This window comes from Hakea prostrata, chromosome 11, assembly GCF_041222555.1.
Source record: "Hakea prostrata isolate BN-2017 chromosome 11, UWA_Hpros_2, whole genome shotgun sequence".
Classification (NCBI taxonomy): Eukaryota; Viridiplantae; Streptophyta; class Magnoliopsida; order Proteales; family Proteaceae; genus Hakea; species Hakea prostrata.
This window is the reverse complement of record NC_142610.1, coordinates 19,816,298-19,873,530: the sequence shown is the minus strand read 5'-3', so window position 1 is coordinate 19,873,530 and position 57,233 is coordinate 19,816,298. Positions and strand designations below refer to the sequence as shown.

General features: G+C 36.1%; 5 protein-coding genes and 1 non-coding gene across 6 annotated transcripts in view; 3 read left to right on the top strand and 3 right to left on the bottom strand.

The window, feature by feature from the left end:
- LOC149000695 (potassium channel SKOR-like) overlaps nucleotides 1–11,334 on the bottom strand; it is a 13,972-nt gene extending 2,638 nt beyond the window's left edge. The window contains exons 1-12 of the mRNA XM_089139598.1: nucleotides 11,026–11,334; nucleotides 10,690–10,937; nucleotides 8,130–8,354; nucleotides 7,928–7,991; nucleotides 6,911–7,250; nucleotides 5,934–6,229; nucleotides 3,857–3,937; nucleotides 2,757–2,855; nucleotides 1,875–2,096; nucleotides 1,235–1,423; nucleotides 932–1,007; nucleotides 537–831 (exon numbers count right to left, since the gene is read on the bottom strand). Coding sequence (XP_088995724.1) covers nucleotides 537–831; nucleotides 932–1,007; nucleotides 1,235–1,423; nucleotides 1,875–2,096; nucleotides 2,757–2,855; nucleotides 3,857–3,937; nucleotides 5,934–6,229; nucleotides 6,911–7,250; nucleotides 7,928–7,991; nucleotides 8,130–8,354; nucleotides 10,690–10,892 — 2,090 coding nt within the window. The 5' untranslated portion in view covers nucleotides 10,893–10,937; nucleotides 11,026–11,334. The remainder of the gene's footprint in view (nucleotides 1–536; nucleotides 832–931; nucleotides 1,008–1,234; nucleotides 1,424–1,874; nucleotides 2,097–2,756; nucleotides 2,856–3,856; nucleotides 3,938–5,933; nucleotides 6,230–6,910; nucleotides 7,251–7,927; nucleotides 7,992–8,129; nucleotides 8,355–10,689; nucleotides 10,938–11,025) is intronic.
- A 7,024-nt stretch (nucleotides 11,335–18,358) lies between these two features.
- On the top strand, nucleotides 18,359–22,783 carry LOC149000694 (uncharacterized). Its single transcript, XM_089139205.1, has 5 exons — nucleotides 18,359–18,924; nucleotides 20,087–20,102; nucleotides 20,303–20,465; nucleotides 20,598–20,673; nucleotides 22,021–22,783. The coding sequence occupies exons 1-5, from the start codon at nucleotides 18,359–18,361 to the stop codon at nucleotides 22,781–22,783; spliced, it is 1,584 nt and encodes a 527-aa protein (XP_088995331.1).
- A 3,265-nt stretch (nucleotides 22,784–26,048) lies between these two features.
- On the top strand, nucleotides 26,049–27,280 carry LOC149000693 (mitogen-activated protein kinase kinase 9-like). The gene has a single exon (XM_089140043.1). It carries the CDS (start codon nucleotides 26,120–26,122, stop codon nucleotides 27,095–27,097), a length of 978 nt encoding a protein of 325 aa, XP_088996169.1. The 5' UTR covers nucleotides 26,049–26,119; the 3' UTR covers nucleotides 27,098–27,280.
- Nucleotides 27,281–32,563: 5,283 nt separating this feature from the next.
- TRNAG-CCC (transfer RNA glycine (anticodon CCC)) lies at nucleotides 32,564–32,634 on the bottom strand. The gene has a single exon. It is a non-coding gene; the product is annotated as a tRNA-Gly (tRNA).
- Nucleotides 32,635–33,426: 792 nt separating this feature from the next.
- LOC149000691 (Zn-dependent exopeptidases superfamily protein) lies at nucleotides 33,427–50,447 on the top strand. The gene is made up of 16 exons (XM_089139410.1): nucleotides 33,427–33,681; nucleotides 37,180–37,293; nucleotides 37,436–37,550; nucleotides 37,732–37,802; nucleotides 37,916–37,992; nucleotides 38,426–38,503; nucleotides 39,092–39,163; nucleotides 39,258–39,331; nucleotides 41,041–41,173; nucleotides 41,257–41,328; nucleotides 44,457–44,576; nucleotides 45,045–45,116; nucleotides 45,626–45,766; nucleotides 47,770–47,854; nucleotides 48,192–48,633; nucleotides 49,576–50,447. Exons 1-16 carry the CDS (start codon nucleotides 33,618–33,620, stop codon nucleotides 49,838–49,840), a joined length of 1,995 nt encoding a protein of 664 aa, XP_088995536.1. The 5' UTR covers nucleotides 33,427–33,617; the 3' UTR covers nucleotides 49,841–50,447.
- A 1,311-nt stretch (nucleotides 50,448–51,758) lies between these two features.
- LOC149000690 (heat stress transcription factor A-1-like) lies at nucleotides 51,759–55,803 on the bottom strand. The gene is made up of 2 exons (XM_089140884.1): nucleotides 55,333–55,803; nucleotides 51,759–53,131 (listed from the first exon to the last, which is right to left on the bottom strand). The coding sequence occupies exons 1-2, from the start codon at nucleotides 55,549–55,551 to the stop codon at nucleotides 52,007–52,009; spliced, it is 1,344 nt and encodes a 447-aa protein (XP_088997010.1). The 5' UTR covers nucleotides 55,552–55,803; the 3' UTR covers nucleotides 51,759–52,006.
- Nucleotides 55,804–57,233: the final 1,430 nt, after the last annotated feature.

Here is a 57,233-nt window from a genome sequence, read left to right as displayed (position 1 = left end):
AGCATAGTAAGCAAACTCAATTTGAAGTCAAGATTTGACCATTTGGCTGGATCTCCTGGTTCCCAGGAAAGGTGAATAACAAATTCGTTTGGATTTTGTTTTTGACAGCTATGAGAACCTACAACAAGTGGATTTATAAGAGCTTTTGGCCTAAGAATTTCTTGATTGGAGCAGCAGCTGGGCAAATTCCAATAGATGGGTTGTTATGGTTGTACTGTAGTCGAAGGGATCTGAAAGTCATACGCCCACTGTTCCATTCTCTTGCCTACCATTTGATCAGATTCAAGGCAAATAGCATCTCTAGCTTGGACCAATCTCTTTGGTTTGATATATCTGTGAGACTGGAATTTTTTGGTGCACTATCTGCACCCGGACGACTACTATAACAACAACAGAAAAACTCAGCCTTTTCCCAACTGCGACAACAGGAGAGTGGGTGTAGTGGGAAGCCAAAATATAAAATCAGGAAAGAAAAAATAACATGTAATACCACTTATATGAGTATATGACAACCAAGATGAACGTGAAAGTCATACCTGTCCTTCAAGAAAACACTTGCACCAGCTTCTATCAGTACTTTTGCCATCAAATATAACCCCTCTGCTGCAGCTACATGAAGTGGTGTTCGGTGATCATAATCTTTGGAGTTCGGATCAATGCCGTTGGACAATAATCTTTTTAGGAAATCTGCATCCCCTCTTACAACAGCCTTGCAGAGACAGGTACCAGCATCATCAATATCCAAAGATGCCCCTTCTTTAACAAGCAAAGCTGCCACTCGATCATGCCCATTCTTGAGAGCTTCAAATAGGGGACTGTTTCCAAAGTTGTCTAATGGATATCAATATATTAGAATACATTACAATGAACATCTAATTGAAAGATTTTGGAAAAATTGAGGGCAAACAACATGGAAAACTTAAAGACTTACCGGAAATATTTATATTCACACCTTTCTGAATGAGGAAAAATGTAATATCTTCATATCCTCTTGAAGCTGCAAGATGCTTAAGAAACCAAAAGCTACTTGATTAGGCACTTGAAGATTTCTTACACCAATTACAGAAAGTAATTCGATGAGTTTTCTAGTAAAATTCTCCTCATCCCACCCTTAAATGGCTTTAACATAGCATTTGAAAACATTTAAAAGATATGAGTTAGATTCAATAACACGAGCAGCTAAAATAGGTTTTTAAAAAAATGTAACAAGAATGTTGGCTAGTAAATAACATACCAGAGGTGATCTTCCATCATAATCTTTCTTATTTGGATCTGCTCCAGCTTGTATTAATCCCTTTAGCTGATACAAGTCCCCATGATAAGCTGCATTATTTACCCTCAAAGCAAGTTCAGCTTCTTGCTTTCCAATATAAAATGAGATGTCAGATTCCAGTTGCTTGATTCGAAGATTGGATTCTTTTCCCTGTTAATAAGAACATCAGAAAATTTCTGCACCCCTATAGCCTAACCTATTCTGAAGTAAAAATTGTCATGAAAAACGTAACTATAAAATGCTTTAAATTCAGAGGGGAAAAATATAGAAGTCCTTTGGAAAGCATACTAAGCATGGGGAATTTTTCTCCATCCAGAAGTGCAGCATAGAAAAGTGCTTCCACATATCTATCTCTCTCCTCAAGATACGGCAGCAGCATTTCTTTTCACTTGGGAGGAGAGAGATAAGATGCATGGAGTACCGCCATAGGCCATGAGTGTGGACAGAGTTTTTTTTTCCATTAAACATTATCTCAGATATGCTATTAATTGCTACGATTGAGTAGGAGGAGGAATAAAGAAGTATTAGGAAGGAGCCATAGATCAAGAATGTTTATGACAACAGAAATGGGATTTAACATAATTTGTCACTGCTAAACTACCTCTAGAAGGTTGCTCAAGATTGTCCTTCCATCAAAAAAATATATCTGTAAGATATTTGTGAAAGATTGTTTATCAATCCGCAAAAGCCTACATAGTTCACAGACTTGAACAGAGCAAGGCTGAGGAATGTTGCAGATAACGGAAATTTGCCCAAAAGAGCTGTAACGTTCCAGGAGTGAAACAGTCTCTTCGGATCCATCTTCCCCTATGCCTACCTCCTCCTGTGCATGAAATTTTGTTCGATCAGTATAAACTGTAAAAAAATTGCAATAAACCAGATTCACTTTCAACACAAATGGATACTACAAATTTTAATAGAATGTACATAACTTTAAATATTGATGCAATGACCAAAATTCTGAACAGAGCGTCTAGCAGACAATAATAAAACTAAATGTTCAAATCATGAGAAACATTTCCCTTAGACATCAAGATAGGGGTTCAACTCATGGTTGGTTGAGAAAAACAAATGCTTCAACTAAACAGACGCTAATAAAACTAAATGTTCAAATCATGAGAAACATTTCCCTTAGACATCAAGATAGGGATTCAACTCATGGTTGGTCGAGAAAAACAAATGCTTCAACTAAACAGACGCTAATAAAACTAAATGTTCAAATCATGAGAAACATTTCCCTTAGACATCAAGATATGGATTCAACTCATGGTTGGTCGAGAAAAACAAATGCTTCAACCAAACAACATGAATCAGTACAATCTAAAGTGAATCATACAGTTTATATTTCTATATTCAAGTTGGGTCTTCAGACAGAGTAATATCAGTCAACACAATAAAGAAATGCATGTTCTCTTCATTTTGGATGAAAAAACTCTCACATAAGTCGCAAAATCACATGATTTTTAAGAAGGAATGATCGTACCAGGACACCATGACAAACAAAATAAATTTGATCCACCACGTTTCCTTGTTCCATAATTACTTCTCCAGGAAGAAAAAACTCTTCATGAAGCCTAATTACCTGCAAAAAAGGAATGTGTATGATAACTTCCTGTATCCAAATTTCATGATTAAAAGGCAAAGCCTTGATATTAGGAGAAGCAAAAGGGAGCTATAGATAAACATTCAAGCAGCAACTGCCCTTGTTACCAAACATAAATGATTACTAACTGTTTCTATATGCTAGGTTTCACTACCAGAGATGCTTTACAGATAAAACCCCAGAGCTGTTGTCTCTTGGGCTTTAGAAACACCCTTCATGCACATAGGGCGCACACAGTTTGAATAAACACTTCAAAAGTGGATTTTTATTCTCTAGTCTCTACAACCATGATATTATTCAACATTCCCTAATAACACCTCTACCATTAGTTAGTGCCACACTTTGACCACAGATGCTTAAGAAAAGGTTCGACATCCTCAGTCAGCACTTCCCCCAGCATGCATTCCCTATATGGGATCAATCTTCAGTGACCATGCCATATGCAAACACAACTGAAATTATATCAGAATTAACTAAGAATTTGGATCTTCCCAATATCTATGTTAGAAGTTCAACAAACAATAGAAAGATATTTAAAACTTACAGAGAGAAATCAGTAAACATCTCTTCAAAAATCTCCTGCAACACTTTATTTCAACTTCAATAAAAAAACTAAATAGAATAACTTAATTCCAAATTGAAAAACACCTCCCCAGCATGCATTCCACTACTTTGTTTTGTTTGTGTGAACAGACCTACTCCCATTATGTTGGGATTTGGCTGTCTTTGTTTGTTGTAAAATAGTCTAATTCCAATTCTATTTTAAAGAGTCAAGGGTTCACAAAGAAAATGGTGAAGAGTTGGGAACCTTCCAAGAACAAAAAGTTCTCTACCAGTGGAATTTAGCCTTAGCCTTAGCCTTCATAGAACAATATATAAAAATACAAAATTAAATTAAAAATAAAAATTCATGCTTTCACCTTTAAATGGAAAATACAGTTCACTTATTGGTCACTAAAGTTCATGGTCAAAAGGCTTACAATCTGATTAATGAATTCAGGTGAGCATCCTTGAAAAAGAGGGACCTTGTCAATGAATGGCTTATACATTTTCTGTGAGATCTGCCAAAAAAAAAAAAGAATATGCTTGTTATGGTATCAAGTAAATCATAAACAATATTAGAGAAGGAAACAATTGAATGATTATATCATTTGATACAGCAGCTTCCGAGTCACCTATTATCCTTGTGTAACTGGTGGAAAATGATATTACTATACAGGTTAAATACAGGTATCCTCAGAATAGGTAGATGCCGCATGATCTCAAGAATGAAATTCATTGTTAGAAGAAAAACAAACTACTATGAATTAGAAAATAAATTCAATATAAAGCATCAGTTCCTGATGAAGTTGTAGATTGATAGTAGCTCTGATAAAGGTTTAATTAGGAGAACAAGCTCAGGGGATTGGTATGGAGGAATCCACAATGACGGTGATGGTGTTGGCAATGGTGGTGGACGGTGATGGTGATGGTGATGGTGATGGTGGGGCCAACATGTATGCAACCCAAGGTGATGATGATGGTAACCAACGAAAAGGGTTATAGTCGAAAGGACAAGCATTCCATTCATCCACATGATATTGATGTGCTCATGAGAGGCCGGGAATCACCAAGCATGAGTTTGGATCATGTTGGTGCTCTGCTTTATCAGGCTATAGGCATTATGCTTCAATTGCTTCTTCAGGCTATGGACAGAGGACTTCTTTCAGGTATGAAAATTATAGTACGCTGAAACATAACCAGAATACAGTAGTACTGGCCAATCCAAAGCAGTAAACAACATTCTATTGTAAGTGGGGCACACATCTATTATGTCAGTATTGTCATATTGTTCTTATGTTCAGTCAGTACTACATCATCCTACACACTTCTGTTCTTGTAGACTCTTTCCAGATATGAGTTTCAACCATTTCAGTACTCTTCATGGCTATAGAGGGATACTTACCAGATACATGAAAGAAACCTGATACTTACCGGATACATGAAAGAAACCTCATCTTTTATAACACTTTAAATTTATCACACTTATCTGGTTGTAGTTATTCTCAATTTTTAGTGTTGATGAATGATAAAGTGACTCTATATTGCTTGTTTATATTGTTTTTTCTTTTTTGTTCCAACTGTGTATGTCAATGTGTATCTAGACAGTTCCGATGCATTTCTGCAAAGTATCTTCTATAAGATACAATTTGTACCTTAATATCACCATACCTAATACCTTAAATAGGATCACCATTCCTGTACCCCTTAGAAGGAGCTAGAAAGCATAAAGCGTTAATTTCTAGATGCTAACTTTTTTTTTTTTTTTGGATGAATAAATAATATATTACCTAAAGGAAGAGCAACAGTCTCTGATCCTCTGGATGCTAAGGCCACATTCTAATTTGGGCTTCCAGACGGATTTCTAGCTAGTAAGATGAAGGTTCTTTCCAGAGAAAGCAGCAAAAGAGAGATTTAATGGTGGAGACAATGATTTTTGGGAGAGAAAAGATGCCACACCAGTAGATGTAGGAAGACTGAAGTACCGACTTGATTAGGACCAAATGACCTGCATTAGGGAGTTAGTACCTCTATTTGCTATTCTTTTCAATTTTAATATGTTTATAATTTTTTAATCTGCCATTATCTGAATTATATAGGCTCTCTGCACGTGTAAATACATCTTATGCATTATATTTTGATTGTAATGCACAGATAAAGATATCAGTATGCAGCTAAGTACTTCATTCTTACATAAACTGATAAGAAATCCAGGAATGAGGGATCACATTTTTTTTGGGTACAAAGACGGGCTGAGGCCCAGACAAACAAGAAACTATAACAAAATAGCAACCAATCTCCCTCTTCTTCAGACCTTGAGGGATCACATAAATTTTTTTTTTTTTTTTAAATGTATACCAAGCTAATTTGCAGATAAACCAATTCCTATCATATGGTGGGATAATGACAAGAGAGGAAATAACATAAGTACCACTAAGAAATTTCAGTAGAATAAGGATTGAACTAATTAATATAACTCATTAAGAAAAGGCTTTTGTTTGACAGCATATTTCACACCTTGGCACGTATGGAGACTGGGATATCCTGAAGAACAGCACCCTCGGTGTAGTTTCTTTCATACTGTAATGACAGATGGCCTTTGATCTGATTACGAATATCTTTTCCAAGTTTGTTTCTGTTCATGTATTTGATTAGGTCTGTCATTTTATCTCTAAACCTTTCTGTGTTTGAACCTTTTACAATTAACGCTGTCATGTTACCAATGAGATAAGCACCAAGAATCATATCAAATGAGACAAAAAACATAGTGAATATCATTTCCCTGACATTGACTGGATGTATATCACCATATCCTGCAATCGAGAGAACAAAGATTATCATTTCCATTGTATAAAACACTAAATTATACATCTTCAAAGACCTTTTTTTTGCACCTGATTGACATCATATATATATATTTGCTCAAAAGAAAAGAATAATATGCATGATATTATTCTGAAAGAAACAAATCAATTTTTAAGCTTGAGTGTGGGATGGAGTAGGAGAATTGACTTACAATAAGAAGAAGAAAAAAAAGGTCATTCTGAACATGCTGAAGAGAACAAAGATTTCTAAGAAACTATAGACACGAAAGGATAACAAGTCATTAGACTGATTTTTCTTTGATATAGATTTTCTTTTCTTTCCTATATAGGACTCTGTTGTGAGAGAAAATCAAATAACTATACTTAAAGGTGGCACTTGCAGCAAGTATATATTATATAGCATTTTTCTGAGCTTTAAACTAGTTTTGCATATTAATCCATCTTATCACCACCTTTATAATCAATCAAGTCATATACCAACTATTTACAGCTGACCACATGAATAGGAATTTCAACAGTTTCACGCCATCAATTTTATATAAAAACCTTGTGCCTCTATACGAGATTAAAGTCACTTGAACATTATAATCCATTGAAAGATTGGAAGGGGAACCATGAACAAGTGCCTTCAGTTAGTTTTAGTATAATAAAAAGAGAGGAAGAAATTACCAACAGTTGCCATGGTCACAATGGCATAATATAATGATGTCCAGTACCGCTTCCACAGATCAATTTCTCTGAAGTTGGAATAACTATAATCTCCCAACTTTAAACTTCCTATCCATGTGTAACCTTCCTGGGCAGGAGGCAAGGTGGTAGCAAGGTAATAAAAGATGCAGGCAGCAGTATGGGTGCAGTAGAGTTCAACAACAAGAAGTTTCACAATTCGGGTAAAGAGGAAATTGATTCGGATGTCCTTCTCCAGCTTTTGAAAGAATTCTAGTACTCTGCTTGCCCGACTCAACCTAATCCACAGGAAGTACCTTACTTCTTCTTTTCTTGCAGAAACCTGATTAGAAAATAATATCTTAGAATGACAACATAAGAGCTATATTGCAAAGATAGCATAATTCTGGGGAAACTATAACTTCAAAAACTTGTGAAATATAGGGATAGATGAAATAAAAGTATAGAAGAAAATCCATTCACAAAGTAGACATATTAATACCCTGAAAACAAAATGAAAACATGTTATAGAAATATTGGATAAGGAATATATGTTCACGAGGAAGCAGAACATATTCCTCCACACAAAAACCCAGGGTGAAATCATTTTATTTTGTTTTCGTATCATTTGAATGCAACATTATCATCACCCACATGTACTTTATCACTGGATATTGTCCCATGTAACGATCCATATTTACACTCAGCTGTCTCCATATGAGTTGGACCATGTGAGGTAGAGGGTAATGGCCTCATTGTACAGCATCCGGATGAAGGAAAATTAGGGTTTGTTACAGTCTCAACATACTTTATCTTTTCTTCCCCCCCCCCCCCCACCCCCACCCCCCGGTTAAATGTAAAACGAAGTCATCCTCTATGTTCATCTCTACAGTAGAACCCATCAAGAACTAATATTATCCAAGAAAATCTATGATTTAGCATAAATTAATGAATAATATGGTTCAGATGATGAAAAGCATATCTAGAATAGCGAGTATACTTATGAAAAAAAGAGCATACATTGTAAATTGCATCCCAAGGTAGACAGCCAATAACATCTACCAAGAAACTCGATTTCAGGTACCTGTTGAAAAGCAGAAAGCCAGAAACATCAGTAATGCATGTAAGCATCAAATCCAGTATACTCTTACTAATTGTTCAATCAAAGGTCAAATGGAACAGGGGAAAGGAGGTGAATTAAGGAGATAAAAAAGTAACAGACCTGAGAGCAATACGATTACGCTTGTAGACCATTCGATAAGTCTGCTCATCTCTAAAAGCAACGAAGAAATGGACAATGATGTCCACAAGGAATGCTGCCTGTCCAGCGATGTCGAGTACGAATAAATTATGAGGCAAGCCTCTGAAGAATCCAAACTCGAAAGGGGTGAAGAAGGAAGAATAGATAGCCCATATCAATATGAAGTGCTTCCAAGCCTGATACCACCTGCATTTTCTTCTCGCCTCAGTTCCCAATACAAAGCCTTAAGTAGTTAAGTGTCATCATAAGTTACCAAACAACTTCTCAAAGCAAGAGAATGGGATTCGCATAAGCGAAAGCAAAATAAAAGAAAACGCTTTCGCTTGCTGATACTATGGAAAATGCCACTGGCTCGTTTCCTCCTTTCGCCTTTGGGAGCCTCTCACCAGGAATAATATTGGAAAACCGGGGAGGGGAAAGGTCCGGCAGGGACGGAGGTTAAAAGTATCAATTTTTAAGATTAATGCATTTACATCGGAGGCTGCGACCACTTGAGTCGGAATCAACACCTCGTGAAGGGAGTATACGTGGGCGTTGGAAATTTATCAAAAATGAACCATTAATTTTCTTTTCAACATCATATCAAATTCATTTATAAATCATATAAAATAGTTAACTTTTTTTTTTTGTAAATGAAAATATTGATTGATATGACGTATAGATAAATTTCTACCATTTGATACAATATTGAGACACACGTTACACATCTACAAAGAAATGGACATGATAATGGTCTTAGTCGTTCCTTCAATATTTTTCAATATTTTTTAACCGCAAAAATAATGTAATGATCTCTTACATTGCCAAAATATGTATAGTTTTTTTCTTTAAATAATCATGAACCGATTAGAATAAGCGAGGGCCCACTGGCCTAAGGGAGAGGGAAGAATGTGCGGTCGGTGTAAAGGCTTGAGCCTATAATTTTCTTGAACTTAAAATGTCCCTACATAAGAAGCTGTCACTACTATCCTAAGTAACACATCTACACCATAATATAAAAAAAATGATTTTATAACAAAAAAAATTAAAAATAAAAAAAATTGAAAAGTTTGTAAGAAACTTAGAGCTTTTAAATTTTAAAATCAAAAGTTTCTTTTTTATGTCAAAAAGATAAGAATGACCCAGACAGAGTTTCTCATTCATACATTTTTTATTTTGTGAAAAACATTAATTTAGTGTTATCAAATAGCCTTAAAATTAGTTAAAATATTATTTTATTTAAAAAATAAAAAATAAGAAAGAGACTAAATTGCAAACACACGATTTAGATTGTTTCTATTTAAAAAATTCAAACAAAAAATTAAAAATTAAAATACTACCATACAACTCCTTTACCTGCTTAGTTGCCTTACTTTCATTGAAGTGAATTACTAACAATTATCTATTATACCTTTTATATTTATATTATAAAAAAAGTTGATTCCCAGCTAGAAAATGTTATAAGAAAAATTAATAGGATTATATTAAAATCTTCATAACCCTATGGGATGTACTTTTCAAGAATAAAAATTCGTACGATTTCTAATTAAATTTTCACTAATTCTCAAAAAGTTTAGAATTTTACTAATATTTTCATTAAAATCATTGCTTATACACTGGCTCAAGAAGCCTTCATAACCACAAGTAATTCTCCTCCATTTCTTTCGAAAAAGCTTGTATCCTGCGTATTTTAATGAGTAGGATCATCAAGTCGAAATTTCGGCCAAAGGATCTGAAATTTCGACCGAATCCCACCGCCTAAAATGCATAGCTTGATGGACCAGGACCCAAGCAAGGTCCCATTTCTTAACTCGATAGTATTGTATGACATTGACAATATAGGTAATGGGCATACCGATTACCAAAAAAAATATATAGGTAATGTTTGTATTCTAGGTTTTTTTTCTTTATAAATAAATAAAAGGTCATCTTTTACTGAAAAACAAGTGTCATTTGGATCACAAGGGTCCCATGTGATACCAACGTACCAGTACAAGAAAGACACCGCAGTGGTGGATATGATTGCTTGTCTTATCATTTCGAGAAAAATATCAATTGTGTCAGATGAGGAAAACCTCACTTTTTATTTTTTTATAATCAACAAATAGATTTTTTGTCCACACGCAATTTAAATTTAATAGAGTAGAATCTTTATATTTTTCGAAGAGTACTGGCGTGACTCATAGACTATTAAGAATTTTCAATGAAGAGTCGTTATATTTCAGTTTCATTTAATTTCTACTTTTTAAATAAAGCACGAAAAACAATTTCAAACATAGAACAAGATTGCATGTGTTATTTGCAAATGGACTCAGAATATTGGAATCTGAAACTGGAAACTGGTTTTATGGACCAAAATAGAAAGCGCTAACAAATCAAAATCCTGTCGACGCAGCTCTAAATTCGTAGAACAAAAATACCAAAATTTTGCGGATATTATTGAAACTTGGATTAAAACCAGTGAAGCATTTCAAACTGAAATGGTAAAGTGAGAAAGAGGTGTGGTCTTACTGATCTACCGTTGCGTTGAAGATTTACTAACCTGTTATCGGGATGAATTGCGTAGCCTTTGATACCTTTAATCAAGTTTTCTCTACTGAGTTTCTTCACATTGAATCTATTCTCGAGCAGAGAAAATCGACTTCCTTGTGACGACTTGATTCGATCCTTCACTTCCTCCAGCTCAAATTCCTCACTTTCGTCCGATGAGTCCTCTTTCTCGATCTCATTATTTCTACTCGCCATCGTTCGTCACTCGGTGTCCGAAGAATGAAATCGGAAACTGAAAATCTGCAAAATCGAGGAAGAAATATTAAAATCAACAAAATCTACATTGGAAACCGTAAAACCAGATGAGCATAAACTAGAAATTGCGTACCAATCGGTGTTCGATCGAGTTCACAATCGATGTTCCAAGCGAACAAATAAGGTGAAGATAAGAGAGAGATTTAATGAACGAAGCAAGAGATTTGTATCAGAAAAAAGCCGGAGTCTTAAGGAAGATAATGACGGTAAGGATATTTGCATTAAATTTGGAGTAATGCTTTCGTTTCTCGAAGACTTTTGAGTTCTCAAGGACAAGCACACCAAGTGTTTATAGAAATGGCTAAACGAATCTACAGAGCAAAGGCAAGAGTAGATCCAAACCCAGAGAGAGAGAGAGAGAAAAAGGTATTGTGGCGGTCGCTGAGACGCTGACGCAAATGTAAATATGTAATCGCTTTTGATGATTTTATTTTGTTATATATTTTGCTTACGGCAGCGTATCGAAGCCAGGAACCTATGGCTTTGAGAACAGTGGAATGGGTAACTGGATCTTGGCTGGCGCATATTAGTAAAATATTCCGCACTCCTCGTGTTTTAAGGATTTATGTTAATCGTTTCATCTTTCTTTTTTAATTTAATGAAGCCGAGGTGTTCGGATCAGTTTAAGACACCTTGACTCATCCCGTGGGGAAACATAATTATATATTATATATATATATATATATATTTCATAAAAAACTTCAATTATATTAGATCTTTGCGAGAGTTGAATTCTTCTTTCTTTTTTTTCTTTTGGTACAAAGGAAGCCGGGGATGGGGATATTAATATGCCTCATTAAGATTAGAATCCATGACCTCTTCACTAAGAGGTATTGGTTTCAACCACTAGAACAGATATGCATTGGCTTATTTTCTTTTAAATTGGTATTTGATGTTACTTACCCATAATTATCTTATGATATAATTTGGTCCAGCCTCCAGTAAGGTTTAAAGTATTGGTATCGAGATCAGGTAATTTTAAGAGATGTATCGTCCTATATGAGTATTGTATCGTACTGACTGATGTATTTTTGTGCAATTCAATAGAGAAACATATTGAGTGTATTGTATCCGTTGTGTCCAATATGGATACGTATCCACTAGTATTGTGGGGTACCTTAAACCTTGTCTGCTGGCTCGAGTGTAAACGTGTTGAATGGAGATTGGATCTGGTTTTATGCAACATAGTTTTCAAGCTAGATACACTGAGGGCTCGTGGGCATCATCTTTGTGTGTCTGATGCTTCTATGCCACGTTGTTGCATTTCATTCTTCATACATTGCACCCTATCATATGTGGACAATTAGATGGGAACCTTCATTGCTAACTAGGACACATTCAACCTGCAAATCTAAGCAAGGGTACGCAATTTTAACTTTAACCATCAATTCATCTAAGTACCCGTTGGTTTCCCAAAACCCTAATTGATTGGTGTTGCGTATAATTTGACTCAAGCACCAAAGGTGGCTTGTCGAACAACACAGTCGGCCCATTCAATTCAGGCATCTAGCTAGTGTACTAACCAGCAACTAGTGACCAAACCAGTTGTTTGGATTTAGCAACAATAATAAGCTTCAAGAAAGTCAATTGAGTGGCACAGTCACTTCCAAAACAAGCCGATAAGTGCCATTGTACGGAATAACGATTTAATATAAATCGAAGGAATTAGAAGAACTACGGATAGACCCAAGATCAGGGGCGGACCTATGAAGGGGCCGGAGGGGGCCATGCCCCCCTTGAATTTTTAAAAATTTTATGCATATTCCCTTAATTCCTTTATTTTTTTCGGTTTTTTTTTTCTAACATGTGAAATGTCACTATTTGCCCCCCCCCCCAATATTGTGAACAATTTTTAAAGGTAAAATGATGGGTATAAATGTCATTCCTAATAAAAAAAAAAAAAGTAATTCATCAATCCCTATTTATTCTCCCTTGAATTACTCCCTATTTATTCTCCCCTCTCTTCTCTCTCATCTTTTCTTCCTATTTATTCTCTTCTCTATAAACGGGAATTAAAGGAATTTTTTTTAAAAAAATCTTATTAGGTATTAAAAAATCAAAATGTTACTTCTAATTAAAAACTAACTCTTCAATCCCTATTTATTCTCCTATCTCCCCTCTCCTCTATCCTCTTTTTTCCTATTTATTCTCTTCCCTTTCTATATAAGCGTGGCTTAAGAAAATTTGGAAAAAAAATCTACTCCACAATTAGGTCTCTTTCTCAATTTATTTATTGTTTTTCTTTTCTTTTTTTGTTATTCTTTTTATTTGATTTTATATTCTATGTTTCTTTATTTCTTTTACAATTTTTGTTATTTGATTTTGTATTGTGAATAAAATGTCTATAGTTAGTAGGTAACTAACTACTATTGATTTGCATCTCTTACCTAAAAAAAATGTGGTTTACATCTCCTACCAAAGAAATTTTTGGTTTGCATCTAACTTTTTAAGGTTGAAGTCATGTGTATATTTTCTTTTATATTGTTGCTTTAAATTTTACCTATATTTTGTCCAAAAAAAAATATATATATTATCAATAATTTATCTATTTTTTTCAAATATGTTTGGGCCCCACAAAATATATGTAGGTCTATTATTTAATTTAATAAAATAGTTTAGAGGTAGGACCCCAAATGAGAAGATTATCTGGCCTTCATTCTTCGCCCCCCCCCCCCCCACTATTGCATCTTGGGTCAGCCACTGCCCAAGATCGATAACCTTAGAGAAGTGGTGAGTAAATATATAACTAGCTTAGGCCTTGAATCTAGTATAGGCTCAAACAACTAATTGGATAGATAGCAAAGATCTACGCAGTTGACTTTATTTAGTTGTTATTGTTTGTCAAACCAATGAATGGATGATAAGGGGAGACAAGTCTATTTGTATTCGTTTGATATAATTTTAAGTAAATAAAAGATTTTTTTTTTTTTTTTTTTTGGAATATGACAATAGGGAGGTGAGACGAACTTAGAACATATATATACATATCATCTTTTCATATGAATGATAACCAAATTTTATCCCTATATTGATTGCCATACCCACGTATTGTACATAACATTACTTCTATGAACCAAAGACATATAATTTAATACAAAATGACAAAATAGATATGGAGAAAAAATTTCAAGTCTATCCATCAAAACCAACCATTTGTACAACAACCAAAGAACACTTTATTAAAAGATCTTACCCATCCTGATTACCAACTAGCAAACCATGAAACCTTGTTCCGTTTACAATGGTTGCATAATTAAATTGTATTTAAACTGGATTTTTTGGACCTATTATGTAACAGTTGAAAATAAATTTTATATATCAATCTAGAATTTTAGGATTTTTTTCGTGGAGACTCATATGGTCCAAGCAAGACGTGTTATTCTACATATCTGTCTAAATCAGCAGTGGTGTTTGATTTGATGAAAGATAAGACAAGAAATTACAATTTATAATTATAATGTATGCATGTACCCAAAAAAAAATACTGATTTATGATTTTTTTTTTTTTCTGTTGATTATTTGATCTCTATGGTATTGATTATTTGATCTCTCCACCTAGCTCACTTGATATTAACCACCCGAGCCTCTTATGTCAAGTTGGCTGTGAGAAAGAAAAAAATTGAGTAGATAGGCGGAGTAGACGAAAAGGATCTTGACTTCCTGTAAGAGAGTTCAAATTTTGATTTTGCATTGGAGCAAAGCTCCCAGCAGTCAAAGCCTCAAAGGCCCAGATGTATTTTAGAGTTTAAAGTAAATCTAGACCGTTGAATAAAGTGTTCATTCAACTGTCCAAATTTTCTCTGAACTTCAAATAGAATTTGGACTGTGTGCTGCTCCCAAGCACGATCCATTGAAATTCAAACTCTATCCCTGACTTCAATCTTCAACCTAATAGAAGAATGGAAGTTGGAATTACACCAGGACTCCAACCCTTGAAGATTTCTCTCCTTCTCTCTTTTCTTTTTCTATTTTTAGAGAAGAAGATTTCTCTCTCTCGATGGTAAGGATTGCTAAGTGTTGTATTTGAGACTGAGTGAACTACGTAAAGTACGTAGAGATTTTTTTTTTTGGGTAGAAGTAAGGTTCTTAGAGTTTAAAGTGTACATTCTCAACACCAGATACTGATTCAACAAAAATAAAAAGTTCCATTTAATTCTATATTGATTGATTGAAGGCAAACCCTACGTACCTTACCTTTGATCCCTAGTCATGGCGGAGGAGAATCAGAAGAAAATTGAGATGGGGAAACTGGGAAAGCAAAAGTAATGGAAATAGCAACGAGCAAGAAACTACTTCCTGACCTCCCTGAGGATCTCATTGTGAACGTACTTTCAAATCTTCCTGTGAAATCTCTACCTCATGCTTATACATTATCACCCGTTCAAACTCTACTCTCTGGAATTGGATGACGCATTGGAACAACCAGCAGTGGTGAAAATGGATTTATTAGTCGACAAAGCCCATTTAGTTGGTTCGTGCAATGGTTTACTCTGTGTAGCTTATTCGGAGGATGACAGAATAAGGCACCAGAAACTGCCAGCAGATTTACCCTTATACACCTCGAAACACAACATGGTTTACTCTCTGAGCCTTTATGTTTTCCAAAGAATGGCGAAATCTTATTTACAGTTCACTCTTTGTTGTTCTTGCATGCATGGTCCTCCCACAGCAAGGGTTAGGGAACTTGGGCTTCGTGATGTTCAAGGATCAAGAGAGACCTCTTTGGATGAGAATCTATCGTGGGAGTCTTGTTTCACTCAATGCAATGCCAAAAACAAGGTTTGGAACCAAAGTTCCTAGGGCAAGTAAGGGCTAAAATATTCAAGTTTTAGTTTTGGGTTTGATATGAATTTATGAATTGGTTTATTGTTTTGTAGTGACTTTAGAAAGTTTCATCCAACTTGCGCTTGATCTGATACATAGTGTCATTTCTAGTTATTAATTCTATGTATGGCTACAGTATTTGATGTATCTCTAATCTCCTCGATGGTTTTGTTTATCTTATATTATTTTGATACATGGTGTCATTTCTAATTATTTATTCTATGTATGGTCACAATATTGACGTATCTCAAATCTCCTCGATGATTTTGTTTATCTTATTTTATCGTGTAATGTTTAAGCACAATCTTCAAAAATAAAAAGAATAACAAAATCCCAAAAGATGATTCAATTGATAAAGACTAACAACTATTAAGAAGTTAAAATTTTGAACCTCTTCGGAGCTGGAGTTTCTCCTAATCATCCGTATCAGATAATAAACCCTAGAAAAAGAAGTCCCATTTAGCAAGGTTGTGTAACCTAGATTATAATTAAACCGGATCTTTATCTTAGGTTTCTATTATATTGACTTATTCTACTATTTTTTTGACATGAATTTTGTTTCGTTCTAGCATTTTTAATTCCCCAACCACCCTTTAACTCAATAAATAAAACGATACATTAGAAAAATTATGATCTAAGCAAGACATGATAAACTATCGAACTATCCACGTTAGGAAGGGAGTCGGATTTGATCAAGAAAGATAAAATAAGATGCTATAGTTTATCGGATCCACATCCTCTATAATTCATTTCCTTACAAGTCTCTACAGTTCTTCATAATCAGAATATCCGCTGATTCGCCAACCTCCTGGTTTGGTCCATTCTTACCCCCCCCCCCAAAAAAAAAAAAAAAAGTTTGGCTCATTCGTTCTCAACCTTGAGACCAAAGGTTCAAGGCTTGAGAAATGCATGTACGTACTTTGGGAATTTAAGAGTATGTTTATATTAATTCTATAAAGTTGTTTTGATTTGCTAAAAAAGTGATGTAAAATTAATGTGAGTATTTTCATTTTTACAGTTTATAAATCGATGATTTATTTTAGTTATGTGTCATGATCATCATGGTATTCCATGATAGAAGACTCTCAATGCAACATATGCATCATAAACATCGTACGCCTTGTCAATCGATCCATACTTTGTGTACATATCGATGACTGCATTGAAACATGGGAATACTCACATTCTTCATTCATGCATATAACTTTGGGATGATTAAATTTTAATAATGTGTCGATATTTTAAGATCACCAAGTTATCTATCACTTGACACATTGTGTAGAACTTTAATTTTGTGGATGAATTGATACCAAGGTTTCCTATTCACTATCAATGTTTGACTAAAAATGAAATTGTTCTAGTGGCAGAATAAATTTTTAAAGCAATGAATTTTTTTCATATTTGTTAAGAAAAAGAAGGAAGAATTAAATAGCTGAAAATGTATTCGCATACATATCTGGACATTGCTCCAATTCTAGATTGTTTTCTAAGTAGTGATACAATCAAATTTGTTGCAATCTCCAGAAATGCTCTTTCGAATCTGTTAGCCATACAAAAATGTATTTTAAGATATACCATAAAGCTTCTAAATAGAAACTTTAGATAGTCGCTACATCAAGCATAATTTTATTATATATTGTCAACTTTCTTGAGAATAAAAAAAAATTTTAATCTTGATAAAAATTCTATTTATTTTTCTATGCTTAAACTGTCTTTATTTATTTATTTATTTTTTCTTCCTATTATTAAACATCATTCCCATCATCTCCCATGATCACTCATTTTTTGCCCGGAATAGTCTCAAACTTGGTTTTTTTTTTAACTGGCAATTGAATTGTTCCTAAAGCCAATCATATGGGTGGTTCTTTTACCTGAAAAATGTATGGCTTAAGTTCATCACAAAAAAGTTTTATCTTTTTAACTAATTAAAATAATATCTCAAGAAGTTAGCTTAATTGGCAAAAAATCAAATTGTAACTATTATAAGCCACCTTACAAAAAAAAATTATAATGTCGATATTATAGACTTTTTCTTTATATAAATCAACACTACTACCAGACTTTGCTTGTGAGGAAGCATTCTATAACGAGTTGGTCCATTTTATAAAATCAACACTTGCTCCCCATGCAACAATTCCAACTCTTTACCACAAGTTCCATACCTGTCTTTGGAACTCATTTGGTTATCGTTTCAGTTCCACTTTCACCATGACATATCATATTTTGTTGCTTGGAATTCTGTTAGTAGCATACTTTGGTGTAAGAAAAAATAATTTGTTTCTCATTATTCATTCATTTCCATAAGGTTGGTTGCTTTTATTAAACCCCTCTAATTGGTTATCATTGTTTCTCTATGAGTGTAGGGTTTTGTAGCTGAAAACGCCTTGTTACAATATTGGGAAGAGCATATCAGTATTTCACACCCTCCTCGTTGGTTAATTGCAAAGGCTTCTCCATTAAGTATCCATCAAGCAGCATTGTTTATGAAACTCATGGAAGAAAATAAACTTGCTTCTCATCTGAGTTCATTCTGTAAGCAAGCTAACATAGCTTGTTCTAAATATATGATGGAAAAGAATACAATGGACAATACATCTTTACCACCAGTTGCTCAGTCGAGTGCTATCAAATTGGTTTATGAACACCTCCCAAATGAAACACACATGTCAGTTAGCAGCCTAGGGGGATTGCCATTTTTTCGGGAATCAATGGTGAAGGAAGGAAATTTCATACCTATCCCTGATTTACGAGACTTAATGTCATATAAATCTTTCTTGCCACAATCTCTAGCATCGAAATTTCCATTTTCCATTGATAAGGTTGAGGAGTTGAAGGAAATGTTTGGCGTGGCTGATGAATCAAACATGAATGAGTATATTCAAGATACCCTCAAGATATGTGAGAAAAGTCTTGTTCAAGATGAGCATCGCATTTGTGCAACTTCCGCTGAAGATCTTATCGATTTTATTGTCAAGAAATTAGGGCACCATGCATGCTTATGGAGTATGCTGAAAGCATTGAAGGATCTTATGAGAACGTCACAATTGGAGCTGTTAAAATCATACATGAAAATCTATCTGAATCACCTGCATTATGTCATAGCCAGCCTTTTCCATTTCAAGTCTACTATTGCCATATTTTACAAAAGGTGAAAGTGTATGTAGTTGATATACATGCTAAGAAGAAAATGAATCATGTGATCATGGCGTGTCACTATGATACATCAACTTGGAATCCAAACCATATTGCTTTTAAGCTATTGGGTTTTGGCCCTGGAATAATAGAGATTTGTCACTGGATAAATGAGAATGGATTAGTCTGGACAAAGACCTAGCTTGAGCAACATTGAAGACCTAAGTTCTTCTAGTTTTCTTGTATTATTACATGTCACTGGTTTTACTATTTGAAGGACAAATAATAACCTACTTATTTGGCTAGCTTAGAATGTACTTCAAGTTTTTTTTATAATTTGTTCTTTCATGGGTCCTAGTTGGAAACCAAATGAAGCCTTAATTAAATTATCTTCAATGTTCTTTAGTGTTCTTCACTAACCTACAAATGTACCCTGGAAAAAAGAAAAAAAATTTGTGATCATATTTATAAATTGTAAAGGCAATATTACTCTGATATATAGGGATTATACATAGCTGCAAATGAGAGCTTGCATGAGAGTATCTTTTGGATGAGGTAGTAGTTTCACATTCTCATGTGGGTAACCAGATATCCAAGGGGAGGGTGGTTTGGTCATTTCAAATGTGACAGAGCTAATAGTGCCAACCAATTGGGCCTAAATGGGCTTCACCTTTTTTTCTTTGTAGAATTAAATGGGCTTTACCAATTTCTGACCTTACACTGTGAATCTATGACTGTTTGACAAAAAAACATAATTTTATTATTGAAAATTATCAAATTTCACCAAGGATCTTATCGTTTATGTTTTTCATTTTATCTTTTATCAGTTTCTTGAATTCTAAGCATAACCTAAAGAAGAAGAAAAATTAAAGTGTGAGTTGCTAAAAGGTTCGGTATGGATATATACATGTCTTTGACAATATAAATTAAAAACAAGAAAAAATTATTTGCTAAAAAAAGGGGGAAAAAAAGCTAAAGAACAGGTTGAATTCCTTAAGAACATGTGAACCATATGGGATCATTGATTTTACTCATAACCTAAGAACTACATAAGATACACATGGATCCATGTCATGATGATATCAAATAAAAACAAAAATCAATACATTCAATTATTTGGGAGTGTGTGTTTTTTATTTCTTTTATTCTTTTTTTTTACGGTTTGAGTTTATGTTTAGGTACCTTTACAAAGAGGTATAGCTCATGTGATAAATGTTTATGTTAAGGGAATAAAATCATATCCACGCCATGCCCATGTTTTGCAAGTGTGAAATTGATAAGATTCCCATGTGGGAGGGTAGAGTCTCTTAAGCTGTCTTATATTATTCTAATAAGAAATTATTTCACTCAAGTTCTTCTGTTTAAATTCTAAAAATGTAATCCCACATTCGTAGACATCAGGTCCGGTGCTTGATGAAGCTACTGCATCAGTAGATACAGTAACTGATCATCTAATTCAACAAACATTACTTCAACATTTTTTAGATTCTACTGCTATCACAATTGCACATATGATAACATCAATTCTTGATGTTGATATGGTCATGCTTGATAATGGTTAGTACCTAGAAGAAGAAAAATGCAGATAGCAAAAACAAACAAGTTCAATTGATCAAGTTACACTGAAACATCTTCTCATCCTTTTCTATTTTGCTTATTTAGATTGACATACTTTTTTGTATTAAACAGGCCTTATGCTGAAATATGATACCCAAACCAATTTGCTGAAGATGAAATCATCATCATTTGCAAAGCTTGTTATGGAGTATACTCAAAGATGTGTTTTTTAGTGTGTAAAATACTAAACAAGAGAGTTCTGGATGCTCAAAGTATGTTGGTTGAACTAGATTAAGATACATTGTTATTTTGAAAGTAACAAAATCTTGTTAGGAGATTGAAGCTCCATATGATTATCTTAAGATTGCATTGATGTTCAATTGAAATATTGGAGGGAGAAAAGAAGATGAGAGGGATTGGGGCGCAGAGAATAATGTTTTTTTTTCCGGTTATTCCTTTGGTACTTTTGTAATGCTAGTAATTTTTTACACAAGGCAGTTTCTATAGACAGAGCCCAAATTCCACCCCACCCCCCAAAATGCCCTAAGACACATTACAAGTTTTTGCCAAAAATGAAATTGTCCAGGTCACACGAAATATATTTTGAAAGAAAACATATGAATAGAAAAGAGTCCTGCTCATCCATGGCAGTATCCGTTGAACTTTAAATGATGTTCTAAGATTGATATAGTAAAATTTTCACATCCGCTTTCATGTGATAAAATTTGTTGAATCTTTAGAAATACTCCTTAAGAGTGCTAAAAGTAGAGACTTTTGCCATAAAGCTTCAAGAACAAAATATAAGGCTTCTTGTTGTATTAAGCCTATCTTAATATTTACTACAAAATTTCCTTGAATATCTGTTCTCCTTTTATGAGGCCTGAATTGTTCTTACTAGTTCTCCAAATTACTAATTTATGTTTCCTACCTTCTTAAAAATATATTCTTTCAACAACAATGCACAACAACAATGCATGTTTACCTAAAAGTCATTTCTAGAGAGGCAATTTGAATTGTTCTACAGCCATCCATATGTGTGGTTCTTATGACCTAAAAAATGTATGGTTTAGGTTTCTTATTCATCGAAGATACTTTAGTTTCCCTCTCTATAAACTTAATAACAGCCCATTTCCGTGTAACAAACCCAACTCTACACCTCATTGGGTTCTTTGTTTCAGTTTTACCATGATGCATTCCATGTTTTTGCTAGGACTTCTAATTTTAACATACTTCAGTGTAAGAAAATTGTGCATTTCCATTATCTATTCATTTCAATGTGACTGTTGTTTTTTTTCTATTTATCTTTCTTATTTGGTTGTTAAGAATTTTCATGAAACTGCAGGGTTTCCAAGCTGAAAATGTGTTCTTGCAATATTGGGAAAAGCATATTCGTCCTTCACAGCCTCCACATTGGTTAGTTGCAAAGGCTTCTTCATTGGATATCAATCAAATAGATTTTTTTATGAAACTCATGGAGGAAAATGAATTGGCTTCTCACTTGTATTTATTTTGTAAGCAAGCTAATATTGCTTGTTCTTCAAATTTTTTGCTGAAGAAAGAAAATTGAGGGCACAAACCTGCCACCAATTGCACAGTCAAGTGCTATCCATGTTGTTTATGAAGACCTTCCAAATGAAAAATCATTTTCAATTGCTAACCAAGGAGGATTGCCATTTTTTCGGAAGTCAATGGTGAAGGAAGGAAATTTCATGCCTATCACCGACTTAAGGGACCTAATGTCGTATAAATCTTTCTTGCCACGATCTCTAGCATCAAAATTTCCATTTTCTATTGCCAAGATTGAGGAGTTGAAGAAATTTTTTGGTGTGGTAGATGAATCAGACATGGATGAGTATATTCAAGAAACCCTCAAGATATGTGAGAAGAGTCCTGTTAGGGATGAGCAACACTATTGTGCAACTTCCACTGAAGATCTTATCGATTTTATTGTCAAGAAATTAGGGCACCATGTATGCATTTGGAGTACTAAAAGCATTGAAGGATCTTATGAGAACGTCACAATTGGAGCTGTTAAAATCATACATGAAAATCTATATGAATCACCTGCATTATGTCATAGCCAGCCTTTTCCATTTCAAGTCTACTATTGCCATATTTTACAAAAGGTGAAAGTGTATGTAGTTGATATACATGCTAAGAAGAAAATGAATCATGTGATCATGGCATGTCACTACGATACATCAACTTGGAATCCAAACCATATTGCATTCAAGCTATTGGGTTTTGGCCCTGGGCTAATAGAAGTTTGTCACTGGATAAATGAGAATGGATTGGTTTGGACAAAGACCCTAGCTTAATCAACATTGAAAATCTAATTTCTTCTAGTTTTCTTGTATTATTAAGTGTCACTAGTTTTGCTATTTGAAGGACAAATAATGACATACTTATTTGGCTGCTTTGAATGTACTTCAAGTTTTATTATAATTTGTTCTTTCATGGGTCCTAGTTGAAAACCAAATGAAGCCTTAATTAAATTATCTTCAGTGTTCTTCACTAACCTACAAATGTACCCTGGAAATAAATAAAAAAAGGATATTTGTGATCATATTTATATATTGTAAAGGCATTATTATTCTGATATATAGGGATTAAACATGGATAGTTACAAATGAGAGCATACATGAGAGTATCTTTTGGATGAGAAAGTTGTTTCAAATTCTCATGTGGGTAACCAGTTATACAAGGGGAGGGGGTGTTTTGGTCATTTCAGTCCCCCATTTGACAGAGCTAAGAGTGTCAACCAATTGGGCCTAAATGGGCTTTACCCTTTTTTCCTGGATAAAAAATTATTTACTTTAAAAAGGAAAAAAAAAAAAAAAAAAAAAAACTAAATAACAGGTTGGAATTCCTTAAAAACATGTGAACCATATGGATACATTGATTTTACTCATAACTTAAGAACCACATAAGATTCAAATGGATCCATGTCATGATGATATCAAATGAAAACAAAAATCAATTATTCATAATTGGTTTGTGGTGTGCATTTGGGTGTGTTTTTTCTTTTTTTCTTTCTTTTTGATTTTATGTTTAGGTACTAAAGACAAAGAGCTAGGTATAGCTCATGTGTTTAATATTTATGTTAAGGGAATAAAATCATATCCACGCCATGCCCATCTTTTTAAAGTGTCAAATTGATAAGATTCCCATGTGGGAGGGTAGAGTCTCCAAATAATAAGAAATGGTTTCATTTGAACTTACTTGAGATGGGAGAATTTATTTTTGAGGATAACTACAAGGGATAATTGGTTATAATCATAGGTAAGGGTACTCTTCTAGAGTTGTTTTCTATTTTATTTTTTATTTTTTTTTTATATTGAATTGAGGTTCACTTGGATTAGCGTATACACACCTCAATTCCGTCTGCGTTAATTCTAAGTCCGAATAGAAGAGGAAGATTAATGCATCAGGTCTACAACTAGTATAAAAAGATTAAAAAAATAAAAATAAAAAAAATAAAAAAAAATAAAAATCTAAACAAATCTTTTTACATGAGAATAATCTTATAATTATTTAAATGTATGATAAGGCTTCATCTCTAGCTCAAATAAATGTTATTGAACTCTTAATCTCATACAATGAAGTGTGATGTTTACCACCTAAGCCAATCCCTACCTAATGATTGAGCTTATTAGGGCCAAGGGGAGGGCCCCAACCAAAACAAAACAATTTGTTGAAATTTGTTTTTCAAATTTTCCTATAGTCCTCTTTCTGCATGTGAAATATTAGCACTTTCGTTTTAATTTTTAAAATTTATCATTTTTTCCCTTAAATTTTAAAAATTCTCTTCTCTGTGTGTGAAATATCAATGTAATAAAAATTCATTGTGTTCTATATGAAATATTGATCTTTCGTCTCTCCTGATGTTGAATTCTAGCTCCGCTTGTGTCACTACGTGTCGTATGCAACAAACATTGGGTAGCCTGCCCGAAGATGTGCCGGATTTGTAACTACCTGCCCCAGCCTCATACGCCACGATGGCTCTGCTCAGGTAAGGGATGACGCTAAGGTATTTAAGAACGAAGTATAGAAGTTGGTAGGTCCCATGTCCCCATTTCCTGTCTTGAAGGCTTGAAGTAGACTCCAAGGAAGACAACACGAAGGCAGTGACCCGGCAATGTCTTAATCTTGATTTGTTAATTACATATATATGTAATTAGCTTTCTAATGACAACGACCTGCTAATTATTCCACCACTCCAGCTTTTTCCTGTCTCGCGGGTTCTTCTCATATGACGTCATTCCTCGCGATCACCTTTTGTCGTCCCGTTCGTAGGAATCACTGCTTGATCTAAAACTACCCATGTTACCCCTAAACTTTATATAATTGTCAAAAATATCCCACGTTCTGGGAAGTTTTTCCTTCCGGTACCGTTGTTCTGTTACGCAAAATTCTTTTTATCAATTGGTATCGGATTACGCTAACAATAAATCGAAACAGATCCGATACCGTTCCACGTTTTTTGCATAATAATACAAAATCAAAGGATAAATAGGTCATTTAATTTTGTGAATCACATAATCACATTCACCTGAGGAAGCAATGTTTGCTTTGCCTCGTCATCCTTCACCGTCCGTAAGTAAATAAATGGGCTTTGCTTGGGTGCAGTGACTGCACTTGCAGCCAACAGGTCGATGGCCAGCCGTACACCCATCCATAATTCAAACCATTTAAGTATACACGAAAAAACGCTTGACCATTTTAAGGGATTCCATTTCTTCGGTTTATTAATAGGAAATGAGAAAGAGAAAGTGTTTGAAAAGGAAAAAGAGCGAGGGATCATGGAAGAGTTACTCAAAAAGGAAAAAGAGCGAGGGATCATGGAAGAGTTACTCACTCGGTATTGATTAACACCTTTTAGTGAAGACGTCATTCTGGTAAAGAAGACACCATCTATACCGCGTGCTACTGTTTAGTCAAATTTCATTCATCAGTTATTGAATATTTAACTCTTAGATTTTTTTCACAATAATTTAATATTTTATTTTTAAAAAAAAATCATAATAATTTGTACCTCTAATATAAGAATTTGAATCACCTCCTTGTTTCACGACACATATTGTATAAGACCTATATTTTAATATAATAAAATATAATTTAAAAGTGTAATCTTTCAATGTCAATATAGACCTCAGACAATATGTATGATAAAAAAATATGTAATCTGGATTTATTTTTTTTCAATCTGAATTTTAATATATAACTATCCATTCTAAAAACTTCAACCAAATTTTTTAAAATATATTAAAAAATGGCCCAATCAGGATGATTGACCTCAGAAAAAAATTAATTAATTATGCTCAAGAGCAGCAGAGATTCTTTTGATTCATTTTTAATTATAATACAATTCAGCTTTTAAAGTAGGAGAACCTTTTTCATAGTTTTTTCACCTTTTGTCTTTTGTAGCAAACTAAGAAGTTTTCTTTTTTTGGTTGAAGCAAACTAGCAATTTTGAAGTTGTCGGTGTAGTGGATTGTACTTGTGGAAATTAAAGCTTCCATTTATTCAATTTCTTCTCTAAAACCTGAAAATTTCGCGTAATTTACCATTTTACCCCCAAATCGTTGAAATCTCTTATATAACTCCTCTCTCACACCAATCGTTCTTCCCGGAAAAGCTTCCACAGCTCGCTGATGGCACTTGTTAGACAACGCCGCAACATCAACCTCCGCCTCCCTTTGCCGGATTCCTCCGACTGCCGCCCTCTCTTCTCCCTTCCACCACCTCCAACCTCACTCTTCTCCACCACCATGACCTCCGGCGTTGCCGCATCCCAAGAAGTGGAACGCCTTTCCGATCTCGAAAAGCTCAAAGTAATCGGTAACGGCAACAGCGGCATCGTATACGAAGTCCGCCACAAGCGAACCTCCGCCATCTACGCACTCAAACTCGTCCGAATTGACTGCGACCCCGATGTCCGCCGCCAGATGTTTCGTGAGATCGAAATCCTCCGCCGTACGGATTCCCCTTTCATCGTCAAATGTCACGGAATCTTCGAAAAACCCTCCGGCGACATCGCGATTGTCATGGAGTACATGGATGCCGGTACACTTGATACTCTATTGAAATCTCACGGAACCCTAACTGAAACCTCACTTTCCACCATTACTCGACAAGTGCTTAACGGTCTTCACTATCTTCACTCTCAGAAAATCGTCCACAGAGACATCAAACCTGCAAATTTGCTTGTGAATCAGAAGGAGGAGGTCAAAATTGCAGATTTTGGGGTCAGCAAGATCATGTGTCGTATGCTCGAACCCTGCGATTCCTATGTAGGTACTTGTGCTTACATGAGCCCTGAGAGGTTCAATCCAGACACCTACGGCCCCAATTACGACGGTTACGCTGCCGATATCTGGAGCTTGGGGTTGACGCTATTTGAGCTCTATGTGGGTCACTTCCCCTTCTTGTCTGCTGGGCAGAGACCCGATTGGTCTTCCTTATTGTGTGCTATATGTTTAGGAGATCCACCAAGTCTGCCGGAAACTGCTTCTGAGGAGTTTCAGAGCTTCATCAAGTGTTGTTTGCAGAAGGATTCGAGTAAGAGATGGACTGCTTCAGAACTCTTATCACATCCGTTTGTTGCCCAAGATCGGAAATCTGAAAAGTAACCCCAAAAAACCAAATGTTACAAGTCCTCTCGCCGATTTTGTAATCTCCGGCAACCATACCTGTATATATTCATGTAATCTTTTGTTCTTTACTCCTTCAAAATCCTCATTTCTGGATAAGAATCCTGTGTACAGTTTCATTTCTTTTTCTAAAAGAAAAACTTTGTGCTAATTTTTGCTGGATGCTTATTAACCATGTGCATCACACTGTAGTCAAAATCTTAATCGGACACTCAGAAAGTTCCATGGTTCAGAGTAAATGTAGGCTTAATCCAATAAATAATAAATAATAAATAATAGAGTAGAGTAGGCCGTGATACGGTGGCAGTGCCCGCCGGCTATCGTGGCATGAGTTCTTCCGGCATATTTTGCCATTTCATAAACAACATGTAACCGTCAACTTGAACCAACGGGCAACGGTCCACTGCCTATCAAAATAAATGGAATCCAGGCCGCTTCTCTTCATGGGAAAGGTGTATGATTTACTTTTTTTTTTTTTTTTTTTTTTTTTTTGGTATAAATCCCTTAACTGAGACCGCCGGGCCCCGTGATTCGCTCTTTCATCATACAACAAACGCGTGGCCGGGGGGGCGGGCGTGGTACATCTAAATGTTGATAAGATGGGACAAAGTGAGTTTTACGTGGGCCCACGCATGGGATTTACATCTAAATATGAATAAGATGGGATCAAGTGGGTGGCCCCAAGTGTTTTTTCTTTTTCTTTTTTTTTTTTCTTTTTAACAAAGGCATTTTATGCATAAGAAAATGGGGGATTTGCTGCTGTCAAGGGTTGAATCCACAACCTCTCCATTGAGAGGTGAAGTTCTCCGCACTCTTTTGCGGTGAAGTAGTGCCTAAGCACCATAGATCCTCTGTATACAAGTTGTTAATGACTAAAATGGTCATTCTATATCTCTCGGTCTGAGCCAACAGTTGCACGATCCGACCAGAGTTCGGTACTTAGTAAAGTTCGACCAGGCGGTTCATGGTAGGACCGACCAGAGTGATAAATAGCATCCACCTAACAGGGTGAGGAAACCTCACAAGGGTAGAATCCTACCGACCAACAACCACAGAGGAGTTCCAGTTAGGTAAAAGAACTCTCCTAAAGAGTTACTCTCCTATGGCAACTCTCATTAGAGTCATATTCCGAATATAACTCAATTACCATACTCTATATAAACACCTCAAGTAACCACTATGAGGTAGGTATTCATACTTTGTGTGATCAATTACTTGAATTCTCCATTGAATAGTTGAGATCATATTATTGGTATTGACTTGTTCATCGGAGACGTATCTCGACCCCCTAAGGTCGAGCTAGTATCTTGCAGGTTCATGACAGGGAAGGACGAGCGAGATTTCGTATCAACACAAGTTAATAGGCGTCCAGCCCCCATGGTAATCTTCAACCAACTTGGATACCATTGGTCAGGCATCAAGCATGTTTGCTTGTACATAGAGGATCTCCATTGCTTTTAGCGTTGCAATACTACATAATAGTGAGTCGATATTTGAATGTCATGTATTAAATGCACACCACCAGTTGTCAATAGTCGAAATCAAAATCTTGTGGGTGGTTGAGAGCGAGGTGGACAATGAATATCAAAATATCGATTGAGATTTCGATCTTAACTGCTGGTAGCATAATGTTACGACAACAATAAAGTTGAACTCATATAATTAAACCACTAGTACCACTTACAAGGCATTAGCAATGAGTCCGGATCAGCTATCCGTCGAGGGAGCATAGAGTGCTTTCCAGACGCGGTGATGATATGGATTCATTAGCAGCTAGACATATGGAAAGAGATAATTTCACCAAAGAGCATGTACTTCTCAGCTGTCACCTGACATTGAGGTCCTCCGAGCCACGTGTCCAATACCAAAGTGGGAGCAATTTCCGTGAAGTGATCCCGGAGCCAGGGTTGTCTTGTACGGTTTGAATCTACCATGCTCGAAGTTTACAAAGGCACACGTGGTCCATGGGATGGAGAGCTCTAAGAAGATTCCTGATATAGAATTTTATAATCAAGATTCCCAAGCAACCGTATCTTCATTTGCTGATAATATCTTACATTTTGTTGGCATTTTTGTCTTATCGATCTTCAAATTTCAACCTGGTGTGGACAAGTCAGCAGATCATGCTGACGTAATCTTCTGATCCCGATTATTCATGTTCTCCATGAAAACCACGATAGACCATTTTTAGACCGGCCGACAGACTCAAAGTCAGACCATTTAGCGGGTCAAACCAGAATCAATTTAAAAATCATCTAACGACCAAATTAATCCTTTCTAACCACCACCATCAGCCATCATCCAAATGCTTGGACCCCTCATTTGAGTAGTTCCTCCACCAAATGAAACAAAATAATGAGAAAGGCTTGTAGAGCCAGGGAGAGAATGAGTAGCTGGTGTTTACTAACAAAAAATGAGGGAGAATACTGACCACGAACAATACTAGCATTCTAAACTAGAACTCAGACAATGCTGCTAAATTTCCCGAAACAATGGAGAAAGAAACCAATCAAACTAATCGAGCTAATAGGGGCAACTTGGCTGGCTAAGAAAGCCAAGCGCTTAGACCCTAGTTTTCTTTTTCAAACACCTAAACTTTTGAGAATATTTTTTGCTTTTTGAAGCTTGTTCAGAGTTGAGCGGCTACTAATTCCTGTTCTAATCCTAGTTTAGATCTTGCTCAATTTCTTAAGTTAGCTCCATTGGTATGTATCATTGTGAAAACAAAAATAACCCCTTAGAATTGTTGATTGCAATGTTTTTCTCACTCCTCAAAAAAACTGAGAGGGAAAAGCATGGAAAGCATGAATTGACTTGACTGGGTTTGGTTTGACATGTGAACCGGGATTAATTTCAATGGAATTAATATAATAGATCATTTCCAACTTTCATGAAGTTGACATTGAAGTGAATAAGCCTTAGAAGAAATCCAAAGTGGTGGGAACTAGGAAAATATGGTAAGACAAGTTTGCAAGAGAAGGCAACAAATCCACACCTACTGACTAATATATAATACGTGATGAGGAAAGATGCATTAACTGAGTATATATCACTCTCTGACACCTTGTATGATGCATGCTCTTTGAAATAAATTTCGATTTACCAAAAAAAAGAAAAAAGAATATAAATCACTCTCGAAAACCAAATTCCTCGTAAGTACGTTTGTAGATGAGATTAGCTCATGGGATTAGGTTAATGAAGTGGTGAGGATTTGGAATATTTGCTTGACATAAAAATAAATTTTACAAACACACAAGTCCTTAGATGATTGGTAATTATGTCTTTCATGTAATTTCTACTTTTACATGAGAGCAAGGCATTCATTTTGGGATAGTTGATTAGTGTATGCTTTCATAATTAAAGCTATCTTAAAATGGAGACGGAGAGGAAGATGCAGGAAGATGATTTTAAGGGGTACTAAGGTCAAGTCACTATGGTTGTTTTATTTTATTTATTGAACAAAGGTAAAAAGGATAATTTTTCAACCTAGAGTTTAATGGGTAGATTCACTTTAATCTCATCGAAGCAATGACAAATAGCAGAAAGGAATGGGCAGTGCAATTTGCTTTGGTCTTGGCATAATAGAGATGTCCATGAGGTGGAGTTTAAGAGACCACCAGATGGGAGACGTCTTGCCCTTGATTATTATGTGTTGGTAGAAGATGCCTGGAAGGTGTGCGCTCAATCACGTAGAATTGGTTTGATCAATAGATTAGTGCAGTGGAGACCACCTCCACAGGGGTAGGTTAAGTTGAATATTGATGCAGTAGTTTACTAGAAAAATTAGGTAGCAATGGTTGGGGGAGTCTTCAAAAATTCGATAGGGCATTTTCTAGGTGGTTTTGTGCATCTTATGGGAAGGTGCTTGAGATTGAGTTTAAAGGCCATATCTGAGGCTCACGATTGGTGTCTGATCTAAGCTTGTTCCCTATTTAGGTGGAGTTTGATTCTCGTAAAGCTATTGAGATGCTGGACCCTGGTTGTGTGGACCGGGAAAGAGTTGGTAGATTGGTGGATGAGATTGATGCTTACCGTGATGATGGTAGGTGTGTACGGTGTGAGTTTGTTGGTCGTGATGAGAATAAAACTGCCAATTGGATGTCGAAGTTAGCTCTTAATCCTGAGTGCTATGAGACATTTTTTTAGGATATCCCCCTTGGTTTTGAGGATATCCTTTAGGCAGATTATGATGTTATTTCCTATTAATTGTGCTTTGGGTCATTGACTCTATCTCTATACCAAAAAAACAAAAAACAAAGGATAATTTTTCACAATAATCTTTAACAGATCTTTATCACTGTTGGCTTTGAAAGGTGTATCATAAAGTTTGCTATTTCAAATATTTCAAAGGTATAAACTCATTTTCTATATAGTTTTCGAAGGGATGCCTTTAAAAATTAAGTTGACTTCAACAGATTTGGTTTGGTTTGAGAAGGGACGTAATTTCAATGGAATTTAATATGACCATTTCCAACTTTTCTCAAGTTGACATTGAAGTGGACAAGCTTCAGAGAAGTTCCCAACCAGTGGAAACTAGGAAGATATGTTTTTCTATAAATGAACTATAAAGACGAGAACTTGACTTTATCATAAAGAATGCAACATAAAAAGAAAGTTTTTCAAACTAATCAATCGATTGTTCTTCCTCTTTAAGTAGCTAGACAACTTCTTAGTTTCTTTAATGGAAATTAAGGAAATTTCTTAATCACTAAGTATAGATAAACTTTCATTTTACTGTAATAAAAAAAAAAATTTTTGATTAAACATCTAAATCTTTTATATGCATTGCATCATTGTCTTTGTCTTTTATATTAACTCATCATTTTAAATAATTCATTTTCTTTCCTTCTATATCATCAACTTAACATGTAAAAACATAGGGGTTTATTCACACTTGTTTAAATACAATACAATCTTATTCACACTTGTTTACATTACTTACTGTGTTTTTTAAAGAAAAATCTTATAAATACAAAATGTCTTTGAAATAAAGATTGCGAAATTAAAATGATATTCTGATAGTAGTCATTTTATGCATTTTTTGGTAGTTTAATTCAAAGAGGTTGTACATAAATTGCTACGAAAGTGACAAGGATTCGATTTGTTATCCTTTATATAATTCAACTCATTGCATAATTTGACAAAAATAATTTCAATCATGAAATAATGAATTAAGGAAGATTTTATTTTAAATTTATTTTATATCAAGTTCAAGTGTTCAACCATGCATCATGTGTGAAAACCCTTTACATTTGGAAGAAAAAATGTATTCTTACTTTTCTTGTTAGACTCATTATATTGGGAGTGGTGTCAAACATGGACTTTTTCAGGGTGTTCAAACACTAGTGTTTTTGATTTTTGTTTTATTTTATTTAATTTTAAATTCAATTAATTGATAATATCAAGATAAACAAAAAGTACACAAAAAGTACACGAAAAGGTAAATGCGCATCCAGGGAATCGAACCCTGGTCAGTACCGTGGGAGGGTACTATGATACCACTACACCAGATGCGCTTGATGCTGTACAAACCGACTTTACTATTCTTTCAATCTAGTTTGTACAACTTCTATTGAATGAAAAGTTCACTAATGAGTATAAAGAATATAATTTCATGCAATGAATAACAACAATTTTTTTTCTTTTTTTTTTTTGCTAAGAGGAGAAAGACTCGTATATGTATTGTCAAACATCTAGGGCACCTTAGCACTAACCATAAATACCTTAGCTTATCTTGACCTTACAGGGTTGAGCTAGGTTAACCACTCAACTCTAATCTTTAGCCTAATTCTAATGTTGACCCCAACCACAAACCAATAAAATGTTGCATAAATCTATATTGTTACAAATATTTACCAAGAGTAACCTATAGAGTAAGGCGAAACTAGGCTGGCAATGCTCTCCTTAATCAAATATTCAATCCTGACCTTAGTTTAATGTTAGAAAGATGTAGTTGTATGTAGGAGTTTTTTTCCTACTTTGAACTTCCTTTTGACATTTAGATTTCATTAACAAGCTTGGACTGCAAGAAGATTTGAACTCCTAACCTTTTACGTCTAAGGTATTGATCTCTTTTCGTTTTTTTTTGGATAAGAAAAGAGAAAGTTTACATTAAGATTCAATTGTCCAATTGATTATGAGCCCAAAGTCTATGTGAACATTGGGCTGGGCTGGAACTAGGGTCCAAAGTTCAAATGAAGATTGAACTGGGCCCGGCTTATGTAGAACTGGGGACGTCAGGGCCCATAATCTAAATGAACATTGGGCCGGATAAAGAATCGGAACGTTGAGGTCTAGAGAGAGAGAGAGAGAGAGAGAGAGAGAGAGAGAGAGCATCTCGGTTCAGAATCTTCAGATTCAGTCGTTCTCAGTTCTCATTTGAGCCTTGTAGGTCAATCAATTAACCTCAAACGTAGAATTCGTTTGAGAGGGAGAAGCTGGAAAGAGATCATGGTATAGCCTGTCAAAGCTTCTCTTTGATTAATATCTCATCGTCGCGATGGCCGGCAACCTTGTTTACGTTCTGCTGTGCTTGATTACGCAACTTCACCTCTCTCTTGCCGGTGAGTTCGGTTGCTACTTTTCATTTTCTCTCTATCATTCTGCATTTTAAGCTTAATAAAGGAAATTTGCAGTTTCGTTTTAGTTTATCGAGTTTTTGTTCTGTCTAGTCACTGTAAAGATGCTATTTACTGTGTTTCTTCTCCAGAATTAGCGATCCGAGATAATTCAAAACGAGTTTTGGATGAGTCGTGGAATCGTAATCATCATATTGAGCACACACTAGTTTGCGAGTTTGATTTTTTATTTATTTTTGGAACTGGCGATTTTACGCTGAAAAAGGCTATTCTGGTGACCACTTCGATCACCACGATCATATTTGTTGGTTAATGGTCGTACATCTCAATGGATGTAGGGACTGGTTGTTTTAATTTGATATTGTATTGACTGCAATTTGCAGGATGTGAATGTTAACGGTTGGTGATTTTCGATAGTTTGATGCTTAGGCTGCTTTTGCGTTTTGGATTGTTTCCGCATACTCAAAGATTTGTTTTCATTGTATATTCATCTTTGGCTTTCTACCTCTTGGGGATATTTGCTACTTATATTTTCCTTTTCTAACTTGTACACTATCCTGGTTACTGGTGTTAGTCTGCACTGTGTAGACATGTTGGAATGTGTTCTTCTTACTGTGTTTGTTCCATTCACGGATCTAGGATAACACCACAACCTATAGGATCAGGGAGGATATGTTGCTGTTTAAGTTTTTAGCTTATTTCATTTTTAGAAAGATTTTCTTCCCTTGTGATGCCTTCCTTTTGTCGGGTACGTGTCCCAAGTTGTCTCAAGGCTACTTACCTTTAAATATATGCAATGAAGGACAGAAATTGGGCATTTTGTCCATATGGTTGTCATATTGATATTTATTGGATTGTGATAAAAAAATGTACATGTGTCTCAAATTGGTTAATTTGAGAATATTGGATACACTGTCATTAGTTATATTAAGTCACAAGATTCTCAGTATCAGTTTTGGGTCGCTATATACCCAATATGGTTTTTACTGTTGTAGTTGACTTGTGTGCTTTTGAGTGCCAAAGTGATGCCTAGATTGGCCATATATCGGCACACTGGATTCACAACATTATTTGTTAATGTAAGAGAAATATCAACGAGGTATCTGTTTCCCTGGTGGGTGTAAGTTTAGAGAATTATGTTACCGTGATTATACCAAAATTTTGAGCTCTGCGGCAGTTTAATAAACAGTTAACCAATGCATTTGAAACATTATTATGTTGATAGATAATTACATCTAAAGGTTTTTCAAAATGTTTTTTTTTTCCCCATAATCTAGCAGTGGTTGAGATTCTCTGACATAGCTCTTCCAATGGGCTATGGTTTTTGACAGTGTTTATATTCCATGCCTGTAAGCCTATTACATGACATTTTTAAGTGGAGAGGTTTTAACATAGTTGTTTTTTCACTCTAATGGAATACTTTTCATTTTGGGGGTTTCTTTGTTGGTAAATTAACTAAAAGTGAGACTTTTAGGCATTTACCTTAAGTACATAGGTTAAGCATGACTCATATAAGGAAATCATTATTGGCTTAGCCAATAAATGCTGCAACTTGGCATCAAGTTTATTGGTTCCTTTTTTGAAGTTAGTTTCAACCAGGCTTGAAACCAAAATATTTTGTGAAATCAAAAAATTTTGGTTGAAATTTTCTAGTTCCAAGTTCAAATGGTTGAATTTATTTGCAGAAGTTATAGGAAATCTATCTTAGGCCCTTTAAACATAGTGGAACCTGCAGATAGTAAAAGAGCACACCAAAATGGTATTTAGACCCTAGGCTGTACACTACACAATAGTGTATACTCGAAATTTGTTATCAGCTACTAGGATGCACATATTTCAACCCAAACAACTAAGATTTGCTTAAGAACATTATTTTAGAGATATTCATAATTCTCAAATGTTATACATGACTCATTGCAAAATATGAGAGTTATTTTGCCAAAAATACAATTTAAGGGAAAGAAAAAAAAAGACCCTGTCAAGGAAGATTCCCTCTTTAGGTGAAACTAGTGAAATGATTCTGAAGCTCAAAGCATGGTCAAGGTTTGATCTAAACTTCCAAATTTCGACTGAAACCGTGCATTTTACATGAGGGGTAATTTCCAAGATCTACTAGAAAAGAAAAGGGATTATAAAGTGTATTGGATCTTAAAAAATGTAAGTGTAGAACAAAGTCAAGTTTTCTTTTAAAAAAATAATTTTTGTATCTTGTGGACGTAAATCTTGGGAAATTCCCCTTCTTACTAAGGATTTCACCAAAATGATACCGAAAACCAGAAAATGACTGAAGTTTCGCTGAAACTTTGAAGTTTTGACTGAAACATGGAAAGACCCAGGTATCACACCTGGTTTTGTGTCAACCATTATCAAAGCAGAAATATTTTGGGAAACTCTGCTTATTTTGATTGGAAAGTTGTACATTACTTGTCATAATATTGCTTTAGTAGATTAGGGCTTCCATTCTGTAAGTATGCAACTAGGAGTTTAGCAGCCTGTCACCTCCTGCCTTTCTCCTCCACTTTGTGTTCCTTTTGAGAATGATGATTCTGAACCCTTGAGTGGAAGGATTATTTCCATTATTTGAGGTCTCTCACTCGATCATGATTGAGAAAATCTGGTGGTTCACAAAATTTTGATTGTACAAATGCCATATTTTGGAGGTACAGCTCTTGTGGTACAACGAGGTAATCCTAAACCCTAACTGTGTTCTAGTTGCATTGTCCTAGTATCCATATGGTTCATGGAGGAAATTTATTTTCAGAATTACCTGAAGCCAGCATTTTTTTTTGATAAAACACTTCCTTATATCCTTTTGCTCTCTTGGAGCTCTGTTTCTCATACAAGTTCCCTACTTTATTATAATTTCTTGTTGATAAACTCAAAACCACAACTGGAGAAAATTTCAACCTCTTACCATATCCAACTTTTTATTGGGCAATTTTATAGACTATGTTTTTTAATATTTCCCCCTCTTTTCGATTAATCTCTTAAATCATTTTAGCATCAGTCTTGTGAATTAAATAGTTTATTTTTGTTATCAATCAGATTTTGAGGGTCCTTTTTTTTTTTTTTTTTTATAAATTACAAGATCTCAGATTCTCAGTATCTTACTCAATTCCTATTTTATGTACTAAAGAGTCCCTCTGACTTGGTAAATTTTTTTGTCCAGCCTCTATTTGACTCAAGTTGTTGACCCTTGCATGTTCATATTTGTGTTTGGAACTGATATGCATTGTCGGCCAAGTTCAATAACATTGGGCAATTTTTAAATTCTTCCTAGATTTGGAAATGAATGGGGGTAGAAATGGTACCTGCCTTTGCCTCTCCAGATTCCTAGATTTATATTACTCCAGGAAAGAGCACTGTTGTTTGTTGGAGTTCATTGCTTTGTTAGGAAGTAGTATTTTTTTCTGCAAACTTATATTCCAAATTGCTGGTTTGCATGCTTCGATTCTAAAGTTAAATTTTATGTGAAAATTTCAGGAGAAGACTACTCTTTAGAGTCTGTTCCGGATCTTGAGATGTCAATGTATTCAAGTATAGATGGATATCCTTGTGTGCGGTTGCTGAATCTTTCTGGTGAAATTGGCTGTGCAAGTAAATATCAACAGTAGTTTTTTTTCCCATTCATTCTTGCATCATGCTGCTTTCAAATGCTAATTATCAGCTCATTAAATTCTTTCTCATTGATAAAATTGTGGTCACGTGATTTCTTATGAAGTTGTGACAATATCTTCAGATCCTGGACGTGGAAAGGTTGTTGCTCCAATCGTAAGATTCAAGAATGAGATTGTGTTGTCTGATTCATCTGCCATTTTGGTGTCTGTAGATGACTTTCAAAATTTTTTTACAAGGTTTATCTGCCCAACTTTTTAATCTATGTATTTTCTAGAGTCCTTTTCTTAATCTTTTCTGCTTACTTCTGCGATTTCCCTTTTTACAAGGTTTCGACTGCCTACTTAATTTGTGTGCTTCATGGTTTTATTGAAAATTTTGCGACATTATTGACAATGAAGAAGAACCCTACTTTTTCAGGGTATCAAATGATATAAATTTTGCTGAAAAAGTAGGTGGTGTTCTGATTGAATCAGGGGATGAAATTCAAGGTAAGTTGGGGGTGAACTATGATGTTCTATACTTAAACAACTGAAGTGGGAGAAGGATTTTTATTATGAACTAATTAGTAGTTGCTAAACCTGCTGTTTCTTCTCCCTTGTAGGGTTCTCACCTGTTGAAAAATTTCCTCAGGCCATGTTTGCCCCATACAAGAGCCTCAATTATGAATGGAACCCTGTTGTAAGTTATGAAGTTGTGTTGATTTAACTTTCAGATAGATTCTTATCTAATTGCTTGAACCATTGGTAATAAAATAATCACAACATTTGGAACCATATTTTAGCCTTCTAATTATCCTCCCACTACTTGACTACTCTTACCTTTGATTCATACTGTTTTGATAGGTGATCCCTTGTAGTTATCAATTTTCTGTAGTTTATACTTTTGTCACATGTATAAGTGATAGGATGATCTTAGTGCTTTATTACTTGATCTTTGAGTAGTCTAAGAAAATCAAGAACAATGAGGCAAAACTTTTAGTTGGTTGAATGGTTCAAGGTCAAGTATGGACTGAATTGGACCACCTAATTTATTAATTTGAAAATCTTGAGTGACTTTTCCATTCATGTTTTGCTTGATGAAGGTAAGAAACTTTGTTTATCAATATTTGCAGGGATCTGGACTTATGTTGAAGCACTACAATTTTCCTGTGTTTTTGCTGTCACAGGATTCCACACCTGTTCTGCAAGAGGTAACTGTAATGTGTTTTACAGTCTATTTGTCATTGGTATGCATTTATTATTGTCAATTGTAGTACTGCCAATTGATTCGAATGTTGTAGTTATTTTCTTCTTTATTGTTAGGGAGAAAGAAAGCTGCTAGGCAAAATCATGTAGCTAAATCTCGATTGAATTTGGCCGAAAACTCCTAGTTGTCTGGGTTTCAGTCTTGGCTGAAACAAAGCAGGATTAAATTGATGGTTGAGACCCATGTTCAGCCTTGGGTTCCAACCCAGGTTAGACCAGCAGCAAAACCTAGTGTTGAGACCTCAGAATGTGGGCTGCATGATATACAGTACGGCCTCTCTGCATCTGTTTTCCCTCCCTTATATGATATCACACACCTGGCCGTACTGTGGGTGGAGGAAGACAATATGTGCTGAGGCGCTCTAGGCAGCCAGACAACATTCTTTCTATAATACTTTTATTAGTATTATTTTCTGTTTATTTTGTTGTAATTTCTTCTCTTAATTGGACAAGTAGCAGATTTCTTCTTTGAGGATTCCTTGGGGATGTAACTTGTTTTGTTCATGCAAACTATGCTTACTTAATATGTGCAGATGGCCAATAAAAATCAGAAGAATGAGAAAGTGTATGCTGTGAATGTGGCTGAGTTTGATGTGGTGATGCAGGTAGAAGATTTTTCCTTCTTAGGACCTTCAACACAAGTTCTTTTGTTTTTGTTTTTATTTCTTTATAATCTGCTATTCATCTTACATTGCTTAGACAACTAAGGTTGGAAGTCACAACTCAGAATCTTGTCTGAACCAACAGTCTTGTTTGCCTTTGGGTGGGTACAGGTGAGGTTTCCTTATCTCTCTTTGTTTATCATTTATTGGTTGTAAATTGTTGACTTTATTTGTCCAGCACTGGGTCATGCTAAGAAGGTACATCCATATCTAAATTATTCTCTTCTCATCTAGGGGAGAGAATGCTTTGTTACATGTTGATTTCATTTTTGTGAAAATGCTAGTATAATGTAAAATGACTCATCTTGAACTCAAGTACCCGAATTGTCTGCTTACATGGTCAAGTTTATCAACATGGGTACAAAGCTATGAAGTAATCCTTAAGTCATGCAAAACATGCAAAAGCAGTTCTTTATGAACTGGGCTGTTTCCAAATTAAGTTGACACAACACCTGCAAAGTGACAGGAAAGGATGCAAGAACATATAAAATATTGGAGTTCCAAAAAAAGGAAAAAAAAAGATAATGCTGAAGATAACTTCTAAATGCTTCCAACGGGTTGTTCCACCGTAAGTTGCAAGCAGAATGACGACAACCAAGAGAAATTTCACCTTTTTTTGTTCCAAATACTTGTTTCAGTAGAAACCTATTGACATGAGCCTGAATTGGGTCGGAAGTTGAACCAATTTGATGGGCGTAATGTTTTTAAGTCACTTGATTATAATGTCTCATTGAAGCGAAATGAATGGTGTAGAGTGTTGGGCTATTAAGAAGCATCATGTAGATAAACTCAGTGTAGCAGAAATGAGGACGCTAAGATGGATGAATGGCAACGCTAGGAAGGATAAGGGAAGGAGTGATCATATTAGAGCTGGTCTAGAAGTATTTCCAATAAATAATAGGTTTTTAGAAAATCAATTGAAGTGGCAGGCCAGGTTCAATGGAGATCTTTAAACATCCTTGTACAGAGAAGTGATTTAGTCCAAATTGAAGGAAATAGAAGAGTTAGCGGAAAACCCGAAATAACTTTAGGAGAAATGGTGAGAAAGTACGTGAATGGCTTAGGCCTTGTGTCTGGTATGACTTAAAATAGAGCTGATTGGGAAGGTAAGGATCCATGACGCCTACCCCATTTAGTTGGGATAAGGCTTGTTATTGTTGTTGTTGTATTGAAGCAAAATGACATTGCCAAACTTGGTGTACCTTGTGAGTGGCTTCGAGTCTCGTTTCAAGCTCAAATTGGATTTCTGTTTTTCTTAGTTTCTACCAAGACTACTAAAAGAACTATTCTTCAAAGCGATGGTAGTAAAAAAGGAAAAAGCCATACCGAATGCGCCAGGTTCCCATGTTTAGTGGGTCTTGGGGGGTCTGGCATAGCTAATCGTAAACTAATTGAGTCAACAAGAAGACAGAGAGAATGCTACTTTCTGTTTACTGCTTCCTTAATGGCTATGCCAGACTTGTTGGACACAGAATGAGCTCTCTTATGGCTGTCATCCCCCTCTTTTTCATGTCTATGTCAAGGTTTTTATCTTCCCTTAGCAAAGCACCTTGGTCACTGTTGACAATTATCATATGTTCCAGACATTGGGCTATTTGCAAAATTCCTATAAGTAAATACTGGGAACTTTTATCATGTATAAAAATGATATGTAGGTCATTAAGCCATTGACTTTGTTGACTGGAGTGAATTATATTTGATAGTTGATTTTGTATCAGTCTTTATTGCCATAATGAGTCATTAGAGGACTAAATTCTTCTATAGAAGGTTTCTTCTCCATCTTGACCTTTAAATTCATGTTTCTGTAATCTGAAAGGCAGTGTTTGGTCTTCGCTTCCACCAATTAATATTTCATCTGCAAAGCAACCGAAGCCCATCATATTAACAGTGGCATCTATGGATTCTGCATCATTTTTCCGTGACAAAAGTCCCGGTGCTGATTCTCATCTATCAGTAAGTTTCTGCCTGTTACAAGATGCTCTTGGTCTTGCCTGGATTGATATTATGGATAATGTAAAAGAAAATGAAATGTCCAGGGAATGATTGCATTGCTGGCTGCAGTTGATGCGCTTTCTCGTATTGATGGTATAAATGCACTTAGCAAGCAGGTATAACGCTAAATTCTTCTGGTATGATTGCTAGTTTTACTGTCTTCATTCTATTATGGAACTAGTTTACATTCTATAGTTCTAGATTCTTGAATTACTTCTGTTTAATATATCATGTTTTAAGAAGTTCGTCAATGCGAGTATTGGGGGAGGGTGGACATATGTGTGTTTTGGGGCAAGAAGTTCTTTTCTCGCTGATCTGTGATTGTATTTTAAATTATTGTATGGTGCAGGTAGAATATCTTGCTTCCAACTGCTTCATCTCTGCTGTTTTATCATAATTACTTAATTTTCATCCATGGGATTTATCCAAAGGCTTTCTAGTGGGTGTTGCTTTCCTGATAAAAGTCAAGACGTGTTTAGCTTGTTAAACGTGGGAAGCCTTAATAAACTTCCCTGAAAATTACAGGGTTAGTTCTTGTCATCAGTTAATCAGCTAAACTTTTCATGTACTTATTATAATGAAAAGACCTATAGATTGTAGGGCACTGGTTTTGTCTTGTCAATGCCCATTGAACAGGCCAGCACTGTTTTAATATTTCATACATGAAGATTACAATCACTAACCAAGATGTGGCTGAGGTCTGGAACAATGAGAAAATACTAGTTTATTGTATATGTAGTTTGGTGTGAGGTCAATGTCAATGCAGTGGCCAGCACTGTTGGAGTCAGATAGACCTAGCAAAGCTAAGGTGCCCTATGTAAGGTTTTGACTGCCCATATATTCTGTCAGTTCCAAGTATTTTTACAAATTCTGGGTATGATTTCTCCTTTGTCCTCATTATCCTCTGGATCTGGTTTCACTTCCCCCCCCCCCTTGGGGGGTTAGGTTTTTTTTTTAGGGGGGGGGGAGGGTGGGTGGGGCGTTGGGGTTGTGGGTTCTTGAATTCAAGATAGGTCAAAGAAAGTGGAAAGAAGGGGATGGAGATGAATCTGGCCCATAGAAATCTTGCCGCTGAAGCTGTCATTCAGTGGATGAATTAGGATGATGGTAGATGGAGGAAAGACTGAATCCACAGCCACAGCAAACTCTATGACTTTAAACACCAATAAACAGATCTACCTTGGACTTGAAACACCAAGAATGTTCATTCTGAATCTTGAAACCTGCAACTTTTTTTTTGGGTCATCATCTGACCAGTCAGTCACAAGGACTGGGAGCCCGTAGGCCCAGGGGATTTTTTTTTGGGAGGGGAGTGTGGATGGGAGCTCAGCCCAAGATCTCCTTGGACTTAATGCCTCTAAATGGAAGACTGCCACCACTGTCTCAGAAGCACAACCATTGCAAAACTCTATAAATTTGGATTTGCACATCAGATTCTGCCCACTATTCAACCATGGATTACCCACATGAAAAGTTACACTTGATCCCCCTTTGGAAGGCAACCATGCATCAAACACCCCAAGATTAGCCTCTTTCTTGAAATTGATCCAATCAAGAGTCCTATTCAAGAATCTGGATATGCTTCTGTCCATCCATTGGATCCCATCGAACTTTAGACATCATTCCCATTACCGTACCCTAGTTTTGACTTGTGATCAAAGTTCCACTAAAATCCAAACAATGGATTCTTAGAAATTGAAACGGGAACTTTTGTTCCACAACCCTATATCCTGTGTAACAAGAGAAATGTATTTCTGATTATTGGTATTGTTTCAAATTTGATAGACTATCTCCTGTCATCATCCTTGACATATCTCTAAATTCTTTAACTAAAGAAGCCTTCAAGGCCCTATTTCTTGATGCCTTATTTTGTTTTCGACACAACAAATTCAACTTTTCAAGATTAACCTTCCCCCCGCCACCCCCTCAAAGAGAAAGGGGGGAGGTAAGTCAGTCCTTATACAGTCCTTGGCAATTGCTCTTAATCCCATTCAGGCTACATCACCCCTATTGATCATCACTGTTGTAAAATGTGTGCTAGTAATTCACATTAGCACAGGCTCATTGAGGGTATGCCGAACTCTAAGCGATGCTTAGGCATCTGCATAAAAGATATACAGGATCATTCACTCACTCAAGGCTGTATGCCTTTGATGCATAGTTGGTGCTAGTAGCATCCACAGTCCAAAAAGTCTGCCTTCCAACAGTGTTTTGTGCTAGCTCCTTCAACCAAACGTGGTCTCCGTCGGTGACCAAAACCTACGAGAGAGACACCTATCACCACTTTGCCTGTGAGTAACCCCCCAACTCTCAACCCCCTAACATCAGATGGAATAGCTGTGTTAAGGGCAACTGTTAAACATTGCCTTGCTATGGCATATCACCATGCTAAGATGTATTGGCACAAGAAGGTTGAGGCTTATCAACTAGAAGATATCAACCCCTCTCAAAATCATACTGACATTCATCAAATCATCACTAGTTTTTCATTTCCAAAATTACCCCTGCTCCTTGTTCATAAATCAGTCATGATTCCCCATTGCTATAGCATGCCCCTGCCAAGAACAAAGGCCATCATCAAGCCACAGTGAACATCCATTTGTACAATGGCCATATTATTGTGGGAAATTCCTGTAGTTTTCTTTAATTTCATTTTGGGTGCTAATTCCTCTTGTGCTTGATTCACTGATATGCTTGTCCTTTCCTAAAACCTGTAAAATGGCTGCCTTCTTTTTTATTATGCCTCTTTTTCACTCTGCGCTTATAATGCACACTCGTTAAGCATTTTTAACTTAATTATTTTATGGCTAACAATTTGTTGGAAATCAAAGCGGGAAATAGTAGAAGCTGCTAAAGCCACATGCCATCTCTTGTCCCTTTGTTTCATCTGTTATAACTTAACTATTTTATGGCTAACAATTTGTTGGAAAATCAAAGCGGGAAATAGTACAAGCTGCTAAAGCCACATGCCATCACATATACACAACAAAAGAAAGATAAAGGGAAACTAGAGTACCATTCATTGCATGAAGTACTTCACCAGTCTGGTTGTGATCAACCCTTGTTTGATCATTGGCTGATGTAATCTCTCCTTAATAATTTATATTAGCTTTTCTGCCAAAAGATTATCTGCTTACAAGTTTACGCTACTTTAATTGTTTATCTGCATTTCTGTTCTTCATCGTCATACTTTTTGTTCACCTGCAGCCCCTGCTAATGCTTCTAATAGTTATTTTTTATGTAGCTTGTTTTTATGGTTTTCACTGGAGAAGCCTGGGGTTATCTTGGTAGCCGGAGATTTTTAGCTGAACTTGAAATGCACACAGATGCAGTAAATGGACTTGACAGCACATTGTTCGAGCTGGTATTCTTCTGCTCTTGGTAAAGTTGCACCTCCTGCAATTTGTAGTAGTTCTTTCTTTTACTTGATAGTATAGTGATGTGAAAATGGTCATGAAAATTTTCACGCTCAAGGTTTTCTTTAATTTACTTTTTGAAGTGAAATTTATGCATGATAATGCTACTTGTATAAATATTTCGTTGTTGGCAGCTTCTATATTGTGATTAAATATCTAAGGATGTTGTAGAAAAAGAAAATTTCTTCAGTGGAAACTTAGGTCTTAATTTATTTCCAGTAAATTAAATTACTGGCATCAAAGAAAATTTCTTTGGTGGAAACTTAGGTCTTAATTTATTTCCAGTAAATTAAATTACTGGCATTATTTTACTGTTAAATGTATATACTCGTACACTCCTTTTAAATGTATTATGACAGTTACATCCTGTACACTTGGTAATTTGCTCCTGACAGGAATTTAATTATCTTGTGTAGGTCTTGGAAATTGGATCTGTGGGCAAGGGCATCAGTCAAGATGTGAATTCCTTTTTCACTCATACAGCTGGGGTGAGAAAAGAAGTTGTTTCTTCCTACACAGTACTATGGGTTTTCTGAAATCTTTTCATTCATGCTAAGAAACATGGTTCTGTGAAGTTTTTTCTTTGATTGAAGTGTTTGATGATGATTGATTTCATGAATATCTCTTTAGAAATTTTCAAAATTCTGAATGTTGTGGCTTAATTTTTAAATTTTTTCCTTTTTCCTCCTCTTTGTTTTTTCTTTTCCCTCAAGTTCTATTGAATATCTTAATTCTATTATAATTGAAGAAAGGCAAACTGCAACCAAGCTACACTAAAGCAGAATGAGAGCTAGAATGGCACATTACATATCTTTGTTCTTTTTACATTTCAAAGACTGTTACTTGATAGCCACGTGCCATGATCATTGTTTCTTAGCCTTTAGGATTCAACATGACTGACAGAATTGAAATCGCAATCATGCATGGTAGGTATTATCCAAGATCAGCATTGGTTAATGATTGTTTTGGTTAATGTACCATTTGGTTCTTATTGTAGGATTCATCCGTGGTAAACAAAACATTGAATGCCTTCCAGCGGGCTCGTGGTTCACTTGCTTCCAAGAGCATTACTATCTCAACAGCAAATAGTTCAAATCCTGGAATACCTCCATCATCATTGATGGCATTTCTGAGAAAGGTTTGCACACAGTAAACGTCCAGCTGTTCCTTGTTCAGTTTATGGCTTCCTTTCTAGTGCAACATAAGCCTGGGGAAGTTATCTAACATCACCTGGAATAGTTGATTCTCATCCTGTTGTTTTGGTTCTATGCCGTCATTATTTGATGGTTAACAAAATGATCAAAATTGTCTTAGTACCTAATACCTTATGCCTGTGAATAGCTTTGAGTGTCTTGATTCTTGCTTTTCATTGCTCAACTTATCGTTGGTGAATTTCTACCCCACCCAACCCCCCGGCCGGATGAATAAGGTGAATTTCTCCTAGGTTTAAGCACAAGTATAAATACAAGTTTAACTTTATTCACTTAGGCAAGGTGTTTGCTTTTCTTATCTAGTCACCTAGATGGCATAGATATGTTTCCAAATTACATATTCCAAATTACAAGTTTCAGACAACCTATTCATATTGGCCTATTTCAGACACATCTACGGACATTTGAGTATATCAGACACCCCAGAAATTATGCTTAAATTACCCTTTCGTTCACTTCATTACGTATTTAATCGAAGACTTCATTGGGTAGTTCTCTAAATGATAAAACTACCCTTACTATAAAATGAATTTACCATAATACCTTTATGTCTAAATACCCTTATAACCCATTCTCTCTCTCTCTCTCTCCCTCTCTCTCTCTCTTCAGGTTTTTGCCTACGACTCCTCACCATTTCCTTCCGTTCCGTGAACCCCACCTCTTCTTTAATAGGTTACAGGATGAAGGAAAGAACAAGAAGTATCTTAGAGAAGAAGCTACTGATTTTGCATTTTGCTGATTTATTCTGGTTCTAATTTCGTTGATGGAACCCGGTGTTGGGAATAAGTTCCGCCTATGGATGGTTTAATCTGAAAGTAGCCTTAGGGTTTTGGACACTTCAATTTCACCTAACCCTTGTAATTTTAGTAATAACAATCCCTGTTCCCCAACTATTTTCCTTCTTAATAATTTCTTTCTTACTGGGCCAGATCCCCAAAGCCCCTGAAACCCTTTCTTACTTTTCTTCAAAAATTATTTTGGAAACCTCCACTTTTAACTCTCGAATCTTTTTAAAAAATTTTCTTTTATAGTGGATTTAGCAGCAGTGAAACAAGAAATAAATTACAACCTTGCTTGGCTAGTCTTCTGTTCTGAAACAGCACCATAATTTTTAATCCAATCCTTCAGCTTAGTCTCAGTGTTTGGATTCTACATTTTGTCTCAGAAACCTGGCAATTGAGTTGGTTTTTCTCTCGATGTTCTACCCTTGCTTGGCTAGCTAAACATCCATGGCAGCTAGTGCTACTTGCAACTCCACCTTTCTTTTTTTCCATCCTAACCCCTAACAGTAATAGTGTACCAACGATCTTGTTAAGCTTAATAATTGTTAATAAATTTGATCAAAGGCATGAAAGATATGGAGGCACTGTGGATTAAAACCAGGGGGTAAAGTACCTCATGCTTCCATTTCTTTCACCAATGCAGATAGTTCTAGTATCATTTTCTTTGTCTTCCACATAGACTGATCTTTCAGTTTATGTTAGGATTAAAATCAGAGGTTACAGTATCGCATGTTTCGGTTTCTACTTTTCAATAATGCATATAGTGCCCCTTTCTGGTCATCATTTAAAATAAATGAGGAAAGACTCACTAAAATGTTTCTTTTAAAGATGATATATTTCTCTTAAAGATGATTGACGTACCTCATGTTTCCATTCTTTCTCCCAGAAAAGAATGATTGGCTTCAATTGAAACACCATGATTGCAATTGGTTTAAACTGCAGTACACTCCAAATGGGATTTTAATAATAGAGTGAAGACACATCTGTCATATCTGTTGGGAACATGTAGTCTCACACTCTACTGAGGATCATTTTCCAATTGTCATAGTTAAAAGAGTATGCAAAGAAAAATATTTCTTACACAGGTTCACTTTTGACTAACCAGTTTATTTGGGTGACCTCTCTCTTTCCCCCCTCTCCCCAATTAGAACTTGTCGGCTGCTGGGGTTGTTTTGGAAGACTTCGACACTGCTTTTGTCAACAAATTTTACCACAGTCACCTTGATGATCTTTGTAAGTGAGGTTATCTTTGGACAACTATATTATTTTGAGCACCCAACAAAATTTGTGATGACAGATAGAATGATTACAGATCTACTTGACAGCTAGGGTTAGAGAGAAAATAAGACAAGACTGGAAGTAGTCAGCAACTCAGCATTTTTGTATCTTGTCTGCCATCTCTTTGATTAAAGACATGGATGAAGTTGCCTACTCTTGTTTTGTGCTAGCATCATACTATTGGGACCTCCCCCCCACCCCCAAAGAATAAAAAAGGGGGAGAATCAAAAGAAAACAGATAAAGAGGGAAACAGATGGTCTAAAATTACTTTCTATTCTCTTTTTGTTGCAGCAAATATCAACTCTTCTGCAATTGTAGCTGCTGCTTCTGTTGTTGCACGTACTCTTTACATTCTTGCAAGTGGTGACAAGGAGTTAACTACTTCAGTTCTTCGTTCTGTTAATGTGAATTCCTCCTTGATTGAGGAACTTCTGGGGTGCCTGTTGACCTGTGAACCAGGGTTGTCTTGTGGACTGGTTAAAGATTATATTATGCCTACCAGTACCTGCCCGAACCACTATGTGGGTGTGCTCATGGGTGAGCCTTCCTCCATGCCCTATCGTGAATATACTGGTGACATATCTCGCTTCCTGTGGAATTTTTTAGCTGAAAGAACATCTACTCCACGTGAGAATTCAAGTTCCACTTGCTCATCAGATTGCAAAAATGTGGGTGAACTGTGTATAAAAGCAGAACCAGCTGGAAAGGGTGTTTGTGTTATCTCTACTACCAGGTATTACCCTTTCAATGAACTCCAAATAACATGAGTCAAGATGGTATAACAGTATAAATTGCATGCACAATTCATACAACGTGGACTGCTAAGTGTCTCTTGCTAGAAGGTAAAGCAAGGGAATCAAGAAAATATATTATCATGTAATTTGACGAGTGTTTTGCCTGTGTGAGTCAAGACAACTGGGATTGAATATGGTTTTTGATTTAATTTGATTTAATTTGATTTAATGATTAGAATATTAGCTGGTATATTAGTTGCTCACTAAAGCACCACAGTTGCTCACCCATAATAAGTTCAGACTACAATTTTTAGGTGTCATAATTGTCATGGTGCCAAGGTGAGCCATAGCAGTGGCCAGCGACTTTGATGATTTGGAAAGGCCAAGGAAAATGCCATATGTTTTATCTCTGGCTCTATCTTGAAGGGATTATTTAGAACATAATGAGTGAGATATTTTTATATTTTTGGGTAATTTGAGAAATTATTGAAATTTATTTATGCGAGGTTGGATCATCTGATTTGGTACATATGTCAGTAACTAGTTGCCTTGGACCTAAAAAAGTTGCCTTGTTACCCAAGGCACCATTGCCTTGACAACCATGAGGTGGAGATGTCAATTTGAAGTGCTAATAGGAGCAGACTAATCAAACAACCGAGCATTACGGGCACGTGGTGGTGCATTTTTTGTGTCACCTATCAAATGGGGATCAATATACTAAATCTTATTTGTGATAGTTTTCCACAGGTGGAACATGCTTGCAGTCTTATAATGAGTCTTTTAGTTAGTGCCTTGTTTTACACCATGGCTTTTGTTTGTTTGGATCTTGAACTCAAATTTTTATTTTTTCTGATTTGGCACCTTGGGAAGGCAATTATATCTGCTATTGTGAATGTGCTGCTTTACCCATGCAATTGTAACATATTCAATTATTATTTCAGATATGTTCCAGCATATTCAACTCGGTTGAAGTTTGAGTCTGGAATGTGGAAACTTCTGCCCTTGAACTCGTCTGATGACATGGGGATGGTGGATCCTGTATGGACAGAGAGCTTCTGGAATGTGATAGGGCTTCGAGTTTTTTCAGTTCAGAGTGCAACTTATGATCGCCTTGTGCTTCTTGCTGGGATTGCTGTCACAGTTTTTGCTTACATTGCGATAGTTGCCACCCGAGCTTATATAACCAAAGCACTTAAGCAAGAGTAAAGTCAAAGTTTACGAGAGAAGTATAAGAACTTGAGAATTTCACTTGACAAATGCTTCACAAAATAGCAGAGGCCAGGGCTCATATAACAGTCTCTCAAGTTGGAAAATTTTGTAATACTGTGGCCCCATTTACCACTAACAGAATATACATTTATACGATCTCACAGTTACAACTTGGTAGATTGTTTCTTTGGTCATTTTCGTTTGTCTTCTTCATTAAGTATTTCTATCCAAGCGCAGCATAAAGGTAACACATTGACCATTTTTATGCCAATTTATGGAAGAAAAGATGATCAGATCTGGCTACTGTATATTCTCTTTTTCTCCCCAGGAGGGGATGGCGTGGGTGAAGGTTGTGTATCTTGGATCTTGGCTCAGCTTTTTGGGTGATTTCCTGGATGAATTCTACCTCTTTTTTTGGGGGTGAATTCTTGGTTAATTTTATGAGTTGTAGAATTGTGTTCATCCACCCTCTGTACTTGAAGCCATTACCCTTGGAATACCTTTTCCCTCAGGTAACGTATCATTTCCTTTTTAAGTTTCTTTAGTTTTCTCAATCTTTTCATGAGATCTGTTGGGCTGATGTTCTGCAGCGCCTGAACCACCCAAGACCCAGCTTGGTTCTGAGTATGTAAGACATCCATGACTCTGGCACTGTAACTAGTCCGGTGTCTCTTTCGTGCGGAGGCTGATAAATATATGAGCTTGGCTTGGATTTAATGCTAACCGTGTCCAATCCGACGTTGAGGGCCAGTGAGATCCACAGAAATGCATTGTTTCTGCCATCTTCTGTGGAGTAATAGGCTTTTCCTCTACTGCCTAGCCATATCCCCATGATAGCAGGATAAGCTTCTCTGTGAAATCAATGCATAGGATAAGAAGTCAAAAACTAGTTTCATCTCATATCTCGGTTAGAAAAGACTCTCCAAGGTAGTTTGGAACATCACTTCCAACGAACGTCTAATAGAAAATCCTCTGTACAGAAGGTATCTGAGTGCACTGGCAGTCCAAGTAAATCTCAAACAGATGGATGTAATCCACTTTGGTGAATGCCGTTGTTGATGAAATACAAGGACATTGAAACATCCTCTATTGAATTCCCTCATCTAATGCTTTGCCTCTTGTTGACGATCTGTAACCCATTTGTGAGCACCCTTTCCGTGAACTAAATTAACGACAGTTACCCTTTGTTGTTCATACCTCCCTGTTTCTCAGGAGTTTTTCAGGAGTGTGTGATATGGTAGCAAAGGAATATCATGGGTGTTTCGAGTTCCCCCATCCCTCCACCCTTTGTACCACGGGCAGATTTGTGTCAGACAACCGTGAATGTGGGAGGATTGGTGGACAGCCTGCCTGGGTAGAGAGAATCTGAATGCTGGAACGTCTAGAAGATAAATCTGTCAATCTGTCACCTATTCCCATCAATCTAAGCATGGGCTGATTCTAATCATTCATTGTATTTTTTAAGGGGTGCTTCATATTAACTTAGGGGGTTGGGACAATTACGCATGTCATCCGGGAGGATTGAACCCTAACTCCCCCACTGGGAGAACTGAGCTGATCGTAATCATTCCTTATTTGAGATAATTTGATTGAAGCAGATACCATATGGGTTAACTTAGTATTATTCAACCACCGGGGGTGGTGGTCTAGTGGTCCCAATCTCACTCCCAAGTGGTTTGGTCCTCTATTTCTCTCTGCTCATTTCTTCATGCGGTGCTCCCTCGACTATACTAGGCCTCCTTTGTGCTTAAGAGCTGAAGGCGCACTGTGTAACAGACTGGCAACCTTGGGGGCAGCAGCTGCGTTGCCGCCTGCCCCCTCTTTTAATTACCAAAAATAACAGTAACTCTTGGCAAACCTACCCCGGCCCCCTCTGGCCCCCTTTGTGTTAGGAGCGCCCCGCGCCAGACTGGCAACTTCTTACAGCAACTTCTTATATTCATAGTCTCCCATCGGAGAGAAATAGAAGTTATTCTCTATGTCAAAAAGTCCAATGAAATGTCCTGGGCAAGGGAGAAATCTTCACGAGGGGTGGAAAACAGAAACTCAAGACTGCAGAGCACCGGTATCATATTATATTCTATTCTTGTACAAGTGGTGATTGTACACCTTTCTCTCTTCTGAAAAACCTTTTAACAGCTGAATCTGGGAAAACATTGCATTCTATTTAGAAACAGTACATACATCTTGTATGCTATTAGTTTCAGATCCTAGAAATTCCATTTGTTCTGTTAGGATTTCCATCTTCTGGGACGTCTCTAAACTATTATCATGTCCAGTTGATTCCACGCTTTGCATCATGTCTGCGGTGGTATTATTTTCGGCTGATTCCACTTCCACCTCAGTATCCATGGACTCTGCTGCAATATTTGACTCCATCTCTTCAACATTCTCCAAGAACGGACCAGCTAGTAGCAGCTGCTCCAACAATTGTTCATCTGGTAAATCAGGGAGTATAAATGGGCCATCATTTTCTGAAGATGCCGAGTCTTTTCCCACTAGGGAAGACAAGAAATCCATATTCATGAAGAACTCATTAAGTCCAGTTTCCAGATCTGAAGATACATTTGAATCCGAGGTTGGCATGAAAAATGGACTTGGGGTCTCATTTCTTTGCGGCTGGTAAGTCACTATCTGTCCATCAGAAGCTACAGGTTCATCATCTTCTATGCCTTGTTTGACATCCATATTCATGAGCTCAGTACTTCCATTTTCCAGATCTGAAGATACATTTGCATCCAAGGTTTGCATGAAAAATGGATTTGAGGTCTCATTTCTTGATGGCTGGTACATCACTATCTGTCCATCAGAAGCTACAGGTTCATCATCTTCTACACCTTGTTCCAATGTTGGGGGACGTCTCTTCTTGCTTTTGTCAGTCATGCGCCAGTTCTCATTTTGTTGAAACAACTGAGACAGAAACCCAGGATTCTGCATTGCCATTGCCAAGAAAGATAACATCTGTTGCTGTGCCTTCTCCATTCCTTGGAGGCGAGTTGACAAGCAACGGAGTTTACCTTCTGCAATCTGCTGCTGTTGTCGGACCTTAACCAACTCCTGCATGAGCACGTTCTTGTCTCTCTTGAGAGTCTCAACTTCTGCATGGAGCCCAAATTTTCCAACTTCAACACATGCTCCGATTGAAGTGCTTTTCTGTTGGGGCTGTTTCGGCTGAATAAGGCCATGAGAGTGTTTTTTCCGGGTAATAGTGTGTAGTAAATGCTTCTGACCTTTGATGAATCCCTCATTCACAAACTCCCAACGATCTGGATCAGCTTTCCTAAAACCCTGATACAGAGTGAAACACAAGTAACAAGAAAATTAGATAGGCCAACTTTGCCTTTATGGGCATATCATTGTTAATTAACAGGAAATACCCTAACAACTGAGGAGACTCTTCGCTGGTTTTCATTACAAGGAAGAAAAGCCTCCATATGGAATTATAACCACTGCTAAGTGCAGGTACTCAACAGAAACATAAAAATGCAATCAATTGGGACAAAGGCCCTCTCCTGTGCCTCAAAGTTCAGGCATGAGAGCTCAAGGAAGTTTCCAAGCCCAATGCATGAATTCGATTAACCAGTTTGTTGGCTTTTCTTCCAGAGAGCAGAATGATTGAATTTTAGCATCTTCCAGTTTTGAGCTCTCAGGCTCAAACTGCAAGGCACCACAACATGAAGGCACTGCAGAGGAGTTTCTATCCAACAATCTGATGGACTGTGTTGTCAGCCAGAAGATGCCAGACAGGTCCATCTAATAATTTACTCAGTTTCTCAATACAGAACATGCTCATCATCCACTCAAACTGTCTGTTTTATTTTATTCATCAAGACAATGATCAATTTACAGTTAACCATCAATGATAATACTTTTTTCCTTGTTCCTTTCAACAGAATAACTGTCCAAGAAATGTTGAACAATCAGTAAACTGCAGCAATTATCAGCTTGAGTGCAAAATATGAATCAGCTCGACAAATCATGGAAAAATTGAGGTGTCACTACTTGAAAGATGTTAAGACGCAATAGAAACAAGTGGCTATTCTGACCAGGACAATCAACACTTGCATATTATGAACATTAACTTCTTGAACTATTAGCAATTGCCTGGAAGTAAAACTAAGATTATAAAACTACATTACCAGATCTAGAATGTTAAGAGATTAGTGTATTATGGTATCGATTGTAAGTTTTGCACTCTGGGGGTGGGCTGGGAAACTTATAACTGCTGTGTTTTCCCCAGTTACCATGAACCTAATACACAAGAACCAACAGTTTTAAAGGTGACAGGGTGTTTGCTGATTCTTGTTTGCTGATTTGTTGAACTCCTCTCTTTCTGGTTTCCAGATGTATCTGGGAGGGAAGAACTGGCTCGGAAACACATATAGGAATAGATTCAATCATAATGACATTCAGTACACTAGTGACTTTCCCAATACTTTACAAGGATTTTAATGGGTATGATATGTATTTTGTTACAGACAGTTCAAAGCTTATTCAACACGTCCCCTTTAGGCTCTGATTTGACTTCTCATCACCATAACACTATTATCCATCCAAAATTTAAAATGAAAAAAGAAAAATCTCACAAGCTTTTCTTCTGCCTACCAATAAAAAGTCAGAAATTCTCTTTAACCATGAAAACGATATTAATGTAGTGTTTACAAAATGTTAATAGAGTGTATCTCATCGACCATCTTTACAGTACTAAAGTCCAGCGAGTGTCTGAGAGTAACAAGATGTCAGATCACAGCAATGAAGAAAACATATCCATTGAAGAACTATATGCCATCAACAACCTTGATCCTGCAGTTAGCATTCTGATGCCACTTCTTAAGTATGGAGTTCTTGAAGCTCTAGTCACACCAAAGATTTTCCCCAAACTTGTTAACAGCTAGCAGACATAAATGTAGTTCACCTTCTTCTTGTAGAGATTCACCCACTAAATTTATGAATTAATTAAGGAAAATCAAGTGCATAAGCTAGCATTCTCCTGAAGTCCTCTTATATGTTCATCGGATAATGTAAATAGAAAATTTTGGGTTACCAATTTGAGGTTACACACAGTGTGTTATTCCATACGCAACAGCTACAACTCTGCATATGATTGCAAAGAAAGTAAATTGTCAAATCCAAATGGAAGATGCCCAATACAGGGCACTTGTATTCTCCCAATGGTCACACAGATAAATCTTACGCTAGAATATCTAAGTTTCAACTAATATATAAACAGTCCTACCAGAAAAAGAAAATCTGAAGAAACCCAACAAGCTAAAAGCCATGCCATCTAAAAACTACCATCATCTCAAATCAGCATATAAACATCGGTTAATTGTTAGAATAAAATGTATTAACAGAGCAAGCTGGACCATAGAGGATTAAAAAGAACAAGAGAGTATAAACACCGAACAAATTATAAATACATCCCAGTAATCAAAGAACAAATTAAGACTCCTCTTAATAATTAAGCCAGAGATGAGTAGATGACTCACGTATGTATTGAGTTGCCTGACGAAACTAGAGAAATTGCTGTGCTTGAAGTATTTGGGAAGCAAATCCTTACAAAAAACAGTCAAATCCAAGATAATGAAGCTATTATTAGATGGACTCCATGTAACGATAGAATCAGTAGCGGGATCTTCGACCATATCATAGCATTTAGTAAGGAATGGAGCAAGAGGTGAAGGTTTCTTCCCCACCGATTCTTCCATCAAACTATAAACGATCCAGAAAACTTCTTGACTCTGTCCAAATAATCCAACACGAACAGATTCTGCTAAAACGTCAATCGCCAATCTTAGATTTAGTACCAAATTTGAAAAAATCAATCAGTAATGAAGCGTAATCATCTAAATCCAGGTCGAAACGAACCCTAAACCCTAATACCGTTATTGCGAAAAACAGGAACGTGCTCCATGTTCGAGCGAGAAACCGAGATAGGCGTGAGTGAAGGAGAAAAGTACAGGAAGGAATGAGCTGCAAGTTGAGATTTTGTGAGCCTGAAATGGTATCTATAAGGAGTTGAGATTTAAAAATTAAAAAAAAAAAAAATTTTTTTAAAAAAAAAAAAAAAGCAGGTGCGAATTCGGATCAAATTTCAATTATCCATTTACACTCCCAATATTTCTGTAATAACATTATATCACTTATTTGTACTTTGTAGAAAAACCCTTAACCCGCCAGTTTTGTTTTTTTATTAATTTTTTTTACCCGACATGTAAGAATCATACCTAATGATTAACCTAAAGAAATCACAACTTTGCTTACAACTTGGATTAAAATTAATTAAATAATTGCCAACTTGTTTTGGTAGAACTTAATTAATTGTCAACTTGGCGACAGCCCTTTACAAGTAGGTACGGAACCATAGCAAATACCAATTTTTTTTTTGAGTAATTTCTATTTGTACCCTGAGGTTTGGTCTAGGTCACCTTTAGTCCAATTTAAAATTTCTTTTGCATATGGCTTCCCTATGGTTTTAAGAAATGATTAAATAAAGACACACTTAATAAAAACAGTTGTAACAAAAAAAAATGTAACAAAAAAAAAAAAAAAAAAAAACAGTTTAATAAATTTTGTAACAAAAATACCCTTATGTTCTTTGGATTTTTTTTATTATTTTAATTTTAACTTATTAAAGTAGGTACTATCAAATTACCTTTCCGTTGACCTTCTTCACCTCTTAACTTCTCATCTTCTCCTCCTCGCGCCTCTAGTTCCACCACCACCACCACCATCACTTGCAACTGCAATTGATGAACCGACAACACCAGAATCGCCTTCATGGTTCCCAGAAGCAGTAGCACCGCTTGCATTTCTAGACGAATCAGAAACCCCCACCATGACTGAACTTTGCAACCCAACTCCAAGATAACCATCATCATATTAGTTCCCATCTCATCCCACCCATTGTCGGTGTCTCTACTACTCTAGTCGGTCTTTTCTGTCTTGCGATTCTGTTTCACAAATTAACCCGAAAAAGAACTGTACCTGCTGATCTAAAGCCTCCTCATCGCTTCTCCTATAATTTTCTCCGTCGCACTAAGTCTCCATTTTCCTCCTCAAACCGATTAGGCAAAGGTGGCTTCGGTTCTGTTTACCGTGACACCCTCCCCACAGGCCAAGAAATCGTTGTTAAGGTTATGGATTCTAGGTCGTTATAGGGAGACGGGAGTTCCAGAATAAGTTGTCACTTGCCGGGAAGATCGACTGCAACCGTGTTGTGTCCCTTATAGGTTACTCTTGTGACCGCAAGCGTCGACGGATGCTGCTTGTTTATGAACTTATGCATAACCGGAATTTGCAAGATGCTCTACTTGATTGCAAGCTTCCAAAGTTGATGAAGTTGAAGAAGCGGTGTTGTCAATTACATCTTGAAGGACACCATTATACA

Bases quoted from the DNA above. Each gene is read 5' to 3' on its own strand.
- LOC149000691 (XM_089139410.1), top strand. From the start codon at position 33,618: ATGGCCGGCAACCTTGTTTACGTTCTGCTGTGCTTGATTACGCAACTT. The intron at 45,767-47,769 runs GTTTGCACACAG...CTCCCCAATTAG, and splicing joins TGATGGCATTTCTGAGAAAG to AACTTGTCGGCTGCTGGGGT. The intron at 47,855-48,191 runs GTAAGTGAGGTT...TTTTTGTTGCAG, and splicing joins CAGTCACCTTGATGATCTTT to CAAATATCAACTCTTCTGCA.
- LOC149000693 (XM_089140043.1), top strand. From the start codon at position 26,120: ATGGCACTTGTTAGACAACGCCGCAACATCAACCTCCGCCTCCCTTTG.
- LOC149000694 (XM_089139205.1), top strand. From the start codon at position 18,359: ATGGACAATACATCTTTACCACCAGTTGCTCAGTCGAGTGCTATCAAA. The intron at 20,466-20,597 runs GTTAGTACCTAG...TGTATTAAACAG, and splicing joins TATGGTCATGCTTGATAATG to GCCTTATGCTGAAATATGAT. The intron at 20,674-22,020 runs GTATACTCAAAG...TTTTTGCTGAAG, and splicing joins TTTGCAAAGCTTGTTATGGA to AAAGAAAATTGAGGGCACAA.
- LOC149000690 (XM_089140884.1), bottom strand. From the start codon at position 55,551: ATGGAAGAATCGGTGGGGAAGAAACCTTCACCTCTTGCTCCATTCCTT. The intron at 53,132-55,332 runs GTGAGTCATCTA...ACTCTGTATCAG, and splicing joins TCAGGCAACTCAATACATAC to GGTTTTAGGAAAGCTGATCC.